Source organism: Pungitius pungitius, chromosome 2 (genome assembly GCF_949316345.1).
Source record: "Pungitius pungitius chromosome 2, fPunPun2.1, whole genome shotgun sequence".
NCBI classification, from domain to species: domain Eukaryota; kingdom Metazoa; phylum Chordata; class Actinopteri; order Perciformes; family Gasterosteidae; genus Pungitius; species Pungitius pungitius.
Genome location: NC_084901.1, coordinates 2836326 through 2905824, shown reverse-complemented (window position 1 = coordinate 2905824; position 69499 = coordinate 2836326). Strand labels below are relative to the sequence as shown.

The window sequence follows — 69499 nt, the reverse complement described above, 5'->3', positions numbered from 1 at the left end:
TGTGTTGTGGCTTTTGTATTTTGTGTTGTGGCGTTTGCGGTTGTATTGTGGCTTTTGTGTTGTGGCGTTCGTGTTGTGTTGTGGCATTTGCAGTTCTGTCGTGGCTTTGGTATTGGTCTGAACCTTCTCGGCCACCGTAGACACTACATATAATATTTCTGGTCGGACCTGTTGGCGCTTTAATGAAAACAAAAGTCACCGCGGCAAATGAACAGTGTTCATCTGTCTGACTTCATTGCATCATCAGCCTCTCGGGGATTCGTCTCAGCGTGGGGACATGGAAGGGAAGCCTGTTTACATACAGTTTTAACATCATTTAGAGGTGAATTTAAATTTCCTCCTGTATCCCCCACCCCCCCTTTTCCTCTATTTTGAGACATCCCTCCAGGCAGGAACACCATTTAGCCTCGCTGATTAATGGACCTTTGTTGTTCCCTCATCTCCTTGCACGCGGTTAGCGGCAGATTACGACTCCGTCGTTAACGAGGTTGGGGGACGCCCTGCCCATCCCAACACTGGTTGTTGCCAGAGGGAGGGAGGGAGGGGAGGGGAGGGGGGTAAAGCGTTGAGGAGTCAACGGCCTCCGAAACCAGCCCCGAGGTGTGGGAAAGCTGAGATGTTGCAAGGAGAGAGGGCGCCTACATCGGAAATATGCCCTACCCATCCGCAGCTCCAGCCCACCGGTGACCCTTAGCTTCTCATTAACGGACCTCCACACACACACTCCGGCGCTGTTCCACGTCTTCTCATCAGCGCCTCGGTTCCCCGCCAGATCGCCCGCCTGGTGTTCCTCCCTCCCTCTGCCCGCTGGCCTCTCTCATTGTTATTCTTTGGCTGTGTTTTCAGACTCCGCTCTGGTCGTTGCTCCGCTTGTCCGTCTCCTCGTCTTTTTTGGACCAGCAGCGAAGGGCAAACTTGGCCTTCAGATTCCCTTCTGCCTGTTTGGTTTTGCTGTTTGTTTTCCTTTGCATGGATGCTTCTGTGAACGTCACGAGACACGTGGCCCTTTTTCTGTGTTAACAGGAAATAACATTTCATTGCAAACTGCTGTTTCCCTGGAAGCATAAAACAACCCACTTCACCGCATGCCAAAGCGCTGACGCGCACTGCAAACAGCGACGGGGAGTAGTAGACAACCTTTATGCAAATGACATATTAATCATTCTAAATGTAAATCAGCATCGGGTCGGTCCCCGGTGTGTCGTTCCCATGCAGCTCCTTGATCCTTCAACAACCCGAGCCTTGTTGTAATGAGCACGCTGCCCTTTGGGTGTTGTTCTGTTTGCATTGACAGTGTCCCACAGAAGCTGGAGTGTCTCTTCAAGTGTCTAATGCGACTGCCGAGACACTTCTCCTCCGCTCTCGATCTCACATTTGGGAATCACCAGAACAATGAGCGCTTTAAATCTCCCCCCTCCCCGTAGGTTCTGGTGCATTCATGTCAGGGAGCGTTCTCAGGGCTGTTTATTTGGTGTCTGGGTGGTTCAAAATGATTTAAGCGTGTCAGAACTCATTGGGCCGAGGCAGGTCCAGATGTTTCCACTCTGTGTGCTAAGCTAAGCTAAGCTAGCTGGCTGCTGCCGGCAGTTTCTGGCGAAGAAACACGAGTCATTTAACTCTTCAATTGCCTCAACTTAATCGCCGATAGGCTTCTGCAGAACTTTTGGATGGATGGTGGCCGTCTCCCAAGCAGGAAGCAGGTACACAGGGGGAGGGGAGGGGGGTCAGCCAGCGTGCACGGCGTAGGCTTCCGGGGAGCGAGCGGTGATCATTTCTGCAGAACTGTTGAATGGTGGATTGAATCCAATCTCCCGCCCGGCGTTCCAGTGTGTACACCTCGCTGTGTGTGCGTGAGCCGAGTGTCGATCTACGCAGAGCAGAAAGAAAGAGTGGAAGGAGGGTGGAGAAGCTCAACGGAAGGTTTAACTCCAATCCGAATCTGAAGCACTCTCACAAATAGAGAGAGTCACAATCTGCAGTAGCAGTCCTATTATTGACAAAAGACTTTCCATTACCCGACCCGGCTCGTTCATAAATCACTCCTCGTAAACACACATGCCCTTTAGGTGTCAACAATGACGTAGAGAAAACAAAATACAGAAAACAAGAAAGTACCTAGTTTCAAGTAATTACAGATAAATAACTACTAGATTTAAAGGACACAGTGAATATGGTAATATAATAATAGTCCTCTTCAAGGGCACCAGACTGTAATTTGACTCAGATGAACCTGAAGTACTTGATTAATTACAGGCTACTTAGACCTCCTGGTTGTCTCCTTCAGTAAAATACTTATTTCATGGGATTTTTATCAGAGAGATTTGGCCGCGGCAGAAGGTCTCATTCCGGCTCTGTCTGGACACGACTGTGGTGTCTCCGGTCTGCCTGTGACCGGAGACATCTCACCTCTGGGTGCACTTGGGGTCATTTGTAGCTCGGGTGGCAGACCAATTACTCTCCTTCCAGCTGGGGACGGGTCTATATCACCTGCATAATATTTAAGCAGTAACGTAGCTGTGTTTTTTTTTCCAGCTTTGGAATAACGTGGTGTCCTCTAATCCGATTTCCTGTCCCTGTATGTGTTCCAGCGCTGTATCCGTATAGGATGAGGCGCGGGGCGTTTTCGCTGATCAACCCCACGTTCCAGTCATCCGAGGAGGACGTCAACCTGCTTTTCGAGGTCAGTCCAGATCCAGTTGGTTTGAAGGTGCTGACATATTAGAAAAAAAAACCCCTCTTAAATGTGTTGAGATTGTGCAAAAGATCCGCCCCGAGTCATCTTAGATCCCAAGTTGGTTCAGTTCTCCTGGCTCGACTCTTTCCCAGATCCTGCTCGCCGGGGTGCAGATCCAAGACGGGGAACGCGCCCTGCTGATCGCCGACGAGGAGCTGGCCTCCCTGAGGAGCGTGGAGAAGCTGGAGGTCATCTGCGAGGACGTCCTGCCCAAGAGCCTCCCGGAGGTCCGGCGCCTGGCGGCGGAGCTCGGCCGGCGCCGGCGACCCCTGAGCTGGCAGGACTTCGAGAGGACGGTGCTGACCCTGGTCTACGCCGCTCAGACCCTGGCTCGGGTCGACGGGCAGCAGCAGCGGAGGGAGGCGTGGACGGACGCCGTTACGCAGCTGTTCAGGACCCTTCAGAGGGACCTCGGACCCTCTTGAGCGTCAAATACTGAGCTACAGTGCGGATCGGGTTTTATACAGCGCCGACGTAACTCTGCAGTGTATCTAGAGCACGGATTGCTATAGGAAGAAATCACACAAATCAACTTAACTATCTGGAGTGAAGAAGGGTAGTGAATTGAATCTGAGAATATCTGAAAAGTTAATGCACTTAGCTCTGCTTCTTCTTGTTTTTTTAGGGTCCGCCCCGATACCCAAACACGTCATGAGCATTGAGCTGTGTGAAGAATGAAAACACTCATCTTTTTCCACAACTATCCTCTCAATAAATCTAGTGGGCAAAACATGCAGAGGGTTCAATTGTACGCTGGATTCACCCTGTATTCTATTATATGCGGATATAAAACGACATCACTTTTGTTCAAATGAGAACATCTGAAACAAATACCCTACATGTATGAAAATGTATGTTTGTTCTTTAAAAATGTAATCCGATCCGGCTCGTCTACCTACTTGCAGTTAATTTGATTTAGTCGAACAGCAGGGATGAAGGAACAGGAAACCGGGACGAGGACGCCTTGAGACAAAGGCGCCTGGGAGACTCTGATCTAATCGCTTTGCCAATTGTCTTACTCCGCCGTGCTCATTTGTATTCAGTCCCATACTGACTGGAAATGTAATGAATTCTGTTTAATCCACCCTACATTATGTGGAGAGTGAAATAAAAGCTCTGTGTGTTTGAGCAAGCAGAACGATGGCTGTTTTTTTTGTATTTTTTTTTAATCCACTTTGCCGTCTAAACAGCTGTTTGGTGAGAAATAAGTCACAGAAGTAGCGTGCAGATCTTGCCGCGGTTCTAATGGACCGGTAGACTTTTTCCTGATCGTACTGACCTTTTTTGAGGGGCTTTTAAAATATGCTAAATCAAGCTGATTGCAGCACCTCAGACGCCGTCGCCGTCTATAAGCGGCGCCCGTGTGTACATCAAAACCCCTGATTGGTCTTTTGAGCAAGCTGAAAAGCTTCAAAGACACCCATCATTACGGCAAAGAGGTGCTTCTTTGGTACGTCTGTTTTCACTCCTCCAGTCGATTGCTTTTACATTTGCCTACAGTTCCGTGTGTGTGTGTGGATTCAGCTCAAGCCTCGAAAAAAATATATATACTGGTCACCCGATGTTCGTCAATTCCTGCCACATAAAAATGGTGAATGTGACGATCACAGGCTTTGCTGCGTACTCTCATTTTTCTCAGCACTCGGGCCTCCGGCGCCGACTCGGGAGGGGACTGATTGATGAGGAGTCGAAGACTCGCAGTGTGCAGTTTTTGGGATCAGCCTCCGCTTCCCCCGCTGCGCACTAATGATGATGACGAGTTTCGGGATGTTTCGGGGGCACAGTGTCGAGATATTGAAGAAAAGAAAAAAAAAAAAACACAAACGACAGTTAATCTTAGGATTGAGCTCTCAGGATCGACCCTGACGGTTCCATTAAGGCCTTCCCATAGGCCGATTCCCACATTGTAATGCAGCGTAGTTTTTCGAGGATGTTGTCATAAAGTTCACCTTCATTGTTGAAAAGTTTCAAAATGACTCACTAACCGCAGTGCTTCTTTTTATTGCCACTTTACCCTTGTGTGATCGGGCCGCAGATCTAATAAGAAAGTACGAGGCTCTCATCCCGGTTATTGACTTATCAATATACATGAGATATGATTGTGGACTTTTTGTTTTATCCATTTAGTGTATTATCACTTAATGCCATGCGTCACCCACAGCGGCATAAAGTATGTTGAGAGAGCAGCACCAAGTGGCTGCAAACAGAACTCCTCATCTGGAAATCAATCCACGATGATTGATTAGCTGCAGAAAGTGGATCTAAGTGGACTAACCTGACTCACTGCTTGGGCATCCACTCCTTAAAATGATATCACTTTTACACAAGTTTTATTTCTAATAGAGGACTCTGCAGGTAGGACTCCTCGCCTTTTACAGTCATCCACTGCACAGAAACCATTAGAGCTGAATGACACTTTACTGAAAAGTGTTATATATAAATTTTACATGAAGTCTGCTCTCTTCAAGGAGACAATTAAACCTGCCTGTTTGTATCCGTAATGTCTCCTGTGGGTAAATATTCGTCCTTTTTCACATGAACATGCCCACTAGGGGGAGGCATTTTCTAACCTACAGGCCTCACTCTTTTTTTCGTCAGCACAATTTGGTTATTTTCCATTGATTCGTGCAGATGTTGTCAGGATAAATGGATACAACTGGACTTTAAGTAGATCAAGTTGCACAAGTGGCAATGCTCTCTGTCTCAAGCTCATAGCGTGGCCACATGAAGCTGTAAGATCTCTTGAACTCTACGGCAGTATATTTTTGTCACATCAGCGGGCAGCTGGAAGACAGAGACACACAAATTAACTTTTAATTTGTCTTGGGGTTTCGTTCCCGTGGGTTCCTGGCTCAATTAAAGCCGAATCTTGTCAAAACTGGCATGCTTTTTTTTTTTTTCCTTTGGTAGAAATATCCTGCGATAACCTCCAGCTGAACACGCAGTTGTTCAACTGCTGCATGTGTTTCTCCCCCCGCAGCTGTCAGACATATTTTCGAGCTTCCAATCTGCTGGCAGAGAGGAACCGACGAGGCGTCACAGTGTGTCGCACGCACGCACACACACGCACGCACACCCACCCATGCTGCACCGACTTAAAACAACTCAATCATACCTGCCACTCGGAAATGACTCGCGGTACGGCTTGACGAACGCCGAGCCCCGGATATCGCGAGAAGGCAAATCACGATGTGTGGACGCCATTAAAAACATTCCTCTGGCAAATTCAAACAGCCACACATTCTTCTCTTTGCAGATCCGTCGACACGATATGTTCATGTGGAAAAACGCCATTTCTTATCAGACGAATGACTGTCTCTCCGAGCGGGATCTTAACGGTTGTGCTACACAACTTCTTTAACAGCTGTGCGAATGGAAAATGTTCCAGCGTAGCTGAGCTGAGCTCCAGAGCATGAATAAAACACAACACAAACACTTCACTGATGCAGGGCCTTTGTCAATATTGTACATTCCCTGTCGTTCAAATCGCACACGTGTCCGTCCCAGTTTGGGAGCCGCTCTCTTTTTTTTCAGCTTTCCCACCCATCGTGGTTTGGGAGAGCGTTTGATAAGGCGATGGGAGGGAGTCAGCAGGCCGTGAGATCGGAGATAAAGCTTCCCCCTCGGACCGCTATCGGACATTGTTATGAGGTGCGGCGGGAGTCGCTCCCCCCCCGGGTGCCCGCCTGGATTTGGCTCGGTGGAGTCCGGCTGCAGGTGGAGCGGCCTCAGCGGGGCCCCCTTGAGGGATTGACGATGCATCTGTGTGCGGGTGGAGCTGGGGGGGGGGGGGGGGGGGGAGTCTCACGTCGCAGCCTGCAGCCATGAGGTCCAATCAATACTTTTTTTTAAACTAAAGAAATAGTTCAACATTTTGTTCTCAACGTGCAGCTTAGCAGAAGGCCTGAAAACAAAGGGGATACCGCAAGACCACCAGTAGCAGAAAGGTCACAAATCAACACAATATACCTCATTTATTCAATCAACAAGTTGTTGTTTTTTGGTGCTTTTGACCTCATAAAACCCTCCGACCTGCCTGAGAGTCAGAGGTCAGGCTTTAGGGGTTGGTGTCAAGTGATGATCAACAATGTTTGGAATAGCTATTAAAAGGTTTCACAGTCATCAAAATGCAGCCTGTGTCCATTGCTTTTTCTCACTCTGTGACAACAGCAAACATATTGAACTATTGTGATGACTATGAAACCTTGTGTTGATGATCATTGAACCCTTAATCCAACGGTCAGGCTGGTTCACACTAAGCTTAAACTCTCCTGGGGATGCAAACCGCGTAATGTGCATGTAAGTGCATGTATTACACGTACGTGTGGCACTCACCTCACTGCAGATCCAATGAAGAGAAGTCCCCTCTTCATTCTTAGTAGGTATCATGTACCCACTTGGAATGAAGCCATCAGTAAATTCACTTCTGAACCTGTCACTGTTGCTAAGAGACGGCGGGCGTGACGAATGGCATTTTACGACTGGTGTTCTCCACACGGCTCTGTGCCTTGTCATTTACCGAAGACATATAGGATTAACTGAGGCAATTTAAGCAAATTTAAAGATGTGCTACATTGGTTAGAGCTGTCTTTTATAATGAGAGTCTGCTGAATCAATCAAAAGGCCCGCTGATGAAACGCTACAGACGGAGTGGGTTCGGAGTGTGAAAGCCAAAATCACTGCGCTTCGAAGCTTTTCTCAAACACCCCCCCCTTCAAGTTGAATCCTTGCATGTTACCTTCCCCCTTTCAGACGTATTAACCAATCACGCATTGGATATCGAACTCAATATAAACTTTCATAGCGCAGCAGAATTGCTCCTAATAAGAGCTCTATAGTATGGATTTCCAAACCAACCGTGGGCCGAAGATAGAACCTGGCGGGACTCCGGGGGGATCCGCCGGCGTAAACACGGTAAAACATTTGATTCCTCCTTTGGGAAAACCAAATGTTTTCTGACACCCTGACGCCTCGCTCCTCGCTGAGGTCTGTGATGGACGGAGAGCGATTCAGCAGCAGCAGCAGCAGCAGCAGCAGGTGGCCGTAAATCAAACACTTGACTGCAGATTAATCAAACTCAAAGTGCCCGGTCCCTCGTGGCCCCCCGTTCTACCTGTTTAGAGAAGAATCCATCACGAAGCGACTCTGCGTGCCGGCTTTGTTTTAACTGCGGCCATCTTAGTTTGGTTTTAATGGACGCCGCGTTTTCAGCGTAAACACGCTCAGGAAACGGCGCGTCAGGACGGGGGAATGGCCGCTTCCTTCTCAAAGAGCAACAGGGAGATGTGGCGTTTGTGTGTGTGTGAGATGGAGGGGGGGGGGGGGGGGTGGCCACTTCCCGAGGGGGCTGCCTGCCTGCCTCGTTGTGTGTTTGGTGTCAAACTGAGTGTGAAGAAGTCTACAGGGCCCCCGGGAGTCGTATGGCAACCCTTGACTCACACTTTGCTTACGCTCACATGTCTCCACCTGATTTGTATATCATCTGTACGAGCTGCCGAGGTACGGGGCGGCTGGACGTCCTTGTCCTCGCGCTGACCTCGAGTGACCGCTTCCATTCCGCAGTCCTTGGACAAAGCTTTGTTTCCCTTCACAGAGGGAGGTGTTTACGTGAAACAAATGATAGAAAAACAAAGGCAACTGAACAGTGTAAATGCGGGCAAACAAAATGCGGGGACTGAATGTTCGTCCGTAACCTCGGATCAGAACTGTCACGGTCGCGTGACCGGTCGGCTAAGGAATGTGTATCTTGAAGGCACTCCTTTGAAAATACCAGAACATATGATCGCATTCCTGCAAGATCCAGCCCACTTCACCCAGGAGGTCCGTGCCTGTGTCTGGCAGCGGTTCCGCGGTTCCCCAAAAGTCGGAACACGTGGCGCACAGCTCACGCTTCCCTTGCTGTGTTTCCTCCGGCCATCAGCGGTTTTGCGTGGAATCAAAACTTCAGGCATGGACCTCATGAAGAACGTGCTTAATTGACATTCTGTGCATGGCTGCGCGTGATCAATGCTGATCGGTCGATGCAAGTAATCCCCATAAATAATGCCATAATCAATGTAGTCTGCCATTGTACAATGGAATCTAGTAATGTATATATACTGTATATATATCCTGATTCATCATTGCATGGATAAGGATGAATATAGATTTATTTTTTAAAAATGCACAAATTAGCATTTCACTATAAGTAGTATTTGTCTACAATCACATTAATGAATATATCATTGAAACAACCTATAATATTGCGGCTCAAGCTATACACATATATATATATATTGACCCACTCGTGGCAGGATGGACATTCAACCCAATCCGGAACTGAGACGAAGAAGTCTGCCCCGCAGCCCCCCCCCACTGGGAATATGAGTCCGCAGGTTAAAATGCTTTCCCAATCAATCCACGGCTCGGATGGAATCCTGATCGCCCACTTGGCTAATTAGTACTATTCATCTGCTTTGGGTGGAGGCGGTCCCAGATGCTCACAGGGTAAAACTAATGAAACGCCGTGACTCCACATGGACCCTCGCTGCCAACCACTTCCTCATTGACTTAAACCCTGAGCGACTCCGTGGGGGCGGAGCATTACGTTTGATCTGCAGGCATAAAGTGGGTTTAACTATTGATTATTCCGGACCTAAAAGTCATTCAGTTTTCAACGTTTAGAAGTGTGTTGGGGGGAGGGGTGGGGGGTGGGGGGGGGGGTCACCCTGCAGAAGTAATCAAGAAAATGGGGAGTGACAGCTTGCAGAGCTCACTGTAATTGAATTGTCGGACGGCCGATCGAACAACAAACAACCCAAAGTGATACGGAGGAGGGGAGGAGGGTCAGAACGGGGGCTCTCGAAGGATTTCCATGATGGTCGTCCGTTGGCAGCCCGGCGAGTCGGTGCTGGGGTGAAGATCTGGCTGTTGACGGATGGACGGGCCCACCAGTGAGTCCGTTTCTTCCCAAACGTCTTGAATGGCCTCCAAGTTCCATTCGCGATACCTCTTCTTCACATGTGTTTGCGATCCACTTTTGGGGGGGCTGACTGTTCGCCGTCATGAGCCTGTTCTTTGGACGGCACACCACACGTGAGAACGAAGGCATTGCTGGAGCCTGTCAAAGCTTTGAAGGTATTACACTCAACGCCTCAAGCGATTCGGAAAAAAAAGGAATAATAAGGAAAATGGAACTTTTCCAGCGGTACAACTCATGTTGTTGGAGCCGAGAGGAAAATACATTCAGGAAAATTGTGATTATTTGTTTTTTTTTAGGGTAAACCGCTGGAGAGAAAATGCTTGTTGCAATGTTAAAGGCAACGTTTAGTTTCAGCATGCAAAGCAGTTACGACAATTAAAGATCAAAGTTATTCAGATGACATCACTCATCCGGGGAGTATCCATTGAAGTGTCTCAGCCTCAATCAGTGTGTCACTCAGAGTTTGATTGCTTTGGTCTTTAGAGATGAAGAATGACAACAAGTTTCCTGCGTCGCACTTTGAACAAAGTATGTTAACATGCTGGTATTTAGCAGCTTTAATGTTTACCATGTTTTCCCCTCTCTGGTCTAGCGTGTGAGCGCGCAAACACAACGTGCAGCAGAGTCGGAATGGTGACGTCATTAGCTTTGCAGGTCATTAATCAAAGTATTTTGAGCTGATGACGTTGTCGGATGAAACTTCACGACATCAACAAAACCGTTAAGAGTGCACTGTCTGGGAACCAGGAATCTCGAAGGGCAGAAAATCTAGCCCATCGTGAGGACGTTGCGCTATTTTATTTCACTAGATAAGAGATCATCTGTGATGTAACTTGCATGTTGCAGCACCAATGCCGTGTCTGCAGAGTGTAAATTTAAACATCGTCCATCAAAAATGAGTAACGGGGCCAATCGAGGCTCCTTGCAATAACTTCAAGCTAATCGAATTCCAGTATGCCGATGACAAAATGCTTTCAGGCGTTGATTTATCTCTTGATTAGTCATGCTCGTCAGTTGACCCCTGACCTCAGGAAGCATATAATCAGCAGGAAGTTTACACAAGCCCCAATTTATAAGCGAAGGGTGTCACCGGGCGAGTATGCCCCCCCCATGTTGCTGCCATACAGGCCCTTTAATCTGATTAATGGGTCTTTGTTTCACATTAATTTATACCTGTTATTGTTCTATGTTGAGTCAATACATTTAACTGAGAACAGTCGTAAAATACAGGCTCTTAACAGACATGAATCATGTGGATCTTTAAAAAGTGACATACCTTCAAACTGCATAAACGTATGGATTTTACACGCCACAGTGGAGATTAATGTAGAGGAAAAGCTAAACCGTGATGTCATAACGAAGGGGGGGAAAACCGGCCACCATTTTTGGAAAACCTATCTCTGGAAGCACATTGAGTGTTTCCACAGTAAAACCAGCTTCTACGGGGTAATGACACAGATAACACACTGTTACATTCAGCACCTGCTGACTGCAAATTCATTCATTCATTCATTGCCTTCCATTCATGCTTCAAGCCGCAGCACAAAATAACAGTAGGTGCTGGATTTATTCTTCTATTTCACTAAGAAGAAAGAGGCGTATGTTGGGTTTTTTCACGGTGGAAGGACAAAAGTGCACCGGTGCATTTTATAATTGCTTTGTTTTTGCAGGGAGCATATTATCGACTCCATGGAGGGTCTGTGAAGTGTTTCAATGAATAACAGCGAAAGCTCCAGAAGTTACAAGGCCACCAACGCGCGGAACCCATGACCTGAAAAAACTGAAACATACCGTGGACCTTTTTCCCTGCACCACGTGCTTCCTTCCACAGGTGACTGGCCTCGGTGGGTGTCTGGGGGCCTCGGAGGGTGGGAAAGGGGGAACGGCGGAAGGGGGGGGGGGGGGGGGGGGTTGGATGTCGAAGTGGAAGAAAGCGCTGCTGCTCCTCCGAGACCCGGATAATTTGAGGTTGGGTATCTGGGAAAAACGAGGGGGTTCAGGGCGAGTGGCCGCGGGGTTGCGTCTCCATGGGGGGGGAGGGGGGTGACATTCGTAGTGCGTGTCAAAGAGGGCTCGCGGTCCCCTTCCAGGTCCCGCCGCATGGGAACTGACATCATGCATCTGTGTCCAATGCCAGGGGGTCGGGTAAGGGATACGACTCGAGCCCCCTTTGGCCTTTGGTGAAATTTCAGCCATTCGTCATGCTTCTCCCACGGATGAAGGACCGCAGCTCCTGGCACATCTGCTCATAGTGCAGGTAGTGTGCTGGGGGGGGTGGTGGGGTGGGGGGCTTCTGTGAATCCGAACAATCTGCCGATGTGTGTAAAGCGACGGCAGTTGAGCCATGTGCTTCCAGAGGAACCCCCCCCCCCTCTCAGCCTAATGGGGTTGTATATCCTCTGATCCTCTGAGGCAGACAGCACTCACCTTTGAACTTTGAAAAACCCCGAAGAATCCTGAAGAAATGCATTAAGAGGTAGTAGAAAATGCCAACACATCAGAGGGTTTATTTTTTGCACGGTGGTGCGGAAAAGAATCCATCCATCTTTACAATTCAAACAAGTGTCCCGTCTGGTGGGAAAAGGAGCCTTCGGGGTTCCTCAGGTGTTTACGCTGCCTCGGACGGACGGAGCACCTTATCTTTTTGTTTGGCTACTCTGCACTCGGGCGGAGACACGGAGACTGATGCCGAGACCCGGAGGCGTTATGACTGATGTGCAGGCTTGCATAAAGCTTTTAATACTCTGATGGACTGGCTGTCACGTGTTGACATATTTATCAGCTACAGATACCAAGCCCTGGTTCATTGGTCTGTGCCTTGGAGTCCAACAGGCCTTTTCCACAGCAGCCCTTTTCCTTTTGACGTGTCAAAGCAGAGTAAACCTTGGGGGGGGGGAAATGGATAAAATCATCACATGGCCGACGGGCTGTAACGGCCTTTGTTGTCCATGGCGGTCAATGTCATCGCAGTGCAACGTTAACCAGGTGGAGCCGAGGGTGGAGGTTTCTCTGCAACCCTGTGGGGAACACGTGTTTCAGTGGAGGGAACCTGGAGTGGGAATTTTTATGCTTCTAACGCTTCATTTCTGGGGGATTTTTTTTTTAATGCATTAATTTATGGTGGAAAAACAATAATCAGTTATAAAACTGTCCCTTCGTCAACTTCATCAATGATATGGATTATTGCTAATGTTTTAAACGCATGGTTGCATGTTGTGGGTTTGCAATCATTTTAAAATATCTTCCACCAAAACACGGGGGCGGATTTTCGGCATATTTTATAATGCAGTCAATATTCCCATTTCTTAACTTCCCCTTAACCCTTAATCCTCACTGTGTTTTCGCTTGTCGAAGGAGTTGCAGCGACAGCAGAAAATCTGCCTCTTCTGCATTTCCCCGGCTCGGTCAGAGAGGTCATCATTGTGATTGACACCAGGACCGCAATAGACAAGTGGCCCCCGTGACCTTCGATGAAGGCTCAATAGGACAATCGCGACCCTCCGGAAATTGACGCCGACGTGATCTCCTTGAAGCTAAGAACGCCCACAGAATATATTTATATATATATACATACATTGCCGTCCACCACATTGAACACAATGGCAACTATTCAGCGACCTCAACCCCTCCACCTGATTGGCATTCCTGTATTTGTATTTGACGTGACGATCCACGGTGACAGTGAAATTACAGGAATTCAGATACAGAAGATAAAACTTTCATCTCTGTCTCCATCCTTTGGCTTGAGGTAGAAGTAAATTATGTTAAATGGCACTGGGGTGGAATGTGCTTTCTACCAAAGGCGCTTTTTTTTCCTCCCCCTCCTTTTGACAATTGTCTCCAATTCATATGCATTATCTATATATCAGTATCAATCACTGAGGGTGTTTACTGTCAAAGTAATCACTGTAGATGTTATCAAAGTCTGGCTGATTCAGCACCGCCGCCGATGCGAGTTTAACTGGAGGTTAAAACAACATGTTCCTCACACCAGAGAAAGAAAAAAATCAACCGCTAAGAAAGATCTACTTTTCCTATCGAAGCTATTTTTCGGAGGGTCAAACAGTTAAGTACGTATTGGATTTTCACCCATTTCTAAGCTTTCCGAGCATCTTCCGCCAGGTGGTTTTGTTTGTGGTGGAAATGCGTGAAACGTTTTTTTTTGCATTCCAAACATCTTGCAGTTGTTGTACTTTCATTGCAACGACAAAAAAAACCGAGTGACACCGTGACAATGAGGGGTGAAATTCAATAAAATGCAGCACGGAGTACGCGGGAAGACGGAAAGGAGCACGACAACTTAATGAGCCGGAGCTGACGGGTCGGGGTGGAGATTTGCCTCTGCGATGATGATGATGATGATGATGTTTGAGTGAGAATGCGGCGCGGCGGGGTGGAGGCATTTCGTGCCGCTCGGTCTTCAGGTCGGTCTTTGTCCCTCCCGGCATGCTCATCATTAAAATAACGTGTTTAGCTGACAGCATCTGCTGAGTGGCTTCGGGTCCGCGCCGTGAATGGCGGTCTTTCATTGGGAGGCGCGTGGAAGGTGGATGGAGGGATTTCAGATCCCCCACCCAAACCACCCCCACCGCCCACGGACACACACACACGAGCGCGCACACACACACGCGCACACAACCAATCAAAATTCTGTCAAGTTTGAACAAGGGAGCACAGCTGAAGTCCGTTAACTAAACTAATCACAGACCTGCTGGACCTTATTTTTCTCATTCCAGAGCTTTAACTCATAATTCCCGAAAGGCCTCACTATCTATATCACAACAACGTGGAGAAGACAAGAGCGCCCCTCCTTTCTCAAAAACCCCGGCTTGAATCCACCTGATCTGGATGCACCAGGTGTTTGAAATGAGGGTGTTTTGACCTTAAAGACCTTCAGGGATGCTTCACATCCAGCGGACCTTCGGGGCACAAATTCACCGCGACCTCTTCTCTGTCTATAAGAGCTTTTGTTTCTTTGGCCGAGAGGTCGGCTCCACTTCCCACTCTTTCCTTCCGTGATCCAAGTGGAACTTAATTGAATTGCAATCACCCACCACACAACTTTCAGAGCCTTTTTGGGGAGGGATTCATGTTCATCCTTCTGAGGCTTTAGAATCATTGTGAGAACTACTTATAACTCCCATCCATCCGACTGATGAAATTGGTTTGTCTCCAATAAAGAACACCGTCCAAATCCTCTTCCGCTCCACGCCGGTGCATCGTTCCTCTCCAAAGACCTGCTGCCCACTGAAATGGTTTGATTCCCAGCGTTCACTGGGGGGGGGGGGCAAAATCGCTGCCCATTCGAAACCCCTCTCTGCACTCCAGTCCTCTCTTGTCTCAGCTTTCATCCTCTGACCCGCTTTTAACTTCAGAGACTGGTCGGCTGCCCAGTTATAACCCCCCCCCCCCAGTATGTAATGTTAGCTAAGGCCTCTTGTATTGCATTGAACTCTTCACACCATCGTTTGTATTCCCCCCTACAATTCATCTCGTGACGTGTGGAAGTTTCGTGTCGGCCTCACCTTGAGTTTTTGGGGAACTTTTGGGTAGTTTTCCAACTGTCACATTTCTAGCTCTGTTAAAGGTTGAATAAACTCCCAAGAACTGCCGGTGGATAACTAATAAAAATCCATCACGCCGCACGCCGAAACTGCAGCGAAACCGTCTGGGTTTCACGGAGCAGCACGCTTGGCTCTTCGGTCCATTCTGAGGAAAACGGAACGCCGCTTTAAGGGGAATCTAAATTCATGTGGACGCGTGTAATCTTTTGGAAGTGATCTCGCTGATCCCCCAAAAGACGGATACGTGGGAGTCAAAGCACCGCAACGTCTGTATCTGGAAGTCAGAAGCAACTCCAACAGGCTTGTAAAAGCTGCTGCAGAAAAATAACCACAAGGAACCGTAACAGTGGCTGTTTTACGCGTTAGTTTGTTAAGTTTATTAGACGGACCAATAAAAACCCCGCGGATGGCGTTCTCCATGAAATCTGTCTGTAAGCGCAGCAGCCAGGACGGATCCTCGCCAGATCCCATTAGCTCCCTTGATGAAGTTGATGCCTCGAGTATAGAACTTTTAATCAGATCAAAGCCCCACACCAACTGGGAGGGGGGGGGGGGGGGGGGGGGGGGACAGATGGGCTCCTCGCCGGCCATTTTCTAAGCATGAAGCACAAATGCTCTTCCTTCCTGCTGGAGACACTCACATCGGAGCAAATATCTGTTGGTTTTAATGAACTAAAATCACTATTGAGGATTTTGATATTCTCAATTTCCTCCATAGCCATTTGACCTTTACCTATCTCCCGACCCCCCCCCTCTGTACCCATCTGTGCTGAAGCTTTTATGTCGCGTCCCATTGTGGAAAATAAGCCTCTCGCACAGAAGGTCTCTACCTCGTCTCTCATTCCGCATCAGGAACACAGGAGGAACCGCGCGGACGGACTTGTGCGCGGTGACGTGTGAGGAGCTGGTTTTCAGCGCCATTGCGGCCGCCTCACCACCAACTGCATGCTGGGGGAACCGGAGAGCGTCGCAGCGGAGTCCCGCCTTGACCTCGGGCCCCGCGCGCATTTAGCCCCAGCGTGACGAATGCGTAACATCTGTGGCGCTAACAAGGGGCAGGTTGTGTGTGAGTGTGTGTGTGTGTGTGTGAGAAGCAAAGAGCTGGAGCCAGAGAGGAGCATCGCATGACGGCACCCGCCAACGCCATAAGCCTTTCCACCTGCAGACTGTGTAGCAGAGATGTTGCGTGACCGGACTCACTGTTTCTGGAACGAACCTCGGTTTTCTTTGGGGGGGGGGTGGGGAGGGGGGGGGGGATTTCCACTGAAGGCTTTATGATCACTTAGAGTAAGTGAGTAGCTCCCTGTAATCGATCCTGCTGTCAGACGTTACACCCACTTGTTGGTCACTGGGCTCTCTCTCTCCGTCAAGGGAATAGTGAGAGATGCCCCCTCGTCTCTCTTTCTTTTCTTCTCCCCCCCCCCCCCGCCCACCAACCATGAGCGTGCAGTCGGGGGCCCCAATGAAGAACAGGCAATCCTGACATTTTCATTTGAGAGGCGTAAATCAGGCTCCATTGGGAGGGAGGAGGGTAATTATTTCCTCCCGTCTCTCCGACGACCCCCCCCCCCCACCCGACCCCTCCCCTTTTCACTCTCTTTCATCAGAGGGAACACTCGCTCCCTTTCATTTCTTCCCTGGGCTGTGATTTTAGCAATAAGCTCTTCTTGCCCTCAAAAAAAAGTCTAAAAACTGCTAAACGGTGAGATCCTTCACATCCTGCGCTCATGTCTGCAGCGAGGGGGGGGGGGGGGGGGACATTCGGCAGCAACACAAACGCATCCATTCATAAAAATGCCAACCGTGCATAGTTTCCCTCCGCGGGGCTCAGTGTGGTCAAATCAAACGCGCCTTGCGTGTGGCTGACTTACCCGGGCCTAGTCTCCTGGCTCCTCTGGTCTGGCCCGGGGTTGGAGCCTTCCAATACCCCCCCCCCCCACCCCCCCCGGCGTTTTTTAATGTCCCTCCGTGCAGACCACCAGGATTCCCCCCAGCGAGCCCATTAAAGGTGATGTGTGAGGTGTAAGTTCTTCCTTCTCCACCGGTCACTGGGCTCCTGGTTTGAAACGGCGTGCTTCTCTCACGTCATCAGGTTTTTGGTTTAACGGATGAAAAATGTGTCCCCGGGTTATTACTTTACTTCACTACTTGTTATGGTGATGAAATCCATCACTTCTTTTGCAACATTACTCAAAGGTGGTAAACTTTCGGGAAAGAACACAGCGGCCGAGGAAAAAAAGAAGAAAGAAAAACGCATGGCGAAGGAAACTTCCCGCCGATCGCGGCCTTTTTTTGTGCTTTTTTAGTTTCCATGCAAACACTTCATTGAGAGAGCCCTGCACTTATTCACGATTCATTTTTTTTTTTTTTTTTTTTAAGAACGTGAATGAGACTCATTCCGTCCTGGCGCCCACATGCTTACAAGCAGCTAACATGTAGCCTCGCGCCGCTGAGCACTTTCTAACCTTCCTAACCTAATCTTTTTTTTTTCCAGTTTCTTATTTTTATTTTGACTGTAACCGAAACCCTCGGAGGAGCGCCGCACAAATGTCATGTAGCGTTGTGTTAAAGGGTCACGCTTCTTCATCACGGAACACCAATGGGTCGTTCATATTGAACTCAGCCCAAGTGTTTCCACTAAGACGCTCCAGGAGTTAGAACTGTTCCACGTTACCCGAGCAAATGCTTACAAGCTGATTCATTTATTGTTGGAAACAGCAAAGCAATGTAATACGTCTGATGAAAATAGAAACAAATGGAAAACGTCTCATTTAATTGACATCATGTGATGCCCAAATTGAAAGCAGCTTCGGTCCCAAAAAACGTGTCCCGACTTATTCGCCCCTCGCCGCCTCACGGAAGGAGGTCCGAGTCCGGCACTTCTCTTTAAGCTGCACAGGTTAAAGTTTGCCGTCTGGTTAATAGAGGGAGGGAGGAGGAGGAGGAGGAGGAGGAGGAGGGGGGCGGGGAGGGGGGAGTCTGTAATAGGACACCAGCCCCCTCTGTCTTCTTCTTCGCACTCCTCTCCTCTCTCAGTCGAGCCTGCTCTGTGAGCCCTTCGATGGAATAGCAGCGTTTTCCCCTCTCTGGTGGGACCGGTGGGAACTGGAAGCAAGGTGTTTTTAAGGGGGTCGGGCGGAAAGGGCAAGGAGGGGGGGGGGGGGGGATAACTCCGATCTGGTTCGACACCCCGGCTTGTTTCGAGTGGGACCATCACTGGAGCACAAGCTGCTGAAAAGGTGAGTTCCAGGAGGGATCTGGGTCCTGTCTCTGTAGGGTGGAGGGGGGGGTCTACCTGCTGTAGTGGAGCGGATCACACATTGCGTTAAGGGGGGGTCAGTGGGCTTACAGGTGCAGAGACTGCTTCAGATGGACCGTCTGTTGTGCAGATGCATTTCCAGGATATGAGTCATGTCTCGGTTGAAATTCCCATATTTCCCTGAAGCTGTTAAATCTGAATCGCTTTAGTTTTTCTGTATAACCTTCTCTGAACCAGAACATTATTTTTAAAATGCTGCTCGCAATATTCCGGTGCCATTTAATCAGTAGTTCCTAAGTTTAAATACATACATTTTTGTCAGCCGTGTGCATGGAGGAAAGCGTCTTCTTAACCGACGAGTGAATAAAACAACTAAATAATTTAATCCAACGTAAACCCAGGTGGGGAGGACTCTCTTCCTCAATTCCTCTCCGGGTCGAAGCATGTGTTTAAAGCATTTGAGAGGAAGGACCAGATGGGAGCCAAACAAACCCACAGGCCAAAGGGAGAAATCGCATTTCCCCGCTTCACACCAACATTGGTCATTTTGTGAAAGCGCCTCGAAAAAAAAACCGATGAAGAATCCGTTCCGGGCCCTGACCTGCTTCCCGTGGACCCGTCTAAATTGCGTCTGAGAGCTACAAAGACCAGAGGAGGGATCTGGGGAGGTGTCTGACGTCCAAGCAGCAGGTCAGCTTTACGGGTGGGGGGGGTGGGGGGGACGATGAGTCCAGCAGCTGTGAGACAAACGTCTCCAAACCGGAGCCTCCTGACGAAAGGGGAATTACATTCAGGGGCAACATTTTCTTTTCGTGCTCTTTTCAATTTCTGCTACTCTAGAATTTTTCTTGGGAACTACAGTGTTAAACAACTGCAGTCGGGGGGGGGGGGGGGGCATTTGTTATTTAGCCTTTGTAAATTGGTCTGTGACCTCACCGGGCTCCTCCCCCCTTTACTCTCTACCCTCGGGGCGGAGAAGACTTCACGCCAACCTGGATGGAGTTATTTACACAATGAGCCGGGTACCCTGTCCCAAACCCGAAGACATCAGCAGTTTACCACCCACTTGGCACCTAAAACTGTTTGCCATGTTCTCAAAGCAGAGACTCAAATCCTCAAGTGTGCAAGCAGCTTGAACTCAAGCATTTGCACGGATTTTCTTCTTCTTCTTCTTTTTTTAAGAATGTGTAACATTCAGACAAAGGAATGTCCTGCCCGTTGACTTGTTATGTTCCAAAAGATGTCTTGAGACCTCTACTCGAACACACGGCTAATTCTATTGAGGGGCAAACCAGCCGTCCGCATGCAGGGAGGGAGGGAGGCAGGGAGGGAGGCAGGGAGGGAGGGAGGGAGGGAGGGAGCGATGGGGGATGCAGCAGTAGCAGCCGACTCCTCCGCGGTTCTCCGTCTGCTCCCCTCATGCACCTGAGCCGCGAGCCTCGACCCCGGACCGGATGCTTCCATAGCAACCACGCGTCTACCGCCTACCCGTTTTTTCCCGCCGCTCACCTGTAAGCCGCGGCCTCGACCTGGTGCAAAGTGACCATCTGGTAGTTTGGGTGCCGTCTTTCTCACAGTTTTGCGTCGCTGTAGTTTGTGCACGGCGGCCAGTACAGTACCTGCCTCCATCAATTATTGAGCTGCGAGAGGAGGCCGAGGGGAGATTTATCTCATCCATATTTATGAGACACATAGCTGCAAGGATACAGTAAGTGAAGGGATTTAGCTGACATGTTGTGCGCTCAACCGCGTCTTCATTCACCCTAGTTCGTGCATCCTGGTTTATAAGTCAGCATTTCTGGATCTAATCTGACGATTAAACTGGGTGTAATATGTGTTTTCTGTGTTATTTGTCAAATATTTGTCAGAATTTTTGGATTTTTGATGCCTGAATGCAATCGGCAGGAGCAAAAAGCGTATGTTGGACCACACACAAACTGTCACAACTATGATGAAGGCAAGTTAGTGTTTCAGCGGCCTGAAAACTGGCGACACTTCACAAATTCACAAGAGGGGTATCTCCTTTCATATTTAATGTATGACGTTTAACACTTTTTTAAATATCAAACAGCGATTATTCATTTCAGACATTTAACTATTTTCCAGTTTGTCCCAAGTGGCCACAAAGCCAATTAATACAGCTAGCTTGGCAACGCCACTATTTATATGTTTAGTCACATCCCAGTTTTACCAAAAAAATAAACAGAAAAATCTTCTCTTCCAAAGCCCCCCAAACAGTTCGGGCCTCCTGCAGCGATGGGCAGGCCACCTCTGCTGTGGGCTTTGGCTCTCCTGGCTCTCTGTCTCCTCTCCACGGGGGTCTCCAGCCTCACGCACCCGCTGCCAAGGGTCTTCCTCTCCTTCGAAGGTAAGAAGAAAACAACAAACAACAAGCACGCACTGCCCTCCAGTGATTCCAAATAACCGGCTTAAAATGTCAGAGGGGGGTCCACGCTGAAAAAGAGCCAGCCCCTGTAATCCCGCAGCCCCCGAATTCGTGCTCAGAGTGCGGATCAGATTGTATTTGTGTTCTCACTGTGGTTGTGTTTCCATTCTTTTAGAGGCTTTGGACTTCTTCTTCTTCTTAATGTTTCATCCGTACGATGAATGCCGAGATTACCCAGGGATGCATTATGTTGGATTCCAGAGGAAAGAGGGGGACGTTTGTTTGAAGCCGAGGAGCCGACATCAGGGCTTGAATTTTACAACTCCAGCTTTAAATTTAAGCACCTGAGCTTAAAACAACAGGGGGCTAAAACTAGACCTCATTTTGTTGTTTTTCATGAGAAATCATTTTGAACGAATGAGGATCATAAACCAGATGTAGGGAGGCTCCCTCTCTCCCATCCACAGTTTGGAGAAATCAGGGGGGTTTTAGGGCTCCATCCAAAGCAGCTAGACGGACGGATGAGGGGTCAGAGGCTGGAGGAGAAGGTGTCTCCAGAGGAGAAGGAAGATCTGGCACCTGCTGGGTGACCAAAAGGTTAAGCTGGATTCTTCTGCGCGAAGACCTGTTAATGACTAAATAAAAGAAAATAAACCAGTGAGCGAGACGTTGGGGTTGCACAGGGATCTGGATCCCCCCCCCCCCCCCCCCTCCCCCCCTTGGATGTGCTCCCCCCCTCTCCTCGCCCTTTCTCCTCCTCGTGTCACTGCTGAAATCCAATCCAGGGGTGAGGCAGGTTCCTGCCTTCCTGCGGAGAAGCTGCTGTCTCTGACATTCCTCTCTTACTCCTGTGTTCCTCAGCCTGAAACCGCATAATAAACAGCCAAAAAATGCAGCTAACCCAAATAATAAACCCTGCAGCGGAGATATTTTCCTCTCACGCCTCGGACGTAACAAACCGAGGCCTCTCCCATCGTGATGAAGATGCAGTGATTACTGCGCTGCGTCTGCTTTATTTGTCTCCTCTCTGTGGTTCGTTTTGGCCCGGTTTAAAACAAAGACTTTTGATATCTGCAGAAGAATCTTTTACACGTTTATTGTTTTAATTTTAATATCTGCATGTGGACAGCAAACACTGGTTAATCCAACAATAGCAACGTTTTCTGTTGGGGCAAAAGGTCAAAAGATGTTTTCAATAAAGCAATATTACAAAACTGATATAACTTGATATTAACCCTGATACACTTTTATATTTATATACGTTTTTTTTTTAATATACGTTCTGCTTTAAAGATTTGGGTTGAGATGCAGCTGGTTGGTTCTGCTTCCGTATCGGCGGCACAAACGGCGAGGGAGAACAAAAGACTCTTTTCCAACTCATTTCCTCTGAGTCGAGTCGGCAGCGTGAGTGGTGGTCTTGGGACTCTGCGATCGGGGTCATTTAGCCTCCTCAGCGGCCTCACTCTGCCCTGGCAGGACTCCAGCGCTCAATAACACCATTAACTGAGAGCCCGTGGGCGATGTTGATGTTTTGAAGGTCCTGCCGGGCCTGCGCTGGCTTTTTAAAAAAAAAAATTTACGCAGCGTTTGATTTCTACCCCCGGGGACTCGGGGGCAGATTGATTAAGACGAGGACCCCGGAGTCTAACGAGGCCTCTCGCAGGTATATACGAGCCGCATGGGGCTTCCTTCACAGAACCCGGGGGTTTGGAGACCAGCAACCCCCCCCCCCCCCCCCGGGCCATCGAGATGGACCGGATCCCTCCTCATCACGCCTCGTTACCGCCTCCTCTCTCCGCCCCCCCCATGTTTCATACGGCGCTGATGCGGTCGGCCTGTGAGGGGTGTTTACTTGGCGGTGAGGGTTTGCAGGAGTATTTGGAGGCTTTCACAAATCTGAGCACTGCTCTGTTTTCACAGAGAAGATCAGGCCGACACTCCGTTACCAGCTAAGAAGACTAACGTCTCGGATATGAATCCAACATGAGGAAGTATCATTTGATGCTCGCGGCCTTATTTTTCCAGAGGTGTTACGGCATGGCTCAGATTATTACACGTTTTTTAGATTATTAGGCGACGGAGAATTGAACTGAAAGGGAAACTTGATTTGTTCTGCTTGTGTTAATGGAGTTTTCTGGCTTCGAAGAGCGCATAACTTTCCATTTCAATTCCATCCGACAGTAAGATACAGCGGTTAAACTGACCGGTGTGTTTAAGGTCTTTAAACCAAACATTCCAATCTCTCAAAGTGGTGTTTCTCAGTCATCTAAGCAAAAAAAAACTAATTTCATGGTTTAAGGACCCACCTCTGTGCACTAATTAAGGATAAGTACCACACATGACCTCACTTCAAACGATCCAAACTATGCCTTTGGCTTTTTCAGGGAGCGTATGGAAATTCCTACATGAAACGCCACGCTCGCGCAGACACCAGACTCTGCAGGGCAGCGGCGTGTGTCGTCTTTTTGGGGGTCAGCGAAGAGTCCAAAAGTCAAAAGATCAACACGGACGAGTAGCCCGAAGCAGGTCGGGACGCCTCCGTCTGTGCCTGAAGGTTCAGTCTTTGTGTCTAACTCAGGACAGCTTCCCGTCTCTGCTTCCAATTAGACCTGCACATTAACATCTCCACTTTCCCCTCCGCTGGACACAATGACGCCTGTGGAAGGGGGGGGAATCTGTGCTTACATTGAACGTCTGTGCGGGGGGGGGGCAAAAGCGCAGGCCTGTCAAAAGTCAGTCGCCAACAGACACGCTCTGCACGCTCTGCACGCTGTGCACGGGCTGCGTCCTCCGAGCCCGGGACACTTGGCGTGTTTACGCGGCATTGACGGAGCTGTTTCTGTACGAAATCGCGTCGCCTCGGGGGGGGGGGGCTGACCGCGCGTTCGGATGTTTGACAGCTCCTCCGTCGGGCTTTTCGGCGCCCGTCTCTCTCTCTCTGTCTGTCTGTTTAGACATTCCTCCGTCTGACCTCGCTAGCCCTCTCGAATGTTTTACTGATCCCGCTCCTCATGTTGAAAGGTAATCAATGCTCGCAGAGACAGTGGCTCTCAAAGGATGGGCCAGGTCTCACCCGGGAAACAGAGCCTGACACCGTGCTGGATCCTCCCAGATCAATGGTGTTGACGCACTTCTATTGGCTGACTATTGGTGGTTAATGTTGTAGATTTGTCTTAAGAAAGATGTGTTTTCCATTACTCAAAATATTTTGACTTGAATGGATTTCTTCTCCAAGCACCTGCATCATAAACCCTTTTTTCTGGAGTCCACCGCCAGCGGAAAAGAAAAAGGCTCTAACGAGTGCATTCCTTCCTGGTTGCCCTGGAGAAAACCTTTCGCCTTATTTTAGCACCGCAAAACCTCGTCACAACGTCACATCTCTGAGGAGACCCTTTCGAGATGGCAGAGCGGTGTCCCACCTGGTCCAGCTTTTCACCCCCATTTTCCTTTATCCGTCCTCCGTGACCATTAAACACGTCAAACTCAGAGAATCCTCTCACCCGTATCTCCTGCAAACCCCCCGTGCCCCCCCCCCCCCCCCCCCTCGCCTCATTCTGAGCGTCTCTGGCCAGAGCTTCCCCGACTGTAAAATCAAAGAGATTTACTGTCTTCTGGAGGCTAGCAGTAACCAGATGCTCCCCCGGTGTGAGCGGGTCAGAGTTCATGTCCAAGAGGCGAGGCGGCGGCTTGGCGGTTCGGGTTGGGTTTTTTTTTTTCTGTGGTTTTGTTTTTGGTCCAAAGGTTGTTGGAAGTTGCCGGTGACATGTGAAGGGAAGGCCAGGTGCTAATTGGGCCATCGGTGAGCCCCTTAAAGCGAGCTGGCGTGACGGACGGGTCGTCATCTCGGGTTTCGTCCCCCTCGCCGAGAACCGGGAGCCCAAACGAACCTCTCGGCCGCTCGTCCCCGCAATGAAACCCCGGTGCCGGATGACATCGCTCCGCACGAACTCACGCTCTCCATTCGCTCCGGTGTCGTATTTAGATGACGCCGTCCCGCTTTTCGGGTCAGGGATATTCCTGGCATTCTGTCCAGCCATATGATTCCCATTGAAATGTCTGGATGTGGATAATTGGCGGATTCAGAGCCGGCGCTGACAGTAAGTCAGTGCATGCTGTTTGCATTTGGAGCGGCGAGCACGCCCCCCCCATCCCCCCCGGAGAATTTGGAGTGTTTCTGTCGGCACAGACACCCGGACGACTGTGCCGGGGGCACAGGCGCCCTCTGGGTGGTCTCCGTAACTTGCCCCATCCGCCCATATATATATGTGTGTGTGTGTGTGTGTGTGTGTGTCGGCCACCAGCCGCTACTGTACACCGCCAGGCTGGTACCCCCCCCGAAAAGGAGAGTGGAATGAGCCACGGCCGTCACTTGAAAAGAGCAAAAGAGGGGGGCCCCGGCTTGTCCGGTTGCCAGGATAAGACCGTTTACTCGGGGGCAGCAATGCGCGAGTGGGCCGGCGCGGGCGTCAGGGGCGAGCGCAGCCAATCCGGAACCAGAACCAGAACCAGAAGAGCCCTCAGCGTTGTCGGCGACCAAAGAGCGATGGTGCTTTGGCACCGGGTTCGAAAAGTCAGGCCTCCGTGATGAAACCCGGTCCGTCTTGTGGGGACGGATGAATTGCAAAAGGGGGTCGCCCCCCCCCCCCCCCCGCTTCAATATTCATCAAGATGGGCGATCCCAGATGGTTGCCCCTGACAACCACCGAGCAGGTTTCCCCTTGAACTGAATAGAAAGTAAAGCACCATTAGCTTGGAGTTAATTTATTCAGCCCGGCCTTCCGGGGACAAAGTACAACGCATGAGGGCCGCATTCGAACAGTTTCATGAGGTGGATCTTATTCGTTCAACCTTCAATGAAAGACTCTGGTGTTCTTCCACCCCTCTTCTTTTCTTCCACAAAGATGGCAGAGGAGCCCAAAGCTGCTGAAGTCACACCAGCTCAGGCAAATGCCACCGACTCCCCTCCCCTCCCCCCCCTCATTCCTGAGCGGTCCGGGACCACAGTTGCCTCTCTGATAAAGATCCCACATACTTTCTTTCCCGGAGACAGTGAATCTCTCAATTTTAACGACGCTGCGGCGATACAACAGACGGCTCCTTGTATGGACGTCCGAAAAAAAAAACAGAACCATGGACGGGTTGTTGACTGCTGCAGTCACACTTGGCTCTCGGAGATTGTTTGCGTGATCAAAAAGCCAGAAGAAAGAAGAAGGAGGCTTCCTCGTGGTGTTTCTCGCCTTCCCTCTCTCTCGCGCTGCGTCTTTTTAATGCGGCAAAGGGAGCACCGCAATCTCTTTGAATTGCTGACAGACTAACGCGTCCCTTTCTTTTTCCTGCATTTATTGTTTTTTCTCTGTGAGTCTGTAGTGACAATGAGATGAATGTTTATTCAATCGCCTGTCACCATATCTTTGCAGATCTGACAGAGACCTCGGCAGGCAATCTTTGATTATTTTCATATTGCTTAAATTACCATTGCAGTGTTTTTTTGTCCAGAACCCAACAATATTTACAAATTCAATCTGAATTTTAGGGGCATCGACCATTCCGACTTACAACTGAGCAAACTCCATCTGCTGAGAAGGTCTCAGTTTATTATGGGTTAGGGTTGAGGTTATTGCTTTTGAAAATTTGATGTATTTTGTATCAACCTTTTTCTTTGCAACAACTATTGAAATAGTTTTCCTATAATTGCACAAACTTAATCATGGAATCGTTTCAGGAAACATTGATCTAGTTGCACTTTTTTATCTACATTTGCATCACAGCCCACCCTCCAACATGGGCGGAGGATATTTTTCCGGCTGATAGGATCTTGTCTCCATTTAAAGAAAAACAACCTGCCGTTTAATATTGAATGACCGCGCTGCCGTGTCCCCACAAAAGGCTTTTGTGCTGCATCCGCTTCACCACTTCACACACGAATAGAAAACCTCCATCTGAAAAGATGGGAGTCTGACCTCTCGGCTTGTCTCAATCCTTCCACCAAGTGCGTGAGGTCCCCTCCTTTTTCTATCTTTACACAAACTATCAACACAACTATCAGCCATCGTTTGTTACTCGAAGTGAAGCAACGCGTTATTCGCTCGGTCGGGAAAAAACCAACACGTGTCATCAACATGGCGCTCGGCTGAGTAACGATGTCCAGCAAACACTTTTGACACTCCTCCGTCGGGGGGGGCGGGAGGGTGGAGTTGTGTGATCTCAACGATGAGGAATGCACGTAAACTCCGGACTAACAGACTGCACGCGGCCCGCTGAATTCCTTCTTCTGACTCAAAAAAAAAAAAAAAAAAAAACAGTGCGCGCCACCTCAATTCAGGACTATTAAACCCGAGGTGGTGGGGGCCCAAAATCTTGGCAAGTGGCCCCACGGATGGAGTGGCTTTCCAACCAGCGTGAAGGCTTTCGGGCTGGCACCTGATGCCGTAAACACGTGGTCCGATGGTCCCATTGCAAATATTAAATGACGCTGAAGCCCCCCCCCCCCCTCCCCTTTGGCAGAGCAGGTGCACCATCTGGAAGTATGAACTTTTGATGTCGTTGCTGTGAAGAAGGCTCATGTGTTTGCGCGCTGAGGAGACACGAGATCCAGCGGCATGTCGGCCTCCAGAGGGCTTCGGTTTGTCCCCCCACAAATAAGCTGGACCCCCCCCCCCCACACACACACCCACATCGCAGTATAGTATCCCATTCCCCCCCCCCCCCCTCCTCCCAGTGAGACAACAATACAAAGGTCACCATAATATTAAACCGTTATTTCACCCCTTTTGCACCACACCCCTCTGAAGAATTTGTTCCCCTTGTGGAATGTTCTGGAGGAACGGAGCCGAAGAGACGGGAGTGAGACGCGACGTCTGAGTCAATTATCAGCGGGATGTTTGTTCGATGTGAGAGAGAAAAACTAAAAGTTGAACCCTTCAAACAATTTCCAGCAACAGCTTTTTTTGTGTTTCTTTTTGGGGTTATTTGTTTAAACTATTCTTTAAAAGTTAGCGTTTTATAAACTAATGAAAAGCTGGTTATCAATTGAATTGACTGGAAATATTATTATTATATATTAATATAGCAAAAAATAATTGTTGTCAAAATACTGAAAAGTGGATCCACCTTCTTTTTTCCAGTCGAGCTAACGTTAGCTAAGCTTTTGCCATCTAACATAAGCTAGTTATACTTTCATCTAACCTGACCTTTATAGACATGAATGCCGCTTACAAGTTACAGCGACCGTACCGTCGCCTCCATGTCGGTCACGCTGTAGAAGAACTGTTTGATTTAAAATGTCACTCGTCTCCGCCCGAGTCTGCGACAGGAAGCTAACACGTAGCCCTCGAATCGCCTCCTCCGGACCAACTGCGGCGCGGCTTCGCTAAGGAGCCCCGTGCAGCTAAAGCCGTACTTAATAGAGTGAATGCTTCACAACAAATGTGTCTGCTTCCCCCCCCCCCCTTTTTGCCTTTTTCTTCACCCCAATCCTACATTATTTCATTGTTTGTGTTGTACCCAGTGGGGTAACGCGACCGCTGAGGCTGTAGGCTTTGTGCTCTACGGTTGTAAAACTCCTGCTCAGGACCGTCAATTATAAACAGCTGCATGTTTAATGATGTTTGCCAAAAAAGTGTTTGAATTTACCTCCACGCGTAAATATGCGTTGAAGTCTTGTGGTCTAAAAGGTTTTTCTTGAATCGCCTCCAACGCCGTATGTCGGCAAGATGTCGGATTTCTTTCATTTTTTGGGGGGGGGGATACTCAGCCTTGTGTGTTTTTAATTATCAGCTGGTGAGTCCTTCACCCCTGGTAGCTGTAGCGCTCTGGCGGCGCGAGGCGCGTATCACTTTAAGGCCTCACAGCGTGGAGAGAACGTTGCCTCCTCACCTCTCGGAGATGCCATCATATGACCCCCCCGACACCTCCGCTTCGAAGACCCCCCCCCCCCGTCACCTCCGCTTCAAAGCATGCTCCCCTTTGTTAATTCGCACACCTGCTCTGCACGAGGCAACGGCGTAAACTGTGGTGGACGAAGAGAGCGAAGGATCGTGGGAAACTCTCCCGCGACTGAAGTGGTTAACTCGTCCTTGTTTCAAGTCAAACACTCCAGTCGCTGCGAGGCAAACACCCCCCGAACAACGGCCTATGATCAGGGTAAAGGGCGGGGGGGAGGGAGTGAGAGGGGGTGGGGGGCACGGAAAAGCCACTTTCCTTTAAGATAAAAAAGGGCACCGGCCTCAATCGCGCGCGTCCGGAATAATGAAAAAGTGCCGTTTAGCCCCGAAGGCAAAAAGCAGGCAACCTGTTTGTTGATTAGAGGAGGGAGTACAAAGAGAGCAGAGGGTCAATGGAAGGGAGGGTGTACCCCCCCCCCCACACTCCTCCCCCTGCTCTCAGCACAAATTGAAAAAGTGATAAATATGCATGAGGTTAGCTTCGACGGGGGGGGGGGGGGGCTTTGATGGTATGTTTGAGAGTTCTGTATCTCTGCGGCAAATAGGCTGAAAATAAGTGTCTGAGGGCTGTTTGCGTGTGAACAACATGCGCTTTAATGAGCAGGGAAACTTTTTCATACTGTAGCTTCCCCGAACAAGTGCTCTGTACTTATTGCCTTTCTCAAACTCTAAGACTTTCCTTTTGAAAAACATGTCTGTTAAGTATAACGGATGATGATTCAACAGTATTATTTATAAAAAAAATATGATTTAATTTGAATTATATTCTTATTTAACTTCCGAAGCTACAAATAAGTTAATGCAACATTTTGTTGAGGTTTGGCATTAACTCTTTAAATTGCAACTATGTGAACGAACACCAAAGAGCAGCATCTAAATCCTCATTCTGAGAGCATGTGGGATTAATGTAATTCAGTCAAAGTGTGCGAAACCACGCATTTGTTTGTTTTCTTTGACCATCTTCTCTCCGTGTGTCTCAAAGACCTGCAGGCCTCCCAGGCCTTTGAACACTACAGCCTATCGGAGAAGGCCATGGACTACAGGATCCTGCAGATGGACGAGGACCAGGACAGGATGTACGTGGGCTGCAAAGACCACGTCCTCTCCATGGACATTAACAACATCACCCTCGGCACACTTAAGGTCAGCAGATGCTTACTATCAGGATATTTGGTTTACTTTTTTTTTTGTCGAAATGCAATCTGGCTTTTTTCTTTTTTTGCCCGAAAACAAAGGAGAAAATAAAAAGGTTTGTTGAAAACAACTGAATGTTAGGGACATAAAAAAAAACGCTGCAGTGATATTGTTCTAAACTGATATGCAAAGTACAAAACATTTGGTGGGATCGGAACCATTATGGGTTTTTATTCAAGCGAGTCACCAACATGCCCTGAGCTCCCTGATAACTGATCCAGCCTTGAAGTGCATAAGCAGATGGGGTTTAGGTCCCCCCCCATGGGAGCGCTGCACGGCAGCCATTGTTCCCCCCCTCCCCCCCCGAGCAAATCACTTGATATATTGATCGAGCCTCCGAGCACCTCTCACAGGTTTGGAGACACATTTTCCACTCTCTCCAAACACCAACCCATGAACTCGTATCGAACATCTATATGTCCTTCTTTTTCCGTCTGTGTTGACGATATGATCGAAGCTTCGGTGAGTGTCACTGCCTCGCTGTACTCCGCTTGCCACTCCTTCAAAGTCTGTGCTGTTTACACCTGCTGTTCCCGCCAGGTGTTCTGGCCTGCGTCTACCAGCAAGGTGGAGGAATGCCAAATGGCGGGAAAGGATCCAACGGTAAGAACCTTCAACATTTCAACAAAAAAAAAACCGTTTTTAACCAAGTAACCGAAAAAATATGTCATGTCGATTTAAATATGAATACTCATGTCAGCTCATGAAGTGGCAGCTACCAACCAATGGGTGACGTTACAGTAAATATGTGTTGAGCAGGTATAATAATTTTGTCGTTTCTTCATAACCGAGAGGTGGAATTTCTAGATGCTGCGAGCCGGCAAAGTGCACAGCGTCACTTTTTGGAGGTTCCTTGCTGCTATTATGAACTAAAGAGACTCGAGGTCTTGTCAGCTGTTCCCAGATCCGACCCCCCCCCCCCCCCCCTCCCCTCTCCTCCCCCCCAAGACGGTCTATTATCATACAGCGCATGCCACCTCCCGGGATTCCCCCTCTCCCACCCGTGAGCTTGTTCCAGGTCCAAGCACCTGTTTGCAGCAGATGTCCGCGGGGTCACGCCCCCCCCCGGGCGCACAGTTGCCTGTAGAGTCGAGAGGTTTTCAAAGACGAAAAAATGTCCCCGGTCAATCAATTAAAACCCCTGTTTTCAAAGCAAAACTAAAAGTTTCCGTAAAAAGCATCAGCGCGTCGCCCCTCATTCTCCACCCCCTCCCCCGTCCCCTTTGTGCAACACGCTGCAGGAATAAAGAAGAAGTTGTTTGCGGCGAGTGTGACCGAGTCACCGCCCGCTCGCTGCAGACAGGATGCCACAAATATTTGGGCGAGCCCTTCTGCCTCCTGTCTTCCCTCACAACCTTTCGTTTCTGGTTCCTTCTCCCCCCTTCTCCCCCCCCCCCCCCCCGTGGTCTTCTTCTCTCTCATGGGATCTTGAGTTACTCTTCCCCCCGATACGACCTGTGGTCAAGAGGCGCTCTGGTGAGCAGCGGGGGGGGGGCTTCACCAAAGGAGGAAAACTCCAACCAACCGACGGCTGATTAAGTCTCCACTTCACACTCAATGTGAACAGCACTTTGAGAACTTGAGGCCACTGAGGCTGGATTCTGTTTGTCTGGCGAAGGCAAAGGAGAGAAATGACACCGGGTACAGCTCCGTATTTTTTATTTTGTCTCCCCGTTACGTTTCCTAATGAATTTCATCAGGCAGGCTGCAGGCCTGAGGGCCGATACACGGGGGCGTGACCAGATGAATGGGGGATGAAAGTGAGGATAAAGCAAGACAGACGCAGAGAGAGAGAGAGAGAGAGAGGGATGAAGAGGAGAGCATAACATGCAGGAGGATGAGGGAGGGTGGGTGACGGTGAACCCCCCCCCCCCCCTTTTTTTTAGGGGGTCGACGGCTCACGAGAGCTGCGGGCAGCTGCCTTTCCTCCGGGGCCGAGGCCAAGTTTCCTTTGACGGCTCCCTGGATGAGATGTTTCCCCTCCTTCTCCACCGCCCCGGTTCCCTTCCTTCTCAATTAGCCGCCGCCGTCGGGGAAGCGGAGGCCAGAGGTGGAATCCGTGATTTGGCTTCCACCGGAGACATCACGTGCACCACTGACGCCCTTTTTCCACTGGCCTCGATACCTGACCAGTGAGCTTCGGGGCCGTTTGGTTTCTGCAGAATATTATCGTAGAAACCAGAGTAGGAATTAAGATAAGTTTGAATTACTGCCTCGTACGGAATAGGATACCTCAGGAGAGATGAACCAGCCCTGGAGTTGGTATTCAGCTTGGCTGTACACCAGGGAACAGAGTGCTGCCAAACGCTATTTATATTATTGCACTAAGTGTATTATTTATTAATTCATTTAAGGTTTAATAACATTACAGGAACACTAATGTTTGCTGAGCTGTGCCACAACTGAAATGCTTCAAATTAAGGGTCATGAAGTCAACTTAAATTGAAGAATGCTTTGTTTTTTTGAGCTATAAATTTGTGAATTTTGCATGAGAAAAAACCGTCTTATCATTTTGGTGTAACGATGTCGTGCTGATTCATTTTGAAGTTGACGTTTGTTCTCGCGTGTGTGTCTCTCTCTCTCTCTCTCTCTGCAGCACGGCTGCGGGAACTTCATCCGGGTGGTGGAGCCGTACAACCGGACCCATCTGTTCATGTGCGGCAGCGGAGCGTACAGCCCCGTCTGCGTCTACGTCAACAGGGGCCGCAGACCGGAGGTGGGAAGGTGGGAAGAACCCGCACGGGGTTCCCCTGCGGGTTCTTTCACAATAAAACAATGTGCATTAACACAATTCAGTTAGTGAAAGTCATGTGCACGTTGAGACGGTAATTCATAACTCTTATTCTTTAGTGTTTACTGTGTGAGGCCAAAAGTCAAATTAAAGTGGGAATACTGCCACCCAGAGCTAGAAAGGAAAAATCATTTTCTGAGAGATAATAGATAACTCTTAAACAGATTTTGACTAATTATTTTGATGGCCGCAGTAAGACATCAATGGAAACAACAACCATCTCGTCACTCTTTATCTCTGCCCCAATTTATTTTTTTTTTCCCATGATGTGATAACCCTCAAATCTAACAACAGCACGTCTGTTCACTGTCCCACACAGACTGTGTGAACACACCAAAAAGATGAACTCGATCACTTCACAAGAAGTCATAGATGCTGAGGATGAGAGGGGGGGGGGGGGGGGGGGTGTCAGGGGTGGAGGGCTGGTTTGTGGGCGCCGCGTGTCTCGTCTCCGGCCACACGGCTCTGGAAGTGGAAGCGAGGAAGCCCCTCCAGGAGGAAAGTGCTCGCGTGTTAGACCGCAGGCCGCCGGGCCGCCGCCAAACCGGCCGATTTCCGCACTGCGGTGCATTCTTTCTTTTGGGAGTTTTTGTTTGAAAGGCGGACGGCTCCGTTGGTAACGTCTGAGCTCAAAACGTGTTTCAGGCAAAGGAAGCTTAAAGGAGTTTTTAAAGTATTATGTTGAACTCAGACTCGATGGAGCGGCTTAGTCGTTAATTAGACTAAAGCAATAAATGTCGATCTTACTGTGCTAATTGGTCTTTAAATACTTTACAGGGTGTGATACGTTTACTCAACGTAGCTACACATTTAGCAGTAAAAACACTTAAAAGACAAATATAAGAAATTAGATTTTTCAATTAAACTACCAATTAAACTTTTAGGTTGATTCAAGGGGGGGGGGGGTCATTACAACGTTCATTAGAACATCAAATTGTAAATCCACCTCCAGAACCTCTTGGCGAGCAGACACATTTTCCTGGAAAATGATCCTCGCCTGACGTCCCTTAATCTCCATCCAAGGAAGCACCCCGTGAGCCCAGTGAAACGCGATGGGACAGGAAGCTCCATTAAATTGCCCGAGTTGTCCCGTAAAAGGGCGCTGGGAGGCGTGGAACCGTGGCCGCCGTTCCACGCGACGCGACTTTTCGCAGGGAAATTCCAACCCGTTAAAAGGGAACGCTGTTTTTCCTCACTGCTCCACATGGGCCAGTTAACGCGGGGGCCGCTCCGGGGTGCTTAGATAGGGGAGGGAGAGGGGAGCAGGTCCACCCGGTGGGACGTTCCTTATGCTCCTACTTGCAGTTTTTATTGTGGACGCCACATTCCTCCCCCCCCCCCCCCCCGCCAGATTCTCAGACTGCATCTTCTCTCCAACACAAGGAACAAGTATTTCACATCGACTCCAAGAGCGAATCGGGAAAAGGGAGGTGCTCCTTCAACCCTGAAGTCAACACGGCCTCCATCATGATCAGTAGGTGTTTGTTTTTTAAACTGTCCGTGTTTTGTTGACAATGTTGTTGACAATGTTGGTTCGGCGTTCGTCTCTTAGCAACGGCAGACATCAAACGTCCCGTCGCAATAGTTTAAAACGCCTTTCCACAAAGAGCGAGGACTCGAAGGCACACGGACTTCATTCATTCATTAGACGATTATCCCTCCTTCAAAGGAAGACGTGTTGATTTGCTGCGTGCACTCTTCTAGACCAGGAGTTGTTCTCCGGCATGTACATCGACTTCATGGGGACGGATGCCGCCATCTTCAGGAGCCTGACCCAGAGGAACGCGGTGCGCACCGACCAGCACAACTCCAAGTGGCTCAGTGGTGAGGATCAAACGCTCTCTGAGGACGTGGAATTCATGCACTTGAATTTTGGATTTCCACAAACAAGACTTTTTTTGTTAATTGTTTCCTTTTTAGAGCCAATCTTCATCGACGCCCACCTGATACCAGACGGAACGGACCCCAACGATGCCAAATTGTATTTCTTCTTCCGCGAGAGGCTCACAGACAACAGTGGAAACACCAAAAATATCCACACCATGGTGGCCAGAGTGTGTCCGGTGAGCCCCTCCGCGTGTGCACGGTGGATGCTGGAGGCGGGGGGGCGGGGGGGGGGGGAGGGGGCGAGGGGTTAAGTGTCTAAATGAGCATCTCTTGTCTGCAGAGTGACATCGGAGGACAGCGGAGCCTCGTGAACAAATGGACCACCTTCCTCAAGGCCCGGATGGTGTGTTCCGTGCTGGAGGAGGACGGCACCGAGACTCACTTCGACGAACTGGGTGAATAAAAAAAACGAGGAACAGGAACGCCGTTGGGCAGTTTTTACACGGTGTTCCACGCTCCGTTTTATTCTTCATGGTCCCATGAACGGGCGTCAAACTGGCTTCAAAAAAAAAAAATCCCAGACCGTCCCAAATCCCGAAAGCGCTATTTTTGTTTCCGATGTTTCCGTAGCGGATTTGCTTTCTCCACAAACTTCTTTTGTTTGACGCGGCTTCCCGCTGCAGCTCCTTCATCACGACAATTGACGTTCTGTTGCTTTTGCTGACCTCATCAGACCCAGTCAATCTAGGAAGTGGTCGACGGGGGGGGCGTTATCAGTCGTTAAGCATGTGCTCTCCTTCCCAGAAAACGTCTTTCTGCTGGAAACGGATCAGCCCAAGGGCCTGTCGCTGTTCGGAGTCTTCACGTCGACGAGGTAAGGTCACGTCGATCGCCGAGTCGCTGTGTTGCCGCGGAAACAAGCTGGCGCGTTTACGTGGTCCTGGTGCGGCTGCCGACCACATGGCCTTCGTTTTCCCATGTTTTCGTCCCGGTTGATTGTAAGCAGCCGCGCCGTTATTTTTCGCTGCGAGAGGAGGTATTTAGAGGACGTGTCACGCGATGCCCGCTGCCGGGGACGGAGTAATGCGACGCAAGCCGTGTGGGTTTTTTTTTTCCGGGTTTGCGGAGGGAATTTCATTATTGCATTTAACCGAGGGGTGGAAACGCGACGCTTGTTTTGTCAGGTTTCAGGGTAAAAAACATTAAAGGAATACGGACGCGTTTCTCTTTTTTAAAAGCATCTCAGAATAATATTTCATGAATGCGCTGTTTAAACATTTTTCCAATGCTTTTATTGCACTATTAGCCCAGTTTTAAATGCTTTGCATTACACTTCTGATGTCGTATAAGTGTATTTTTCCAACCCACTTGATCAAAAATGAATAATTGAACCTTCCTACCTCAATAAATCAAGATCATCCACATTGGAGCACTTTCTAATACTGTTAAAATGATGATAAATAACACATAAATAAGGCAAATGAAGGCAACGAAACTGAATAAACCAATTCAACACCTCCAGTCGAAAGTCACGGTCAGCAGTGTCGCTGAATTGAAGGAACGGTCACTTGATCCTCGTTGCACCAGCTCAGGATCAAGGAAAGGTCACAGTGGAGCATCCTGACTCCAGGATCACAGCTCAACCAAAGAGCGAGGTCACAACAGGCTTCTGTTCTCCTTCTCAGCAAAGTCTCGTGTGTGAAGAAGTGTGGTGTTAAATGACTCAGCCAAGCCACATCACACATCGCCCCCCCCCCCCCCCCCGCCGGAGACAGTGGCTTGGGTTCCACCCGGGGCCCCATGACTTGAAAGACCAGTGCAGAATGCTTTGGCTGGCTGGATCCCGAGGCTTTGGGTTGGTTAGGTTCCCGCTGATGTTCCTCACTGAAGAGCATGCGTCTCGTTCCCTCAGCTCGGTGTTTAAAGGCTCGGCGGTGTGTGTGTACAACATGGCCGACATCCTCACCGTCTTCAACGGGCCCTTCGCTCACCGGGAGGGGCCCAACTTCCAGTGGGCGGCCTTCCAAGGACGCATCCCTTACCCGAGGCCAGGGACCGTGAGTTTCTCATTTAGAATGAAATATTCAACCACAACCACAGTCTTGATAGTTCCAGCCTTCAAAGGAGCTGTCGGTGTGTGTGTGTGTGTGTGTGTGTGTGTGTCGCCTCTCCAGTGTCCCGGTGGAGCCTTCACGCCCGACATTCACACCACAAAGGAGTTTCCGGACGACGTGGTGACCTTCGTGCGAAACCACCCGGTCATGTTCAACCACATCTACCCGGCGGGGAGGAGACCTCTGGTGGTGCGGACCAACGCCGACTACAGATACACGTCGGTGGCGGTGGACCAGGTCGCGGCTGCCGACGGCAACTACCAGGTGCTCTTCTTGGGCACAGGTACGAACGTAGACGCACTCCAGCCAACGACGAAAAAGAATTCAGAACATAATCAGATGTTTGATCACAAGTTTACTCAAACTATAATCCAGGGAAAAGAAAATGTCTTTTTTCTTTTTTTTAAGGGTGGTGCCAATATTATTGGTTATAAGTTTAACAACTCGGCTAATGATATAACACCTAATATTGTTTTATTTTTATGATAACTTGTGACCATTGTCTTATGTTTGCAGATATCCGAATGCTTTTTCTTCGTATCTTATCGTTCTAAACTATATGATGATGCATTTGATATGAGGTACTATCAGCTCTGGTTATTCATTTATTATTAAATTATTAATTTATTATTATAGGTTAGGGGTAGCGAGAAGAACTATTTCTTCGAAAGGTGAATGATTGCCAGAGTGATTCCCTTTGCCACATCTGGAAATCAGAACCACAGACAGAGGGCATAGTACACGTCGTCGTGGCATGACACAGCGCATTATAAAGAGGCCACGCTGGTGCGATAAGGCATGGCCCCTTTCTGAGAAGTTCTTGCACAGTTGTTGTTGTATTTTTTTCTCAAATCAGACGAGCAAAGGTCGGGTTTGAGAATAATGCAAAACAACAGAATAATAAGTGTGTTCCTGCGTGTGTAATTGAGCGTGCATTGGTCCTCGTGCGTGTCCTTTTGAGCACGTGGTTTGCGTTCAGAAAGTTCTCTCTCTCCCCTCTCTCTCTCCCTCTCTCTCTCTCCCCCTCTCTCTCTCTCTCTCTCTCTCTCCCTCCCCCCCTCTCTCTCCCTCTCTCTCTCTCGCACACAGCTGCTTGTGTTTATCGGGCGGCCTCCGTTGGGTTTCTCTCAAAGAGAGAGGGGCCGGAGCTGTCCCCAAAACGTCCAAAGCCCCGCAAACGCAGCCTTTGTCTCCGGGCGGAGGGGGGGGGGGCTCTTATCAGGCTCTTCCAGGAGCCGTTGCTGCGACTCCTTCCCCCCCCACCCAAAAAATAAAGCCTCATGGATGATTGTTGTGTTGAATTTGACTCTATTTCGCTGCCTATAGCCTCCCTTGCGTGCGCTTAAGAACTTCGCTTCTGACCCCCCCCCGTGCAGTCGATTTTGCTGCAAATCGTCCACGTCTGTAATGCAAAATGAAAAAGCAAAGATGAGCAAAGGAAAACGGTTCATTTGGGTTTTAACAGGCGTTTCATTCTTGTTTCACCATTTGGGCTGAGCAGCCTCATCTGTTTCACACGGTTGTTTCATGTGTGTGTGTGTGTGTGTGTGTGTGTGTGTGTGTGTGTGGTACAACTCCAGACATCTCTGCTTTCTGCCCCCAGACAAAGGTACAGTCCAGAAGGTGATTGTGCTCCCGAGCAATCAATCTCTGCACGAGGATCTGATCCTGGAGGAGCTGGAAGTGTTTAAGGTCAGCTCTCTGCTTTCCTCCCGTTACGCTCTTTCTTTTATCCTGTAAAAGGTAAAGGCGGGGAGGGGAGGGGAGGGGCGGGGGGGGGGGGGGGAGCAGTCAGACAGAAGCAGGGTGGCAGTCAGGAGATGGATGTCCTGCAGCGCAACGCAGCAGAGGATGATGGGAAACATCCTAACACACCCGCTCTTTTATCTCCTCGAACAACTGAAAGTGGGATCCACCCGTGATCCGTTGTAAAGGCCTCGGGGGCTTTGATCCTGCACCGCGGCCAACGCAGGTCCATCAATCAGACCAGGTTTATCCTCAAAACAGTTGAGTTTAAAGGGACATCTGGCGAAAAGCTGACCCTAAAAGACTGCTTTTGTTGTTGAATGAAAACCAATACGCTCTGTTCTCTGTTTCCTAACTATTCCTTTAAGAGTTCGATGGAAATAAATGGGCCTGGAAGCTCTAAAACTGTTTCTTTTTGTCTGCTAATTTTATTTTCAGAATCAAGCTCCTGTTACAAACTTGAGAATATCCTCGAAAAAAGTAAGCAGGTTACCTCATTTATTTAAGTGGACTTTCATTGCTTTAATACGTTATTCGGGCAGGAAACAATAAGCCGGGATTGTTCCCGGCGCTCTGCCTCCTTCTCCTGTCGGGGGGGCGCGGGGGGGGGGGGCCCTTACGAAGACAAACTGACATCTGAACTGTTGCACTCTCCAGCAACAGCTGTACGTCAGCTCCCAGTTGGGGGTCTCGCAGGTCCCCCTGCACCGCTGCCACGCCTACGGCTCGGCCTGCGCCGACTGCTGCCTCGCCAGGGACCCGTACTGCGCCTGGGACGGCCTGAGCTGCTCGCGCTTCTACCCCACCGGCAAAAGGTACGCCAGACATTTTACAGCTCCAGAGGGCCTTGGCTGCGGGGTGGGGTTTCGGGGGGGTGCCGTAATTCACCTTCTTTGAGTGTCCCGCAGAGAAGTTATCGGGTGTCTTGTTCTCGTGGCGCCCATAAGCCGCGATGCGGTTATTTTTCGTCTTAATAGGTGGCGACAGGTGGGCGATTGGGGAGCTCGGTCGCGGTGGGGGGGCGATTCGTCATTTTCACACCAGTTGAATGGTGTCCGGTGTCCCACTTTTTCACGAGAACCCGGGGAGAACGTAGCGTTCATGAGTCACGTGACGACGCAGGGGAAACAGGGTGGGGGGGCCTCGTTGTGTCAGACAAGAACAGAAAAGAGGGCAAAAAGATCACGTGACTGGAATCCTTCAGCGCACACTCCGGGTGTAAGTATGTGACCAATTCAGCCTCCTCCCCCCCACCCCATCCCCCCCCCCCTGTCCATCCAGACATAACACAGACATGGACGTGTGGTACCGGTCTGTTCTCTCTGCAAGGACTGCGTCTGCGTTGTCTCTTGCAGTTGCAGTCAGACGCAGGTCAGGTTTAGTTTGGTCGAGAGTCACCCCACCCCCCTCCCCCCTCTCTTCCCCCCCCACTCTGTTTTCTCGTGTTTCTACGTGCTCTTCACCTCAAGCCGCTCTATACGATGCACCGATCCCTCCTGGTGTTGTTTTGTTTTAATGAGGCGAACTTTTGAGAAAGAAGGTTCCGTGTCGGTTCTGTATTTAGCTGAAGTGCTGTTTTTTCTCTCTTTTTTTAGGAGAAGCAGGAGGCAGGACATAATGCATGGAAATCCGCTCACCCAATGCAGAGGCTTCAATCTGAAAGGTACCGGGAGCCGCACTGATTTTCATTTTGACAAAGCACCAGTTCAGGCCGTGCTATGCGAAAGCGGTCGCTCATGGGGAACCAAACCACGGCTCATCATCGGGTGGACCGGTACACAAAACGCACACGCACCGACACGCTGGCCCCACGCCGAAGCTGCGGCTTGCAGCTCCGTCCATGCGTTTGGGAGTCCAGAATGCTATCCATCATAAAAACGCACTGGCAGACTGCACTTTAATGAGAGGAGAGGATTTGCTCCCCGGGGTGTCCCGTTTCCCGCCAACAGTTTACATCCCTAGATTAAAACGACCTTCGGGGGAACCGACCATACGGCGGTTATCGCTAATTAATCACAAAGCCTGTCGCACATCCAGCGCCGCGACGGACCACTTAGCTGCAACAACACAAGCGACTCGACGGAATGCGAAGGAGCCCGAGTCGCTGCGAGGCCTTGGCGGCGATTTGGTCCGTCTGTGGAAGCTGAAGAAGCGTGGGTGGAGGGTTGTGGGGGGAGGGTGACGGGGGGGGGGGGGTTTAGGGGGGCCTGCAGGTGTCCGACTAAGCCCCGCGTCAACATTTCCCTCTCACACTTGGGACATGAGACAGATTTGAGTCCATCTGTGGGGTTTGTGTCTGTCAGCGAGTGACGTCTGACGCGCCTCCCTTGACTCTTGTGTGCGTGTGTCTGTGTGTGTCTGTGTGTGTGTTAGCATACAGGAACGCAGTGGAGATGACGCAGTACGGCGTGAAAAACAACACCACCTTCCTGGAGTGCCTCCCCAAGTCCCCTCGGGCGTCCATTCGCTGGCTCATTCACAGGGACAACGACCGGAGGAAAGAGGTCAGCTTGACATTCGGGGAGGTCAGGGGTCAACAGGACAGGACGCCGTGAAGGTCCCGCGGAGACGTAACTCGCTAACGGGCCTTGCACTGCGCTGGTGTTTTGGTCGCATTGTTTAACGTGATTACATTGAATATTAAACATGTCAGTCACATGAGCTCACATGTGGACGTGTGGATTCTCTTGCGGTGCGCAAATATTTGACACCCTTTTAACCCCTTGAAAGGCTGTGAAAGATTAAACAAAGCTGGGGAAGAGTGCGTCCGAATGAAAAAAAAATCTTTTGGATGGATTAAGCTCTCACCTCGGTGGAGACGTTTTAGCGCCGTTTCCCCCGCGAGAGCCTTGAAGTAAATCAAATTAGTTTTATGGCGTGTAAATGTTGGCTTATTTTCCAAACTAAGGCGGAGCTGCTTTCAAAGTATTCAGTGGCAAAGGAATAAGCTCACGTCAGCATCGGTTTATTTCAGCGTCTCTACTCTCTGCCGCTTCAACTTCTTTTGAAAATTGTCCACAAAGGAAATCCAGAGCCCGTCGTCCCTTTATTCCAGGCTCCATCAAACCTACAATCCCCCCCGCTACGAAACCGCGCCCCTTAATCTTGACCGCACCTCACTGTGCCCCCGACCGCAGGTGAAGCTGAGCGACCGGGTCCTCTCCACGGAGCACGGCCTCCTCGTCCGCTCCGCCCAGCCGTCCGACCAGGGCCTCTACTACTGCCTGACCTCCGAGAACGGCTTCAAGCGCACCGTGGCCAAGATCCGCCTGCGGGTGCTGAGCGACGCCGCGGTGAGCGCGCTGACGGACAAGCCGCGGTCGCCGTGGGCCTGGGCCACCTCGCTGCACCCCAAGGCGCTGCTGGGGGCCTTCAGCCCGGCGGAGAGCCTGGCCGTGCAGCAGTACTGCAAAGAGAGGAAGCAGCTGCAGAACCTGCAGCAGAAGCAGCAGCAGCAGCAGCCCGGGCCTCTCAGGGGGGACCTGGCCAAGCTGAAGCCCCTGCTGGACCGCCGGAAGAGCCGCAACCGGCGCCAACACCTGCCGGGGGTGTGACGTCCATGACCCTGCCCCCCCCTGCCCCCCCCCACGAAGCCAGACCTTCATTTCCCCCACTCTCATCTCAGGCCGCAGAGCTTGCTCTCTTTTTCTTGCATGAGGTACTGTGACCAGATGGCTGTGACATCCACCAGCAACCCCCCACCCACCCCCCCCCCCCCCCCCCCCCCCCACCGCTGTGGCGCCAGTAGACGGTGCCACAAGCGGAGAAGCACCTTGAGACGCAGCTGTGGTCATTGATCCTTATCTTATTTTGGGATATTTGAGGGGAAAAGGAGCTCACGGTGAATTCGCTCTTTGTTCACCAGATTTAAAGTGAACAAGAGTAAACAGAGGAGATCAATAAAAGGGACAAAAGTGAGGCAGATGCACAATTTAGAGTGGGCGCCTTCTGAAATTATAACATTAGTATTCTGTTAGATTCTACTCACATTTCTGTATTTACTTACAAATGCGTCTGTGTTCAGTGAAGTGACTGAAATGGCTTTAGGGGCCAACGTGGGGTAATAAGAAAGTCAATTTGTGAGGAAAAGAGACTAAACAATTCTCACCGGTTGTCTCTCTCTCTCTCTCTCTCCTGAGAGTGGTTCCGTTAAAAGTGTTACATTAAAGCGCTGTCTAGGTTAAAAAAAGAATCAGATCAGAGGCCCAACTCGACATCCTGACGTTACCCAAACAGACATGGAGCCAGAATACCGAGTAGCGTATCAACCGCCTGATCTGCAGCAAACATTTTACTCTCCCCTGTATTTATTCCTATTACGAGTCCGCCTCACTGTGATTCAGCTGCATTTTGTGTTTTGGGGCACAGAAGCATGGTTATTGTAATGCATCAGTTATGTAGAGGTATCTTAATTCTTTCCTGGATTACATTTGGGTAGTTTTTTTCAGCATAGTTTACACCCAAGGTGCAGAAACGTGACGCTACTCTTTTGTCTACAGCATAGAGGACGTATTTAATTCAGAAATAGTCATTTATTTACTTTTTCAGAGACGTGGTTAATGTAGATGGAGATTAATCATCGCTTGTGTACATAGTATATTTTATTTGTGTCGTCCTTTTAATTTAATGTGCTGATGTTTTGGGAAAAACGTTGACATCATTTCAACATAATTCACCATCCATGACGGTATCTGTAAATTGCAGAGACATACGGTATTATTTTCATTTTTCAGAAAAAGACTTTGTGGTCTGCGTTTAAATAAAGCTGAGCGACCGGCAACGTGTCAACTTCAACTTCAACTTCAGCGTCTTGAATCATGTGTATTTTTATTTATTAATGTCGTTATAGCCCGATTAAATCTCTTTACATGCAGAGATCATGCATTTTATTAACAGATATTCATGGGTGTGACGTTACGCCAAAGCAAAAGATGGATTTTTTGGGTATACGTGTGACATGTAAGATCCAGACCTAGTAGTAGAATTAAAGTCGCCCGGGAGGCTGCAGAAGGTCATTTGAAGGCCATAAACTAAAGGGGAGAAATACTGCTTTCTTACCAATCAAACCCAAGTACCCCCCCCCCTCCCAATCCCAGCCTATTTTATGACCCTTTTTGATTTAAGAAGGGAAATCAAGTAATCTTTGCTGCAGAGTGAACAATGCGTGGGTTTGTTTCACTCAGTTCCGCTGCAGTTTCGGACCGGGGGGATTCTGGACCCATTTTTGTTGCCGGGGTTGAAATAATTCAATAATAGAAACAGAACACAAGAACTCCCCTCTCAGCATTTATTCATTTCGACGACTCCGGGTTGTGCAAAGAATACAAACATTGATGCCAGATCAGATTCATGTACGTTTATTTTCTGGGGATTCAAACAAACCCGTCTCTCCTCTGAATTAATGTCCCCCCCTCTCTCTCTCTCTCTCTCTCTCTCTCTCTGTCTCTCTCTGTCTGTCTCTCTCTCACAAAAGATCCCTGATTTAATTAATGGTACAGTGTTAGCAAATTCAAATAATTCTTAGCAAAGCTCTTGAGCTTTACAAAATCACAGTATTCCTCCCCTGATGTAAAAGGAAGTCTGGTTACAAGTCGAATTACAAAAAAAAGTGCAGCTACATATCAAAAGGTCGCAGCTTAAATGCACTTTGCCCTGCAGCTCGCAGGCAGGCGGACCCCGTTCACGCCACCTTGCTTTGGTTACTCCTCACCACACAGTAGGAGATGGAACACACTAAGAAGATGGCCACGCCTGTTCCCAGGAGGGCTTTCCACAATATGTCCAACATCTGGAGACGTGACATCAGCTCCCCCTTAATCATCTCCGCCGCTTCGTCATCCAACGCGGCCGTCTGGTAGATGGTGAAAGAGAGGCAGGAGATCAGAATGCATCCAAAACAAGGTTCTCCTTTACGATGCACGGCCGGCGCTTTTCATCTCACCTCGTTCATCCACACAAGAGGGAAAATGGTGTAGTCCTTGACTTTCTGGAGCACACTGCAGGGAAAGAGCTCTTTACTTGGTATTTGATGTCTCTAACGTGTTGCTGTTACTCGACATGACAGAATAGACGCAGGCAGGAAGTGCAGGGGGAAGAGAGACAGGAGGCGGGTGGCGCGCAATCTCAAACTTTCTTCAAGTAATACTAAAGACATTTAGTAAAATGTTCTTTCTATCTGAGTGTTAGATAAAAAGATGGCTGCTACGGGGATCATAGCTCTGGTGTAGCTCTGAGTGAATGTGAAGCCACAGGCAGCTTTCTGGTTAGCTTAGCACTTAGAGTTTGGCACATAAACCCCATAAAACATCAACGTATATCATTTTACGTAAACTAGATATGCCATGTTTGTCACTTTGTGAGCCCTAAAAAGAGCTGGTTGATGGATTTTGTCAACCGGGCCAGGCTTGTTCCCTCCCGCCCTCATTCTTGATGCTAAGCTACGCTAACTAGCTTGTGGCTTTTGCTGCGCATTTACCATGCAGAGATGAGATCCCAAGATTGAGTGAACAAACATATTCCCCACAAACCATTCTCTGTAAAAAGGTGAAGCAGAACTTACGTGATGTCTTTTGATGGTCCATACACCATATTCACTTGAATTCTCTTGGCAAACCTCAAGGTGAACCCAGTTGTCTAGTAGAACAAATACCAAAAGAAAATAGCATCAAGTCTTTTTTGGGGGGGGGAAAAAAGATAAAGATTTTTTTGATTTTTTGAAGGTCCTTACAGGTTCCACGTCCAGGAAGGTGTCGTGGTGCTCCTTGCTGGGATGGAGGCCCTTCACGGCTTCTCGCAGGTAGTCGCTGCCATAGAGGAAGTGAGGCAGGGAGATGAAGATGGGTTTTCCTGTTCAGGCGGCAAAGAAACCGACAACTCAAAAAGGGCAGGGTGATCCAAACGGGAGAAGAAGATCCTGGCGTTCCTTGAAAGATGTTCGACCAAACAAATGCAAACTGACCATCTTGACAGGTGCTGATGTCCAGGACCCCGGCCAGGGTGCAGTTCCTGGTGGTCTTGTTGTCTTTGCAGAAACACCGGTTGTCCGGGTTGACCGTAGGGGAGGCCAGGGTGTCCTGCTGGAGGGCGAAGCGATACACTTCGATTCCTTTGAGGTCGAGGCTCTCTTCAAAGCCAGCTGACACTGACCTGAAGACAAAGGAAGAAGGACATCAGTTCAAAAGTCTTGTAGACACTGAACGTCGTGACCCCAGTGATCCATGGTGTCACTGGTACGTGACTGTGGTTTTTGGGATTGGAAAGCCCTGACCTCTAGTGGTAACTGAGGGGAAAGTCCAGATGTTTGCAGTCCTCAAATTGAGAAGTTAAATCTCCCCTTCGATGACGCTTCCTGCCCGACCCAAAGCAAAGCTGCAGTCCCGAAAACAAAATGAAAGACTTCATCACCTGCAGATGTCCGATGAGAAGAAATAGAGCGGCGTCTTCTTGTCCACGAAGGGAGCGAACGAAGAGGCGTCTGAGCAAGAAGAGGGAGGAAAGGGGGGGGGGGGGGTGTCAGAGAGGTGAACATTTGGAGATGCAGGATTGAAGGTTGTGAGTGAGCCACACCTGTCCCGTTGATCATGTCACAGTACTTGTCGTCCCAGAAATGAAGGCTCCTGTGGACACAGAGTTTGCATTTTTGAGACCGGCTATTTCATTTAACAGCTGATTTTTTTTTGCATAGTTTTATTAACCTGATTTGATTAAACAGCTTAAAATATCCCAATAAAAAAAAAGAACTGGCCTCTGACTTGTCAAAATGTAGCACCTGATTAAAAGAAGATCAAGGCCACAAGCCAGACTCAATATCTCTTTCATTCGTTCACATTCAGACTCACCTCTCTCCTCGCCACCTGTCAATTATTCCCACTTTGGAGATGTCGTCTTTGCCGGTGTAAACATTGAAGCTGCCTTCATAGGTACCGTTGTACTGAGGAAAATGCATTTGATTCAATGTGTTAATAGGAAATCGCGTTTTACTGCGTGAGCGTAATAATATAATAGATAATAATAATTTGCTCACAGGGAAAAACAGGCCCAGCTGTGATTTGAACAAAGGGTCATTGTAACCCCACAGCAACTCCTTGACTGAACGGTACTGGAACAAGGATGAGTTGGTCGCAACCATTATAGCTTCCAGCATACTATGCAACAGGGTTGGAACCACGGAGTAAGCTGCCTGAAGAAAAGAAGAAAAGAAAAGAAGTGTAAAAGGCAACAGTACGGGTTCCATCTTGATACGAGAGGAAAGCTGCTGTGCACACAACCACCGCGGCGCCTCGGGAGATAAGCCGGACAACAGCCCTCTTTTATGACTGATAATGCGTGTTTACTTTCAGCAATAAATAAAAAAAGTCCCATTTTAAAATGCTGACGGGTTGTTCGTATTTACTAGAGATGAGCCGGATACTCGGCTGAAACGAGTATCCGGTACGGATAAAGCACTTTTGCCGAGTATGAGTATTATACGAGTAATACAAGTCAATATCTGTGCTCATTGGGTAGCTGTCTGTGTCTGCGTTCTGTGATTGGCTGGTAGTCACAGCGCCATTCCCCTACAGACATGCTGTTTACAAAGCTCCGACACAACACACCAACACTTGATTGACAAGACTGATTTTATAAACGATTTACTTGCTCGATTACGTTTGGGCAACAGATTCTGGTATCGTCATCCCGGGTGGTGTTAAAGGCAACAGAATCCCTTTAGCTAATAGTGCTAACGGCGCTATCAGTGAAACAGCTTTTTATAATACAGTTGACCAACCTTGGGGGCGAGGACCCTTTCGTGGGCACAGACCAACGGGAAAACGGGCCGCGTTTCTACATCACACAACATCTATTCTCTGATCCTCACTTTTTTTGGATAGTTTTCAGCTGCATGCTATTAAAAAAAAAACATCCCCGGGCAGCCGCTCAACTCCCGAAAATGATCACAAGCCTCCGCCGGGGGGCAGCGCGGCTTGATTTGGCGCGGCCCGCCGTGGCCTCGGGAACCGTCAGCGACGGAGTCGAGTCAGGAAAACGCAGCGCGGCAGTTGGGGGGGGGTGTGGGCGCTCGCACTCACCACCACCGCCAGGTTCAGGGAAGTGACTCTGTCCTCCTCCGTTCCCACCGACATGGACGGGTCGAAGATGGCGCCCACGGGCAGCACGAAGGAGGCGGTCATGTTGGCGTTAAATGTGATGTTGTCCTTGGCGAGATATCTTGTCCTGGAAGGGGGGGGGCAAGAGGGTTTGCTTATAAAGTCAGCCTCCCTCAGAGGACAAGAGAGAGTTTCTACACTTTTAAAGCCCTTTCATGCGGAATGTTGCGAACGAGGTCAAGGGGTCAGCCTCACTTGTACGTGTACGGCCCCTTTTCCATCACCACCGGGGTCGCTCCGCTCTTCACGACCTCCTCTGCGTTTTGCACGTCGAAGAACCAGAACTGCCTGTAGACCAGCACGCCCCCGGCCACCCAGTTGTCGTAGGCTGTCGTTCCGGGCTCGATGACGGCTTCCTAAAAAACACCCCCCCCCCCAGAAGACAAACGGACAAGTCTATTTTTAGACGGACCTCACGACCGCCAGCAGGCCAGCTGCCCTCGCTGATGGAGGAAAAAAGAAAAGGGTGGATGCTCTGTTATTCCATGAAGAAAAAAAAAGAGGTTTGAACTTCAGTGTTTTCTCTCTCTGTCGTATCTGCTGCTGCTCTTTTGAAAAATAAAAAAACACACACATTAGGCTTCTTGTTTTTTCCGTTGAAAGACACCCGCCTATCGCCTTTCATTTCTCCTGATTCACCTTGATCTCTGCACACACACACGCACACACACGCACACACACACACACACACACACACACAAACACACATTCACACACACTTTTCACTCCCCTATTATCCAATCTATCCATTTTTGGGTGAAACTAAGCCACATACCGTCTCCACTGTCGTCCGCACGATGCTGTTCCCCACTGGGAGGAGGACACCCCCCAAGACGGCGAGCACCGCCCCGAACACGGCTCCGGCTATCAGCCCGCACCTCCTGTTACAGCAGCCCATGGTGGTGTGCGTTTCCCTCCGTCACTGTGTGCGTCTGCCTGCCTCGCCTGCCTGTTCTTGTGTCGAGGGGGGGGGGGGGGAGCAGGAGCAGCAGCAGAAGCACGAGCGGCAGTGGCACAAGGAAATCTGTACCTTCAGAGGAGCTGACAGAGGGGGGGGGGGGGTGCAGGTAAAGGGAACAGACACCTCTGGCAGCCGCCCAGATGGGCGAGGGAGGTCCGAGGTTCAAATGTGGATCTGCGAGCCCAGTTATCAGGCACTATCTCCCCCAGGTGATAACAGCCCCGAATGGGCCGGGGAGAAAGGTTGAGGGAGGACTTGTTTCACACGCACGATTGGCACAAAGCTCCCGTAAACCTCCAAAGATCGGAGATGTCAGCTCAAATGACCTGGATGATGACAAGCTCCACAGACATTTATTCCTATTGTCAATCGGTTCATTCCTGCTCTGTTTCTTATCTTCTTCGCTGTGTTTTCAAGTCTCGCCACTTTCTTCTGCCATGTCATGTCATGCCAAAGAGTGATCATATAAATGTTGCCTCATTCGTCGAGAGGGCTCAAAGAAACCAGAAGCTTATCTGCATCTGTGGTTTTATAAGAGATTATAAAATGAATTGCTATCTTTTTTATTTGAATTGAATAGCAGAAGACATGTGGCGTGTCAAGGATCACTTTTAGGCACAGATCATCAAAATATAATGCAGTAGATAAGTGTCAACAGGCCCAGGTGAAGATCCAGATCCTGCTGCCTTTTCCAAAGTCCTCGATGGTTGCATTTCCACGCCGTCAAGTCTTTTGACCCTCCTCGCCGTGCTGATGCAGTTTATCCCAGATGGAGAATCAATGGTGTTTCCAACGGGGTTGTTGAATGTGCACCGGCGAGAGCCGTTGCCAGCGAGTCAGAAGTGTGCCGAATGCGACCAGACGGCCACGCTGGGAGAGAATGTCCGTCACGAAGCGCGTCGATCTGCAGCCAGACCCTCTGAGGAAGAGCAAACACGTCTCCGCCACCGGGTGCCAATTTTTTGTAGAATCCATTTTGACTAGGGGGGGATTTACATATATGAATAGCTTAACTTGTTTCACCATTTTTACAATGATTTAACTGTGAATGCATTTTCATGCACAGCTTTAGCACACGTTTGACCCCTTGGTGGCCAGATTGTCTGGCCGGTTTAGGCCCGCCAGCTGTGGCCGATTCCAGGTCAAGGTCAAATGGGGACGACGTGGTGTCTGAGCTTTGGACCACCGGTTAGTGTTTGATCGGCTCACACTTATGGTGCTTTTAAATCATGTCTTGGAACATGTTTTGACAGACTCTTAACAAGACATTTATTCTTACTTGTGAACTTATGATGCTGTGCAAATTAAGCATTTATTTAGTTATTTTTCTTACCATTGTATTATTATTATAATTAGTGTTATTATTGTTACAATAACACCTTTAGAATGCATTTGAAAGCACTACAATACCCCCGGTGCTGCAGCAGTGTGCAGTTGCATGTGGTCACCACTGGGGGGCAGCACTGACACTCCCAACGCCGTGTGACGTGAACAGAAGGCCAGTCCACGTGGTTTTTATCCCTCTCCGAGTCTCTCTGCCAAAAAAACACGCCTGTGTGATTTGTTTGTCTGTTAAAACCATCATTCTTGTCCAAAAGACAGTTTGAATAACACCGGATCGACTTTATTGCTGATCTCAAAAGCCCATCGCGTGGGCAGAGACTAAAACCCAAACACTTTCAGTTTATCCGCCAGCTGCAGTAATCTGTTTGTTGAAAACCATTTTCTGCATCTCCTCTCCTACATGGGTTAAATGCGTGTCCAACAAACACGTGTCTTCATTTGAAAGGATTACTGAGGGCGACCAAAGACGATAAAATGAAAGTTGAAGCGGTTGTTGACACGACGAGGCTTTCGAGGCGAGGGCGTTTCGGGCTGACTGTTGACTTTGAACACTCGCACATGACTCCGTCCAGCGGACTAAATTATTTAAACCACAAACAATGGTCATGCGCCGCTGACGTGTAGGGGACAGGAGAAAAACCTCCCTTTGGTTCCCGTGGGAACAGTACGAGCTGGAAATGTAGGTAAACTTGATCAGAGGAGATGTATGTGAATGAAGGGATTTTATTTTATTATCTAAATTAGTTTTTAGTTGAACTCACTAGTTAATACAACGTAAATAGTAATGATTTTTATGAACAGAAAAGGCACATCCTCTGATAGTATGATATTAAATGTTTAATTTAACCTTAAATATTAAATATTAGCTAAATCTAACAATGAATGGCGGTTATAGAGTTGTGGGTGGAGGTTACGAATGAAGATATACCTTTCGAGTTTTTTCTGTGTGTATATTTCAAACTGACTAATATTTGTCCGTAACTTTGCATCTCATCTGATCTTCGATTATACATAAAAATAATCATATCAAACACAAACGGTTCCGTTTTATGAAGGGAATATATATATATAATCATATTTTTTTTGTAAACTGCTGGCCCGCTGATTTGCCCCTTATCTGATTAAAAACGTTATTGACTAAATGTGTGTTTATCTGACATATGTGAAATGTTGGTGTGCATGTTAAAGTTTCTGGTTTATGGGTCTACCTCCAAAATAAAGGCTGCAGGATAATATGCTGGGTTTTATTAGGGGGGGGGGCAAAGTAAATTAAGAAGTATGTATAGATTAAAAAATTCAATTAAAATTAAAAAAAAAAATTAAGCCTCAACATTTTATCTGAAAAGACTGAAAATGTACACAAGCCATGCATGGATTATGCAATATACTCATGGAATCCTGCAGGAGTGTTTCATTGATGAAACACCAGGCTGCACATGGCAGCTGTTAAATTGTAACCAAATGTACATATTACCGATTTACTTGGTCCTCGACAGTCGGAATGAAAATACAGCTGGAAAGAGGATTTTAGTTGTGTATTCGCTGGGTAAATTTTGGTCTCCAGTAATTCTTCTTCAATTTCCCTCTAATTTGACAGGAGATAAGGTGACAACAAAAGAGGCCGGACACAGGGAGAATGGCGACCAGGGACCCCGCTAGAATCAAATCAGCAACAATGCAGTTACACATTCAGAGTCAATCCTGGTTTGAAAGGCCACAACCGATCCGATGGGATCTGTGATTTCTTATTACATGTAATTTAGATAAATAATAAATAATAATAACAATAAATAAGTATTTCATACCTCACCCGCTTTTTTAAATACATTTTTCAGTTTGCACAAGGGACAAAAGATAAGATTTTGTAAACGCTGGTCTTTTCGCGGCGTTGGGTTGCTTTATTTTGAAGGACCCGGGCGGAAGCAGGTGTCACCCGCTCCCGGCGCGCGCTCTGCGCCTCTTCTCCGCTCAGTCCGAGCTGAACTTACACTACGAAGCGCAGCGAATGGAGGAGGCATCACTCATGAACTGTTCCGCTGCAAAAAGCCCTTCCCCTCGGATGCCAGGAGGATTTTAACCCGACACAAACACCGCAGCGGCCCGAAGACACGCCGCGCCGCTTTGGGTGCTTTTTTTTAACAAAAAAATTGTTTTCTTTTTTTTGTAAAGTCAAAAACAGATCGATTGCCTGTTCATTACAAAAAAAAGGGCGTGTGCGCGGAGCGAAGGCGGCTGGAGCCATTTAATGTGGGTGTACGTGGTATTTTAGATTCTCTTTTTTCACACCATCTGGGGACGACACACACACACACACACACACACACGCGCGCACGCGAGGATGGGATGCACGCTGAGCACCGAGGACAAGGCGGCGGTGGAGCGCAGCAAGATGATCGACCGGAACCTGCGGGACGACGGGGAGAAGGCGGCCAGGGAGGTCAAGCTGCTGCTGCTGGGTAAGGGGGGTAAGGGGGGCACGTTCTGGTTACCGGTTGTGGTCTTAAACGGTGGCATACTGGGAGTTTAGATTCCGCATTGCGAGCTTCTTCAGGCAACTGTCAAGTGAATGCACCACCACCCCCCCCCCCCCATACAAAAAATAAACACACGAAACGTCCCAATAAATACACAAATATATTGGATCCAGTAATTCAGCCTTTATTTGGCTTGCAGTGACTAACTCAACAATGGCTCCTTCCCGCTGGTCCAGGGCCGTTTAAAGAGGCTCTCATTGGAGGGTCTGGGGGGGGGGGGGGGGGGGGGCGCTGACTTAAAACCGCGATGGGGCCCGATCACCATGTGGTGTTCAAAAGTCAACAGTTTGCGTCCTTCTCCACGTCGGATACATTGTTGCCCTGCTTGGGCGGGACGGTTTCGGAGCCTCATTGTAGCAGCCGTTTAAACCCGAAAACAACATCAACATGACATGACATGCCGATGTTGCCTCATGACACTTCTCGTTGGTATCAAAAAAAAAAAGAAAGCTTGATGTCAGTGCTTATGAATCCTCAATAGGTCCAATATTTTGATAAATTGATACACATCCCAATCATCAATGATGCATTGACTGCATCGCTGCTCCACCTGAAGGTCCCGTGTGCAGATTTACTTGCGCGTTGGGGGGGGAAACACTGTTATCCTTGTAAATAGAGAGCGGAGGTGCAAAACTTTTCCATCAACCCCTTCGGTGGCCCGGCAGCTGTTGACATGCACACATGTCACAGGTATGTGGGGGGGGGGGTCACCGGGACACACCAAGTCTGACGAGCAACTGCAACATCAGGCCAAACATCTGACTCCAGGCCCACGGTTCAGAGCTGTCGGTGGCTTGGTGGACCGCTCGGTGAGGCAAAGCGGGATAAACATTCCCTCAACGTTCAACGCCCCTTTTCTACCGTCCTCATTGTGACGCGCGGCGTCGAAAGCACCTTCTTTCCTTTCCGACGACGTATACGTTTTCTCCCTGGAGGCAGGCCACATTCCTCAGGTGCTCGCAGGCCAGATAAGGGCTTGCTGATTCGAAGTGAGCAAGTCGGGTCGCGTTCATGCTACGTCGCCGCAGGGCGGGTTCCGAAGCTGTCGTTCCACTTTAAAAACTTTTTTGTTGTTGCTTTAACACACACACACGCACTTTGACCACGTTGCCTCTTTGCTGAAGCGGCTCGCTGTGGCGGTCGTGCGGCCTCCTCGGGTTTCCTGCTAGCTTTTGTTTGCGTCTGTGTGTGTGTTTGTATTTGTAGCTATCCGGGCTCCGCTGACGGGACACACACAGCCGGGCTTGGTCCCCGGGAGGAAAAAAAAAAAAAAAAAACGGCCTTGCAGGATGTGAATGCCGCTAATGACTTGAGCATTAAAAATGAAACGGCTGTGCTCTAAACCGTCCACATGAATGATAAACGCAACCTATTGTGTTGCAACAAGAGGAAAGCAATCTTTTAGGGCCCCACTTGGAACTTTGTGCAGGTCTGTGTGTGTGTGTGTGTTCTCCAGGGCTGTCCTGAATATTGATTACAGCCTTGTCACCGCCATCAAATCGCTACGCTGACGTAGAAAAACCTCAAGCATTTGCATGCCAAGGATTTGCATCTTCTGTCTGCCGGCTGTCAGACCCGTGTGAGCTGATCGGCGCCGGCGTCTTTGAATAGAGAGGGGACGTGTGATATCTCTCTTTTTCTTTTCTTTTTTTCCCCCAAAAACTGAACAAATTTCTCATTTAGTTCTCGGTCTTTAATTGGCTCTCATTTTATCTCCCATCATCTCCCGGACCTAATTATCCTACTATTCATATCGGCGTGCTAAAATAGATTACAATCTCCTCAACCTAATTACTCTTTCTATAGCTGTCGCGCAACTGTGGGAAGATTTTTATTAATAATCCCCTGCCTTTGTCCAACACATCGCCGCGACTCTCTATTAAATCTTTGCCCGATTTTTGGAGCGGTGCAGTGCAGCGTTACTCATCTCAACGCCCCCCCCCCCCCCGAATTACCGGCGTTCCGATAACCGTCGTTGAGCATCATCGGACGTCTCTGTGAATGGTGGCGTCTGTGACATCGGTCCGCTTGTTGTCGGAAGCGATTCCCTTCCGCTCGGTGTGTCCCCGCCCTCCTCCTCCCCCCCCCCCCCCCCCCCCCCCCCATGTTGGGAAGCGCCCCTGAGTCAGGCTTGCATTAATAAAAATGTATCAAATCATGAACTGTTAAGTGTTTCTAATCATAAAAGGTATCTCTATGTATCTTAACTTTTCATTTTTTCTGCCTGGACTTACTCGGGACCCTGAGATCAGACGAAGCTGTGCAGAACGTTCCGCCTCGACATTTCGGGCTGTCGCAGAAACGTAGAAGGCTGTTTTAATCACATTCATGTCCACACTGCCATTGTTTCAAGGCTTCATCCTCGCCCGCCCTGGGAAACTCAACCGAGGGAAGTTCCGAGAATTTTTTTTTTTCTTGCGGTCGATAAATAGAAACGGCCTTTGTTCTCTGAAGAACAAAAAAATAAAAAAAATTGGATTTCTCCTGAAATAGCTCGAAACAGCCTGAAACTGAAACCAGCTGCTCCAGTGGTTTTGAAGTCTGTGGCTGTTTTTTTTTTTTTTTTTTTGGAGGGGGTGTGTAACATGACTCTGCATGAGGAGCGATGGGTGAGACCTTGAAGGTATGCGCTGTTCATTCCGCTGAAGGCTCGACTAGGACCTCTGATTGGCAGGTCCCCCCCCCCCCCCCCCCCACCCCCTCCAGACACAACTTGCTGCTCTGTCGATGAAGTCTTGAAGCATTCTCCAAGTCTTCGAGCGCCTGGCCTCGTTGCGTTGATGTGGAGACCCGTCAGCGGTCACCCTGAAGTTACGTTACGTTTTGAACCAGGGTGTCGGCCTCAGGTGTCTCACTTTGTCGGGTTCGTTTGTTTCTCTTCTCCGGAACGCCGAGGAAAGTGGAACTAGATCAAGCCCAGGATTTATTACGCAAGCGCAGTCTCCGCTGTCACGAGGTAACGGATGGCGGTGGACTCCGTGATGTGATTCCACTTCCTCTTCTGAGAGACGAGAGGGAGGGAGGAGGGAGGGGGGCCCGCTCAGGGAACAGCCTCTCTCTCTCTCTCTCTCTCTCTCTCTCTTCCCTCAACCGGGCCAATCCCCTCCCTGCAGCCCTCCTAAAAGTCTCCCTTGCTGTGACGCGAGGATACCCCCCCCCCCCCCCCCGTTAGCAGTGCCGATGTGGTTAGCGGCCCGTGGGGGGGCTTTGATTTGTACAGCGACAACATTTCTTAAACAGGAGGTCACTCCCCGAGGGACTGGTTAGAGTCGAGGGGAGGGGGGAGGAGGGGGGAAAAGAGAGCCGTGTACATGCATAATACATGGTTGTACCAGTCGAGGCCAGCGTGTAACACACACACACACACACACACACACTCACAACCACAAAGCCTTCTCGGATGACAGCGGCCTCGCACTGGAGATGTCCTGGACACAAAGACAGCCGTTGCCATGGCGGTGTGACGCCGGCCTCGGCAGCGCCCCCCCCCCCCCCCCTTCGGCGTATCGCCGCGGCCGGGGCACTTCTCGGTTCCGTCGGGTTTCGTACTCGCGGTGCCCCGACGTAACGCTCGGCCGCATTGGATCATCCGGCAGATAAAGGAAGTGAACTTAATGACATAAGGGTCAGAAAGAAGTGAGAAACCCCCCTCCCCCCTCTCCCTCCCCCCCCCCTCTTGGTTCGTCACAGGCAACATTAACCTGTTGTTATTCACACCCTCTGACAAACCTCTGTTCTGTCTCTCATCCAGGAGCCGGTGAATCTGGGAAAAGTACAATCGTCAAGCAGATGAAGTGAGTTCATTTCACTCGTGTTTTATCTGGTTATTCTGCAACGTCTCGTGCCATCAGGTGTGCGTGGTGGAGAGTGTTCATTTTCCACCACGCACACCGTGTCAAACACCAATCATGCTTTTCTAGCGTCTCTCTCTCTCTCTCTCTCTCTTCTCTCTCTCTCTCTCTCTCTCTCTTCGGGCTTCCATCGTTCTCCGCGAGTCGCATTACAAACGGGTAACCTCGGCAACCGCGCTGAGAACATCGGCGTAGGTTCAGCCTATACATCGTCCACGTGAGCCTCTACGTATGATTCCCCCCCCACCATGGATGCACTCCAAAGAGCAAAGAGACACGTGTCACGTGCCCTTCCTCTTTATTCACAAGCAGCGGCTCGGCTCCCATAACACTTTTTTTCCCCATGTTCTTTTTTTTAAATTTTTATTTTACCTGTGACGGATGTGCAAAGCTCAGGCAGCGATGCAGGAATGTCAATTCACTCTCACTTATTGTGTCGTAAATCCTCGCGGACGTCAGCGCGCCGGGAGATCTCACGGCACCGTGTCTGCGTGATGGAGTGAAGAAGATTTACACTCGTTGCGGCGCGATCCAGCCGGAGGATCACATTTACATGGTGTTGTCTGGTGAAAAGACTGTGGTGGTAAATCAAGCTTTTAGGGCTATCAAGCCAAACCAAAAAATACAGAATATATAACCTGGTGCTTCAGTGACATGTATTTTTTATACTTATTTTCACAGTATTTTCATGTCCTGCTAACATACATTTATTTTATATGTATGTATAAAATTAGAATAAACCTTTCATACAGCTCCCGGGCAACTATAGAAAGGGCCGATTTTCCCCGGATGACCTCGGTTGGAGCTGAAAAAAGAATGAGGTCGGGGCCTTCGTGGTCTTATTATGTTAAAATGAGCATTAGAGGACCAAAAAAAGCTACAGAGATACAGCAGGCGCCTTTCACCCGTTTGGTATCTGCCACCAGAAGGCGAGCTTTCTCTCCGCTCTCTGTGCGTCGCGAGCGCTTAGCGGTTCGTGACCATGTTTTTTATTATTTTTTTTTTAAAAAAGCAAAAAGTTGAACCCCCCTTCATTTTCTTCGTGCAGGATCATCCACGAGGCCGGCTACTCAGAAGAGGAATGCAAGCAGTACAAGGCCGTGGTCTACAGCAACACTATCCAATCCATCATCGCCATCATTAGAGCCATGGGGCGCCTCAAGATCGACTTCGCAGACGCCACGAGAGCTGTGAGTGACCCAGGGGGGAGGGGGGGGGGGCGACTTGTTGGGTCTGGGGTATAAACCTGGAAAACAAGCGTGTGCTCATTAAAGGCGAATTCTTTGGTCATTCGATCGGTCGGCCGATACCAACAGTCATTGTAAACCATGGTTGATTTTGGTCCCCCGCCCCCCACCCCCCCCATCCGCCCACAGGACGATGCGCGGCAGCTGTTCGTGCTGGCCGGCTCGGCGGAGGAAGGCTTCATGACGGGAGAGCTGGCCGGTGTCATCAAGCGGCTGTGGAAGGACGGCGGGGTCCAAGCCTGCTTCGGACGCTCCCGCGAGTACCAGCTCAACGACTCGGCGGCGTAGTGAGTCACAGGAATTCCCAATCCCCCCCCCCATTTTTTTTTTCTTTTCTTCTTCACCTCCAAGTTTAGAAGATAAGCAGCAGGCTTGTTCAAGTGAAGAACCAGAGGTCACTAATTTCCACCTGTGTTGTAACAGCAGTGACCTTGAGATATCTGCTCAGGTCTTAATACACGCATGGATAAAAACGACCTGTGAGAAGGTACGTTGTATAACTATTTAAACATTAACACCGGTCTCCAGTCTGGTAAATTAGTCTGAAAATGAAAGCGGTGGGACGCAAAGGTTTTATTTCATCGAATATGAAACAATTCAAAACTCACTTTACAAAACCCACGTCCCGAATTATCGTAATCTGATACGGGCGTCTCCACGAAGAAGAACGGTGACACACCAGGGTGTTAATTCAACTGGAAGCTACACGCTTGACCCGGCCTGCTTTTGACACACATCCTCCCTCCTTCTCTCCTTCTCTCCTCCCCTCCTCTCCTCCTCCCCTCCTTCCCTCCTCACGTTCCTCCTCCTCTCAGCTACTTGAACGATCTGGACAGGATATCCCAGGCCACCTACATCCCGACCCAGCAGGACGTCCTGAGGACCCGGGTCAAAACCACAGGCATCGTGGAGACCCACTTCACATTCAAGGACCTGCACTTCAAGTGAGAATTCTCCCCCCCCCTCCCCTCCCCCGCTGCGGCGACTCGCTTAAATCAGCCTCCCTTCCTGCTTACTGACTCATTGCCTGAAGAAATTCCCTTTTGTGCTCATGCAGCTGTGCGTTGCGACACAAACTGTGACGGCTGAGCAGCGGCGATGAGTCAGTTTGTGTTAAAATGTAAAAATAGAAAAACACCCGACAGGAAGTGGAGTCAGCGGGCCTGATGACATCATTAAACCAGAAGTGTGGTAGCGGAGGCCAGTGGCGTTTAAACTCACACCACCGGGCCACGGGACACGAGGGCCGACGCATGCAACGTCATCCACAGGCAGACACAAAGCCCCGCTTGTGTTTACCGGCTTTGCTCCGTCTCATTCCCCCCCCCCCCCCCCCCCCCCCTCCCTCCCCGCGGGTTTCGGACGGTCATGATGACACGCGTGTGTCACGGTGCGTGACGACCTGGTGCAGAGCTGAAAGCCGTGGCCCAATAAGCATGTAGAGAATGACGCAGCAGTGGATGTGATGCGCCGGTCGGAAGGCGCCCCCCCCCCCCACCACCACCATGCAGTCCTGCCTTAACAATAGTGCTTCTTTCTGCTTCCGGGTGCATTTGTGAATTGTATCAGAATTGTTTCCAATTACCCAGACAAAGAATCCTCCTTTCCTTTGCTGTCATCGCTACACTGCGGTCACTGTGTACCGTCGTGACTCTAAAGCGCACGCGTACCTCGCCCCCCCCCCCCACCCCCCCCTGCAGAATGTTTGACGTCGGCGGTCAGCGGTCCGAGAGGAAGAAGTGGATCCACTGCTTCGAGGGCGTGACCGCCATCATCTTCTGCGTGGCCCTCAGCGACTACGACCTGGTGCTGGCCGAGGACGAGGAGATGGTGAGTGCTTCGGGAGGGGCGGGGCGGGGCTAACGTTGGACGCTGTCTTCGGGTCATTTGTTCATTGGTTCGTTTCCCCCCCCCCCCCACCTCAGAACCGGATGCACGAGAGCATGAAGCTGTTTGACAGCATCTGCAACAACAAGTGGTTCACGGACACCTCCATCATCCTCTTCCTCAACAAGAAGGACCTGTTTGAGGAGAAGATCAAGAGGAGTCCTCTGACCATCTGCTACCCGGAATACGCCGGTAAGAACGTGGGCGTGGCGACAGGAAAAGGCTCGCCGCGTTCAAGCGTGCTTATAAAAAAAAAACCCGTTTCCTGTCCCCCCCCCCCCCCCCCCCCCCGTCCTTCGCAGGCTCCAACACGTACGAGGAGGCCGCCGCCTACATCCAGTGTCAGTTTGAGGACCTGAACAAGAGGAAGGACACCAAGGAGATCTACACCCACTTCACCTGCGCCACTGACACCAAGAATGTGCAGTTTGTCTTCGACGCCGTCACCGACGTCATCATCAAGAACAACCTGAAAGACTGCGGCCTCTTCTGAGGAGAGCGCCGGCGCGGATGACCTTTGCCTATTCTTTTTTTTTTCTCTCGGTAAGGAACTGCTTAGTTGACGATGCGGTGGCGGTTGCTACGGGCGACCGCGGGGTACGACGGTGTTTGGCCTCCAGAAGCTTAAGCATTCCAGATTATTGAGGAGCGCCTCCATCCTGCTCGGCTCTAATGTCTCTCTCTCTCCCCCCCTCCCTCCCTCTCCCCTCCCCCCAGGCGGTGGAGCCCGTTTTATTGTGCATCCTTGGTGAAGAAGACGAGCATGGCCCGGGAGGATCGGTCACGGACCAGTGCTGTACTAAACGCCACTTTTAACAGCTTTATTTATGTTTTTGTCTTGGCATATTTCGAGCTAGCGTAGCGTCATTCGTGTGAGATGTCTGTGAAAAAAAAAAAAGACTTCCCGCGAACATTCGGATTCCAATGCAGTTTATTTTTTTATTTGACTGTTGGAGGGAAGGGGAGGAATTGCTGTTTTTGTGCGGGTTCCTCCCGCCGCCGTCTCTGGGGGAAAAAAGGAAACGTCGGTCGTTGGTGGAAATGCTTCTGTCCTTCCTCCCCCTTCGAAGGGGAAGAAGAGGGGCCCGAAGCTCGTTGGCGCCGTGGCCTCTCGCCGCGGCCCGTGGTCCCGGCGCTTGTTCTGTTGCCTGCCGCATTGTTCCGAACATAGAGAGGTAACCCGTTTTCACGCGTTAGTGTCCCTGCTATGTACGCACACACACACACACACACACACACACAGACCACTGAGCCTTCAGAAGGAGGACCATGTCCCTCTGGTCTGAAGGTACGTGGGTTTTCATGCTGACCTCCACAGTCCTTCACATTTGACCCGCAGATTTGGGGTTGTGGTTTTTCAAACTGTACAAAATGTCCAGTCTTGTTTCTGAAAAGGTTCGAGTGAGGCGATGAGCTGGTAAAACGCTCACAGGTTTTAGGTCAAAAGGCCACGGTGGGCACATTTTAACGTATATTTTAATGTATTTGGATGAGAATTTAAGATGTTGAAGAAAGAAAGACAAAAAAAAAAAAAAAGAACTGAGATGGTTGCAAAGGACGAGGTCGGGAAATGTGTTTTTTAGGTCCGGACGCCGCTCCGTGATGGGAGAGTGGAGGCGCTGCTCGAGGATCCGCTGACACAAAGCGAGAAGGTCGAGGGCGACTGGTCTGTGATTTCTTTTTTTTTTTTAGATACTTTGCCAAGAGGAGTGACAAACATGTAAAGAAACTGCCACAATTGTCTCTGTGTGTGTGTGTATGTTCTCCGCGGATGGAGAACCTTTGTAGACTCATCTCCCTTATTTTGCTAATAAAAACCATTTCCAAACCACGTGGGCCTATTTTATCACCACACCTGCGCCGCCAGCAGGTGATGAAGCATCAACACGTTACTGCTCTGCAATAATCCGAGCGCGAAGTCGGATGAATCCGTTCGATTCTGTTCCCCTTTCCAACCTTCCCTTAAATGTCACGGAGGTATCACATGCCCTTCCGATGCGCAAAAGAAGAACTCTTATGTAATGAGGTGTTTTTAAATATATGCTCAAAGATGAATTGTTCCGTTTCCGCCGTTGATAATGAGTGCAAATTCCACTTGGCTTGAAGATGCTTTTGTCACTAATGGGTCGTGCTCTGATGCTCCTGTGTGTCTCCTCACATCTTCGTGAATGATGTGCACAGAGTGCGTGTTACCCATGAAGCGGGGGCCGCCTCCCTTCCCTCCCCCCCACCCCCGCGGACTTCAAGGCGCCGGTGCATCCGTGGATAAACAAAGCAGCTTGATCCAGTTTTCCCTATCTGCCACCCGAAGGGGCCCCAGCAGCACTCGCCAGGCCCGCCTCTTCTCGCGGCGGGTCGTTGACTCGGCGCAATTTGCATTGAAAATATGTTGCGGCTTGGCCCCGTGAATGTCATCAGTGTTTGTCTTCCGCTTGGAACAATGCCTCCATCCATTCAGCTTGTGTGACATGAAAGGGAAAACAATGTCACAGCGCTGCACAGAATGTTCTCCGTGTGACGCACGCCATTCTGCGTCATCCGACTTCACATTCGCTACGTTTTCGTGGAGTTGTAAAAGCCCTCAGCCCACGTGACACAACGTGGAGCCAATTAGGGGGCTCAGATCGACCCTCGTGTCATATTAGAGGGAAGATTATAGGGGATGTAAAAACATTTTTTTTTTAAAAGGCAAAGATCAAACAAAAGATCTCCTGCTTAATGGCACAATGGGCGTATAAAGTCAATATCATTAGACGTGGCCTTCTTTCTCCTTGGTAACAGTTTTAAAACATACAAATGATAGGCTTCAGATTTTTTCTATTATATAAGTTTATATGCCTTCATTAGTCTTTTGAATTCAACTCCAGAACTTTGATCTGATTCAATAATTTGTAATTCAATCAATTGAGCCACAACACAGTTGGTGGCCTTTGTGACATGACTTTTTAAATATAAATTGACTTGTGAAATGTGTATAAAGGGTGAGATTTAACGTAGGACATGTCATCACATCATTAGAATTGTTTAATCTGTTGAAACGTACTTTAACGATTAGGCTTTCCCAAATGTGTTGACCGGCCTGGCAGCCATTTTGGAAGTGACGTCACTGTCACATGACCTCACTGGGACGTTGAGTTTGTACCACATCAACACTTTGACAGGCAAAATCCAGCTTAAAACCGAGAAAGGAACTTCCGGTGTCGCAGCTCTTAAGCACGTAGGTTATTAAATTGTACGGAATATAACTTTAAACTTAAGTTAAAACTTTCTTAGGTCCGTGCGCAGTTGGTGTGTTGCAACAAGAAGGATCAGGTGAAGCTATTTTCGCAAAATATCTAAATTAATCAAATGCACACGTGTGAGGGTGCCACGTCTACTTTGCATGTGTGTGTGTGTGTGTGTGTGTGAAGTTGCACGCATGCACGCTGCTGATTTGCATGTGTGCGAACACTCCGAGACAAGCGAGAGAGGTGCAAACATGTCCCACATAACTCTCCCATCTCCCGAGAAGACATATTTTAAGGGTCTATTCTCAGGGCAGTTGAACTCATAGTCGCCCCCCCCCCCCCCCCCTCCCCCTCCAGGTAGTCCTTTTACCATTTCCCGGTTATCAAGAGACATCTGGAGGAAACACAACATTGTGCGCTGTGTAATCACCAGTGAGATTGGTGTTGTGTGCGGACGTGACGCCATGAAAGGCAAGTTCAGTCATTATCATTAACCCATTTGGCTGTGTGCGTGTGTGTGTGTGTGTGTGTGTGTGTGTGTGTGTGTGTGTGTGTGTGCGTGTGTGCGTGTGTGTGTGTGTGTGTGTGTGTGTGTGTGTGTCCAGCTCGATGCCTGCTGCCTGTTCTTCTGCTCGACACCTGATATTTTCAGCTTCTATCTCCACGTACACACTCGCAACAGCACACACACACACACACACTCTCTCTCCCTCTTCCCGTGATGTCATTGATTCCGAGCTCCATGGCAACAGCGAGGATGAAGAGGGTGTCGGGGGGGGGGGGGCGGCGGCGCAGAGCCGTTCCCTCACAGTGACGGGATGGAGTGGTTATATATAGCTCTTGATGTTCCCAGGTGTCCGACCACGGAGACGGGGTCAAAGCGTCCCGTCCCCCCCCCCCACCCCAAGGGGGACATTGTGTCTTTTGTCAAGTGGCGCCTCGTGGTGACGCCGGGAACTTTTTTTTCCCGTCTCGTTCTTTCATCAGAGCGTCACCGGAGCAGAACGGGCCGATGAATGGGCGTCCCTCACGCGCTCCGTCTCTTTAATGGCTCTGTTGTCCTCGTCCCTCCTCGGTCCTTGTCCCCCCCCTTTTTTTTTTGCCCGTATTCATGTGATTGATGTTCATTCCCTTCTTGCCGGTGTCGTCCTGAAAGCACTCCTTTCTTCCTGCACATCAGTTGAATGTGTATCTTGGTGTCTATTAGTTCCTTTTTTTAAGGCCTCGGGGGGGGGGGGGCGACCAGGATCTCCGTGAGGCATCACAAGATTAATCTGAGGCGAGATGATGAACGAGAATTTACTGCTCTGACCTTTGAAAATGACTCAATCTGATCGATGTACAGCGCGTGAAGTTTGGACCGGTTGTCTCATTCGCTTCAACGAGGGACGTCCGAACCTTTGACAGCTTGCGCCCCCCCCCCCCCCCCTGACTGTGTCGTCCCGTTACGACCCCAGCAGTTAATCAACGCCTCACAGACACAAATCGCTGCCTCTTAAACGTCTCCAACGCCAGAAGGAAAAGGCACGGTTCTGGTGCACGAGAGGAGGAGGGGGGGGAGGGGGGGTTTACCTGTGTGTTTATTGTGAAATGCATCTCTTGTTGACAACAAGTAAAGGGCGCAGGGAGTTTGAAAGCAGGTCTCTCTCACACACACACACACACACACACACACAGTCTGAACAATGGTCCAGTTAGAGCAGCCCTGCAGGCTTTGTTGAGGATGTTGGGGATTAAACATTTTCACCCTCTTAACATTCCTGCGTGCCCTTCGCCGAGGAACATGAGCTTCTGGACTTAGAAAAAAAAAAGCTGCTTGAGAAGAATCGACTTGGAGCGAAAGCCTGGTGGCGATTGGCCCCCCTTTTGTTTATCGGGTCCGAAGCATCTGGTGTTAGGGGTGTGCACCACAGCTCTCAGGCCGCTCCTCTCCTGTTCCTGTTTGGGTCTACTGTCTGCAGAGTGTGCCCCCCCCCCCTGCACTTACTCAGCCGTTCCGTGTGGGCGGAAGCAGCCTCCTGCTGCTCCCCCTGTGAATGAATCACTCTTTATTCAGAACGTCGAGGCGCCAAAAGGATTCGTTTTGTTGTCCCGCTCTTCGGCCTCCATTCGGCGTGCGTGTCTTCTTCTTCTTCTTGTTCTTATTCTTCTTGTTCTTCTTCTTCTCTGAGCATCACTGACCTCTCACCTCGCCGCCCGATGTCCGGTCAGGTAGCGAGAAGGAGAGCGTGATCGGGAACATTTAAATGTTGATACATGCACGGAGAGAGAGAGAGAGAGAGAGAGAGAGATCTGGTCAGTAATGGAACGGGTGAGTGTGAGCTCTCAGGCCTCACGACCAGTACTCATCTATATTTAATCCTGTAAATGGGCATTTAGAGGCATTTCCTGTGGAATCCGATGCCTAATTACAATGTGGGGCGAGGGGGGGGGGAGAACTCTCCGAGGCAAAGCACATAATCAATAGGAGCCGTAATTATCACCGTGTGTGTGTGTGTGTGTGTGTGTGTGTGTGTGTGCATTTATGCCAGAAAAGTTGCTTTTCATTTTTTTTTTCACACACAGCACACACACACACAAACATAAATATCCTCTTCATCTTTGTATCCGGAAATTGCTGCCAGGCTGGTTGAGCACAACCAGGGTGTGATCTAACGGGGCGGGCGGGGGGGGGGGGGGGGTGAGGAAGAGGAGGAAGAGGAGGAGGAGGGGCCCGGGTGTCGACAGTAAACAGTGTCAGAGTGGATACATCCACTTAATGGCTTCATGTGCACATTAGCCAGGAGGCGCATTGCAAAGTGATTTGTGTTTGCAGAGCTGAGGCTGTTGTGTGTGTGTATATATATATATATATATATATATATATATATATATATATATATATATATATATATATATATATAATATGTATTTCTGCATGGTGACACTTCCCCCCCCCCCCCCCCCCCCCACGTGTCCCAGGACAGACTCACTGGAAGGTTAACCTGAGGAGATTCCTGTGGTTGGCAGAATTGTGACAGTTTCAGTCACGCGGCGTCTCCTTCGTATACTCTAAGCTCCCTCTACAGAGATTCCGCGGCGCTGCATCCGTGTGACGCGCCGCGTCCCACGTGGGGCCCCCGGCGAGCCCCAATTTCCCCCCGGCGCCGTGCCGTTCGGGGTGTGCAGAGGTGTTCTCAAAGATGCTATTGGCTCCCGGCCGCCGTCACTTCCTGCGTGTGTCAGTCAGCCCCGCCGCCTTGATGTTGACACGGCTGGGATTATTGCTGCTGGCATGAGTCACCCCCCCCCCCACCCACAACTCCATCTTAATCCCTTCTGTTACCGAGCAGCGTGGAGGAGATGGTGTGTGTGTGTGTCTGTCTGTCTGCAAGACACACACTGACAAATGTAGAGGGCTATTTTTGAAATAGTGAACACAAATAGTTGAAATGAGCGTTGTTTGATCTTTTAGCATTGGCGGCTGGTCCACAGGGGGCAATGGGGCGTGGCCTTGAGCCGCAATATTTGTAAATTAAGAAATCGCCGCAAAATATATGCCGGCCTGTCCCCCCGTGCTTTGGCTGGGCTCAAGCCGTGTCCCAAAGCGGAGTAAAATTAATGAGCGACACATAACATGTTGCACCCTACGAGTCCCCGGCGACGTGCCGTTCATCGACGTGACAAGAGCGACCACGTCCTTCCAAGAAGACCCGACCCGAAACTCCTCGTACATTCTTTCGTTCAAAAACCCCTTTGAGAGCTGGAGGTAAAACAGCTGGACCCAGATCAGACAAGGACCATGAAAGGGCTCCTGTAGAGATGCTACACTAGTAATAATACATTTAAAATAAGTAATATTGAGGTTTTTTTGCATTGAGTCATACTGCGAGGTTTGCTGAAACTGATGTCCCTACCAACAAAATAAATCCCCCAGCCGCCTCTTTCAGTTTTGTGTTCTCTCAATGAATGGATGTCAAAAGAGAAATAAGGAACCGATGAACAATCCGACAAAAAGGAGAATTAAAGGGTCCACATTCACGAAAAGGCCAGCTCACGGTGTGCGTCCTGTTCTTTTGACTCACTGAGACCCGTTTAAACCTTCGCCGAAGAGCAGCCAGAGTTATTCGTGGAAACATTTCTAGTTCTTCCCAAAATGTCCTCGAGCCAAGAAACGAACCTGCAAGCGAAAAATAAAAGAGCCCGAAACGCTCTCCCCATGCGGGCTCTTCAGCTGCCAATTAACCCGCCGTCGTGTCGCTTTGTCTCGTGTAGGAGGGAGAAAAAAAACTCAATTAGTGAAGAATGACTCAACTCGCCATGAAAATAAAAAAAAAAGACAAAAAACACCTTGAGTGGTAGATGTGACGCTTCGTAGCAACTGTCGTCACGTTGAATCTTCACATGTACAAGTCGCTTTGTACCAATTTTTTTTTTTTTTAATTCTATCTTTCCTTTTGTGGCTTTTGTTTTATAAAAAGGCGTTAATGGGGATTAGTGACACGGCGGTGACGTCACAGACAGCCAGAACTGCGCGTGGCTATTTAAAGCACTCCTGCACTCGCGTAACCCGGCTCTCCGCGTGATAAAGACCCCGGTGTTGCTGTGGAAACAGCACATCAACCCAAGGACATCCATCAGATTGTGTGTGTGTGTGTGTGTGTGTGTGTGTGTGTGTGTGTGTGTGTGTGTGTGTGTTCTTGAGCCCACCCTCCAGCTTCACAACTGGACCGTTATCATCACAGTGAAGGGAGAGGCAGAGAAAACGAACAGATGTCCCACTTCAGACACAACATTGCTCCCGACGTCCCACATCTTGCCGGTTTCCCCTCCGTGACGGGTCCCACGTGTCTGAAGTAAGCGCTTTAGCTCCAACCCGAGCCGGGTGGGACGCGACGGAAAGTAGTTCCCACCAAAAGCATCGGTGCCTGCATTCCTGCACGCGTTGTTCTCGGCCTCCCGAAGACAACGCAGTCACGCAGCTGTCCTCTGAAACCCGTGTGTGTGTGTGTGACCTTTGTGTTTGTGTGTGTGTGTGTCCTTAGATAAGAAAGGCATTTCGAGTTTCTTTCTGGCACCCAAAAAGCTCTCTTCCACCAGCAGATGGCAGCATGGCTTCTTCCCTCCATTTTTCACAAACGTCTCAATAATCCTCTGAGTCATTTTTTTTTTTCTGAGGGTTGTGTGTCTGAGCTGTGAGCTTGAAGGACTGACACCCTCTCGATTGTTGTCGTTGTTTGTCTCTCGTGTACCCAACCTGGATGATGGCGACAATTAGTTTAGTTAGTCGTTAATATCGTGATACGCAATGAAGCCGTAAAAGATGGAACAGCATAAATCAGTAAGATAAAGCATGCACAGTTTTTGATTAATCTAGAAGTGGCATCTTAAGTAAAGAAGACATTCGCATCTCTTATCTGTGTGTGTGTGTGTGTGTGTGTGTGTGTGTGTGTGTGTGTGTGCGCGTGTGTGTGTATTTGGCTGCCGGTGCGGCTCGTCGACACAGTTTTTCATGCTTCAGTGGAGCGTGAAGCGGAGCACTCATTCTACTCATCGGAGGAGCTCGCTCACCAGTTCACCCTCTTACTGCCAAACACGCACACACACACACACACACGCACACACAGCAGAAGTCGTTCAAGTCACTTTACGATGAGCACGAGTAACTACGCGGAGGGCCCGGTGGAAGCAATTTAGATGCCGACGCGCCCCCTCAACCCCCCCCCCCCCCCTCCGACCCCCACGCTGTCCGTGCCCACCGACGTTGGCGGTTGCCATTTTGAATCCCGGCGAGCGATTCCCGCGTCGTACGCGGCTGGAGGTTTGAGGCCCTTCTGAGCAGGCGCCAAACGCATTTCAATTGTGAATTAGGGGGAAATGAAGTTCTACTACAGCGGATGTTCAAATGAACCTTTTAAAAAAATCTGAAGAGATCTGCATCAAAGCCGATCGGATCCCAGGTGGCGTTGCGCTAGCTACAGTAGCAGCACCGCTAACAGCTAGCGAACAGCGGCCTTCGTTTCGGCCCTTGTCCATTTCTTTTGTTCCTATCCTTGTCCTTTTGTCTTGTTCCTCTGTTCTCTCTGTCCCCGTCCTCAGCCCCCCCCCCCCCCCCCCCACGGTTGTATGTTTCTGCAGGTTTGGGGCAGACCGGCTTTCATTGCGACCACTTGCAGTGATTGCTCAGCGTCGGTCATGCGAAGAAAAGCCAAATTGCATTCCTTCAACGCTACACATTTAATTACAGAGATTACATTCTTTTGGAACTCGTGAAATCGGTCAAATGTGCTGCGGTGGTTCCTAATCTCAGGATAATCTCAGGGGGGACGTCAACCCGACGAGGCTTCTTAATAGTAGTATATATAATTTTTACTGTTGTCTAGACATGTTACTTTGAATGGAAGTGTATTGTAATGACATACCTGCATCTGACCGGTCACGCATCTCTTTAATAAAACATTCTGCTACTCAGGTTTCACTTTTTCCAATTTTGCTCGTGTTGTTTATGTAATTTCGTCTCATTACCATTACGAGTGTGATTTCCAACCCTTTTCTGATATATCACAGGGAGATTTGAGAAAAGGTGTAGTCGGTATTTCCAAACACGGTATAGTGGGGGGGGGAATTTAATTCCCCAAATAATAATGTGTGCAATTGAAACGCAGCCCGTCGTCTACCTGATGAATTATCAGTCACAGAACAAAACAAACATGAGAAATGATCCCTTTGGGAGGGATTCGTATTCAGCGTAGAGAACGAAGAGGAATCTCATGGCGGCTCAGTCATCTGTGGGTGTAATATCAT

At 49.4% G+C, this 69499-nt stretch overlaps 4 protein-coding genes across 4 annotated transcripts in view; 3 read left to right on the top strand and 1 right to left on the bottom strand.

Annotated features, from left to right (window-relative positions):
• LOC119210394 (protein FAM180A) overlaps nucleotides 1-3866 on the top strand; it is a 4850-nt gene extending 984 nt beyond the window's left edge. Inside the window, exons 2-3 of the mRNA XM_037460321.2 lie at nucleotides 2589-2680; nucleotides 2827-3866. Of these exons, the coding sequence (XP_037316218.2) occupies nucleotides 2589-2680; nucleotides 2827-3159 (425 nt within the window). The 3' untranslated portion in view covers nucleotides 3160-3866. The remainder of the gene's footprint in view (nucleotides 1-2588; nucleotides 2681-2826) is intronic.
• A 14458-nt stretch (nucleotides 3867-18324) lies between these two features.
• On the top strand, nucleotides 18325-43319 carry sema3c (sema domain, immunoglobulin domain (Ig), short basic domain, secreted, (semaphorin) 3C). Its single transcript, XM_037460235.2, has 18 exons — nucleotides 18325-18498; nucleotides 20745-20886; nucleotides 29830-29990; nucleotides 30582-30644; nucleotides 32638-32757; nucleotides 34216-34306; nucleotides 34537-34656; nucleotides 34753-34895; nucleotides 35000-35114; nucleotides 35464-35533; nucleotides 36572-36716; nucleotides 36834-37056; nucleotides 38377-38465; nucleotides 38958-38999; nucleotides 39177-39334; nucleotides 40115-40182; nucleotides 40893-41023; nucleotides 41657-43319. Exons 2-18 carry the CDS (start codon nucleotides 20775-20777, stop codon nucleotides 42071-42073), a joined length of 2268 nt encoding a protein of 755 aa, XP_037316132.2. The 5' UTR covers nucleotides 18325-18498; nucleotides 20745-20774; the 3' UTR covers nucleotides 42074-43319.
• A 473-nt stretch (nucleotides 43320-43792) lies between these two features.
• cd36 (CD36 molecule (thrombospondin receptor)) lies at nucleotides 43793-48623 on the bottom strand. Its single transcript, XM_037460263.2, has 12 exons — nucleotides 48441-48623; nucleotides 47861-48021; nucleotides 47588-47732; nucleotides 46543-46698; nucleotides 46358-46449; nucleotides 46086-46135; nucleotides 45924-45993; nucleotides 45478-45665; nucleotides 45247-45365; nucleotides 45079-45152; nucleotides 44461-44515; nucleotides 43793-44370 (listed from the first exon to the last, which is right to left on the bottom strand). The coding sequence occupies exons 1-12, from the start codon at nucleotides 48561-48563 to the stop codon at nucleotides 44200-44202; spliced, it is 1404 nt and encodes a 467-aa protein (XP_037316160.2). The 5' UTR covers nucleotides 48564-48623; the 3' UTR covers nucleotides 43793-44199.
• Nucleotides 48624-51924: 3301 nt separating this feature from the next.
• Nucleotides 51925-61320, top strand: gnai1 (guanine nucleotide binding protein (G protein), alpha inhibiting activity polypeptide 1). Its single transcript, XM_037460289.2, has 9 exons — nucleotides 51925-52426; nucleotides 56256-56298; nucleotides 57404-57545; nucleotides 57732-57889; nucleotides 58418-58546; nucleotides 59303-59432; nucleotides 59528-59681; nucleotides 59792-60032; nucleotides 60207-61320. The coding sequence occupies exons 1-8, from the start codon at nucleotides 52309-52311 to the stop codon at nucleotides 59980-59982; spliced, it is 1065 nt and encodes a 354-aa protein (XP_037316186.1). The 5' UTR covers nucleotides 51925-52308; the 3' UTR covers nucleotides 59983-60032; nucleotides 60207-61320.
• The last annotated feature ends 8179 nt before the right edge of the window (nucleotides 61321-69499 follow it).

Excerpts from the sequence above, each read along its gene's own strand:
- sema3c (XM_037460235.2), top strand. The coding sequence starts at position 20,775 with ATGGGCAGGCCACCTCTGCTGTGGGCTTTGGCTCTCCTGGCTCTCTGT. Across the intron at positions 39,000-39,176 it reads TGAGAATATCCTCGAAAAAA|CAACAGCTGTACGTCAGCTC; the intron begins GTAAGCAGGTTA and ends TGCACTCTCCAG. Across the intron at positions 41,024-41,656 it reads ACAACGACCGGAGGAAAGAG|GTGAAGCTGAGCGACCGGGT; the intron begins GTCAGCTTGACA and ends CCCCGACCGCAG.
- cd36 (XM_037460263.2), bottom strand. The coding sequence starts at position 48,563 with ATGGGCTGCTGTAACAGGAGGTGCGGGCTGATAGCCGGAGCCGTGTTC. Across the intron at positions 45,666-45,923 it reads TTCTCATCGGACATCTGCAG|GTCAGTGTCAGCTGGCTTTG; the intron begins GTGATGAAGTCT and ends CTTTGTCTTCAG. Across the intron at positions 44,516-45,078 it reads GGACCATCAAAAGACATCAC|TGTGCTCCAGAAAGTCAAGG; the intron begins GTAAGTTCTGCT and ends CTTTCCCTGCAG.
- gnai1 (XM_037460289.2), top strand. The coding sequence starts at position 52,309 with ATGGGATGCACGCTGAGCACCGAGGACAAGGCGGCGGTGGAGCGCAGC. Across the intron at positions 52,427-56,255 it reads GGTCAAGCTGCTGCTGCTGG|GAGCCGGTGAATCTGGGAAA; the intron begins GTAAGGGGGGTA and ends TCTCTCATCCAG. Across the intron at positions 57,546-57,731 it reads TCGCAGACGCCACGAGAGCT|GACGATGCGCGGCAGCTGTT; the intron begins GTGAGTGACCCA and ends ATCCGCCCACAG.